General features: G+C 35.9%; 3 protein-coding genes and 1 pseudogene across 3 annotated transcripts; all 4 read right to left on the reverse strand.

Moving 5' to 3' along the window:
- Positions 1-11153: 11153 nt before the first annotated feature.
- LOC104854725 (olfactory receptor 145) lies at positions 11154-12518 on the reverse strand. The gene is made up of 2 exons (XM_019205898.1): positions 12509-12518; positions 11154-12103 (listed from the first exon to the last, which is right to left on the reverse strand). The coding sequence occupies exons 1-2, from the start codon at positions 12516-12518 to the stop codon at positions 11154-11156; spliced, it is 960 nt and encodes a 319-aa protein (XP_019061443.1).
- A 12162-nt stretch (positions 12519-24680) lies between these two features.
- LOC104854727 (olfactory receptor 147) lies at positions 24681-58296 on the reverse strand. The gene is made up of 2 exons (XM_010613305.2): positions 58284-58296; positions 24681-25641 (listed from the first exon to the last, which is right to left on the reverse strand). The coding sequence occupies exon 2, from the start codon at positions 25629-25631 to the stop codon at positions 24681-24683; it is 951 nt and encodes a 316-aa protein (XP_010611607.1). The 5' UTR covers positions 25632-25641; positions 58284-58296.
- On the reverse strand, positions 34847-35785 carry LOC104854728 (olfactory receptor 147). Its single transcript, XM_010613306.3, has one exon. The coding sequence runs from the start codon at positions 35774-35776 to the stop codon at positions 34847-34849; it is 930 nt and encodes a 309-aa protein (XP_010611608.1). The 5' UTR covers positions 35777-35785.
- On the reverse strand, positions 45561-51992 carry LOC104854729 (annotated as a pseudogene).
- Positions 58297-67057: the final 8761 nt, after the last annotated feature.

Genomic DNA, 67057 nt, shown 5'->3' on the forward strand with positions numbered 1-67057 from the left:
GGCATAGGAAAAAACTTCTTGAACAAATCCTCAGTAGTACAAGAACTAGCAGAAAGAATCAGCAACTTGGATCTCATCATATTAAGAAGCTTCTGCACTGCAAAAGAAATCATCAACAGAACTAAGACACAACCCACAATGTGGGAAAAAATTTTCCCAGCTGCTCCATAGACAACTATTATCTAGAATATATAAAGAACTCAAAAACCCAATGACTGTTGCTGTACTGTATTCCTAAATTCTACTGATAAACAATAAAGGTAAATAATAAAATAAAGTAAAAAAAAAAGAACTAAAAAAAAATCATCCCCCCCAAATATAAAGATCTGATTCAAAAATGGGAATCTGAAATGAGGAGACATTTCTCAAAAAAAGAAGTAAAAGCTTAATGAGATAATTGACAATGTGAAATAGGAAGAAAAAGGGCTAAAGGTGTAGGGAAAGTAGGAAGAGTAGGGGAAAGGTAATAAGGGAAAAGAAAATAATATGAGAAAATGAAAAAATGGAAATAAAGTGTTTGTAAATGGGGAGGGGAGAAGGAGGGGATGAAGGGAGGGCAGGGACAGGGGAAAAAATGAGAACCAAGACCTGTCATGTAAAGGTACAAGATCCCAATAATGAATGTAACTATACTATATACCTAAAATGTACCGATAAACTCAAATTTTAAAAAAGAAGTAAAAGCAGCAAGTAAATATATGAAAAATGTTCCACATCAATGATCATTCAAGAGATGCTGATTAAAACAACATTGAGATTGTACCTCACCCCACAAAGAATTGCTGCTATCAAGAAATCAACCAATAACAAATGTTGGTGGGTTGTGGGGAGAAAGGAACCCTTCTCCACTGTTGGTGGGAGTGCAGACTGGTGCAACCACTATGGAAATCAATATGGAGATACCTCACAGAACTAGGTTTAGAGGTTCCATTTGACCCATCCATCCCTCTGCTGGGTATCTTTCCAAAAGAATTAAAAGAATCATATCACAGTGATATATGCACACCTATGTTTATAGCAGAACAGTTTGTAATAGCTAAAACTTGGAAATAGCCCATTTGCCCATCAGTTGGAGACTGGATAAAGAAGATGTGGTTTTTCTGTAAAATGGAATACAACTCAGCCATAAATAATGAGAAATTAGCATCATGCCTAGGCAAATGAATACATATTGAGGATATACCCCTAAGTGAAATAAATAAGTTACACATGGATAAATACTGAATAGTTTCTCTGGTGTGAAAAACTATAATGGTACATAAGATCCTAATGATATAATTGACAGTGTGAAATAGGAAGAAAAGGGATAAAGATGTAGGGAAAATGGGAAGGGTAGGGGAAGGTAATAAGGAAAAAGGAAAAAAATAAGAAAATGGAAATAAAGTATTTGTAAATAGGGAAGGGAGGAGGGGATGAAGGGAGGGCAAGGGTATGGGAAAAAAATGAGTACGAAAACCTGTCATGTAAAGGTACAAGATACCAATGATGAATGTAACTGTACTGTATACCCAAAATGTACCAATAAACTCAATGAGAAAAAAAAAAAAAGAGTCCTGGGAATACTAAATCAGCCCACTAATTAGTTTGGTACCACCCTAATCCCTGTAGTCTGGGTAACATACCAGGGACAGAAAAAGGCTTGTCTTCCCTCTTGCTTATTGCTTTTTTACCTTGTGCCTGCCATGGACTATTTCTCTTCTGCGATACCTATCTGCCATGCCGCTTTGCCTTGGAGCCAACCGATTATGCACTAAAACCTCTACAAACTTTAAGCCAAATAAAACTTTCCTCCTTTAACTTCGGCCACCAAGTATTTTTGTCTTAGCAAAAAGAAAAGTAACTAAGACAGTGATGAAGTGAAATTTATCACAAATACCGATGGATGTTTCAAAATACACATATCAATAATTGTGATAAAGCACATCAACAGACTGAAGGACAAAAATCATATGATCATTTCAGTAAATACAAAGAAAGCATTTGATAAGATTTATCATTCTTTTATGATAAAACTCTCAATAAATTAGGCAAAGAACCGTACTTAATAGTACTAAGGAACGTAGATAACTAGATATAGCTATAGGTCACAGTCAATAGACTAATTGGGGGAAAGATGAAAGTGTTTCCTTAGAATCAGAAATGAGTCAAAGATATCTATTTTCATCAATATTGTTTAATAGTAATGTAAGCCTTAACAAAAACATTTAGGCAAGAGAATTTTTTTAAAAAGTATTCAAATTCAAAAGCAAGAAGTTAATTTATCCATGTTTACAGATGATATGATTTTATACATAGAAAATCTATATATTTAATCAAAAAGCTGATAGAACTGATAATTCAGTAAAGCTGAAGCATACAAAATCTCCATAAAAACAGCAACATTTTTATTCATCAATAATGAACTTGCTGAAGAAAGTAGGAAAGCAATTACATTCACAATGACTATTAATAAAATTTTAGAAATATATTTAACCAAGAAAGTGAATGATCTCTACATTGACAATTATTAAAACTGATGAAAGGAAAGAAAACGTAGAGCACAGAAAAGTGGAAAGTAGTCTACATTTATGGATAACAAAAATCAATATTGTTAAAATCACCATAATATCCAAAGTGACACTTATGACTTATATCTAGATATCCCACAAAAAACTCATGTGCTCATAGGTGGGGCTCTTGGGAGATAAAGGATCTTAAATATGTGATAGTGGATACTGCACTGGTAGGTTGTGTAGCTGAGCTTGATGTTGGGAGGTGAAGACTGGTGGAAAGAGGTGGGTCACTGTGGGAATGGCCTGGAAAGGGGTATATAGTATATATGGATCCTTCCTCCTCCCTTGATGCTGCCTAGCTTCCTCTCTGCCATGCAATGAGCTCTTTGTCTTCTGCCATGCCACCCTGCCTTGGAGCCAGCTAATGGGGGACTAAAATGTCTACAAACTGTGAGCTAAAATAAACATGTCCTTCTTTAACTTGTACAAATCAAGTTTTAGTCCCAGCAATGAGAAAGTAAGACAGTCATCTATGAATTTAAAGCAAGTCTCAACAAAGCTCCAACAAATTTCCTCAAAATAATATGAAAAGGCTATATGGAATCACAAATGATGCAAAAGAATCAATGTAAGAGATAAGGTGATGTCACAATAGCTGACTTCAAATTATACTATAAAGCCATAGTAACAAAAACAGTGTGGTACTGTGATTTTTAAAAAACAGACATTTTTAGTAATATAACAGTATAGAGAGAACAGAAATTAACCTTTAGTTACACAACCAACTAATTTTTTAACAAAGTACCAAGAACATAAGGTAAATCTCTTCAGTAAAAGGTCCTTGAAAAATTGTATATATTTATGCAAAAGCATGAAACTAGATCTCTTTCTATCACAATATAAAAAAATCAATCAAAACCAAAAAAAAAAACTAAAAATAAAATCTGAAACTGAAATCACTATAAAATAATACAGATGAAATCACTGAAGATGTTGGTGTTGGCAGTGACTTTTTTAGATAAGACCCAAAGACACAGTAGTAAAAGTAGTAATAGATACATAGGAGATTTTCAAACTAAGAACCTTCTAAAAAGCAAAATAAATAATCAGCACAATTGAGGGCAGATAGCTTAAATGTCATTTCAAGACCTTACTTTGTGCAAGAGTTCCTGTTTTCTCCCCAGGTAATCATCTTAATTTTAGCTCAAGTAAACCTTTTACACTTTGTGTGCGCCTTAACTTGACTTTTAAGTGCACATTTTGGCAACATGAATAAATCCCAGAAGTGACTTCCCAGCAGCTTTCTGTGGTTTGACCCTTGCATTGAACCTATTGTGTTCTCCAATGCCAGGAGCACAGCCAAAATCCAGAGATGAGTTCTTGTGTGATCTCACATACCCTTGATCTTTACCTAAAATGTTAATCATTAAGCACATGTTTAATGTTTCTAGATGTTAACATTTCTGGCGAGTTTTTTTAAAGCTGAATATATTTAAGGCATATGTTATGAAAAAGTATTTCTAGAAATTATAAATTGTCCGCAAGGTGCTAGTTAATATTTGCTAAGAATTATAGATGCTATGTAAAACTATAAATAAGAAGGGAAGCAAATGTTTTAGAAAACTGAGATGTGTTTTACAAAAAAGGTGTAAAAAGATGTATTTTTAAAAGAAAGTTAAGCAAAGAAAGTCATTTTTATTCTTTTGAGAATCTTGTTTGATAAGAATAATGAGAAAAATAGGACAGAAACTGAAACTTCAAGCAAAAAGTAGCAAAAAAATTAACCTTATGAAAACAATTTATATGTTGCTAACATGGTTAAAATTAAGGGAATTATTTATAGATCATGTTTTATATTAAAAGTATACTAATACATAACTAATAGACCTCTGTATTAAGATAACAATGTCTCCCTATATTAAAATAAGTTTTTTTAGGGTACTTTTCCTACTAGTAAGACAGGATGTAGCTAAGCAAAAAGCTGTAGAAAAAAGGGAAGGCCCTCCCTACTACTGTCAGTCCACCTGCAGTCCTACAGGACATAGGTTGAGGGGAGTTTCCTATTCTTTGATCTAACAATCTACCCTCCTAACAGGTTGCAAGGGTGGAGGGCACTGTCTGAGTCCAGATTATCCTTCTCAGTGGCAGGAATTCAGCAAGGCAAAGAGTGATTAAACTGATTTACTAAGGATTCCTCTATGTTTACAGATGGATTACAAATTTTGTTCTTCACTTTTGATTGTTCTTGGCAAAATATGAAGTATATACGAGCGATGGGTTATACCCTAGATGAAAGGCAAAGGACCCTAGAAGAAGCTAGAAAGGATCCCAGAATCCACCAAACCCACCTGCAAATGTGGCTCCACAGAAATTCCAACCTCTCTCAACTGCTGCAGATTCCAACTATACCTCATCTAACTCAATCCTTTCCAATGTCAGACCCCTCCTTAGGCCATTAAGCCCTCTTGCCCTTAAGTTGGTCACACTGAGAGTTCCATAATCTCCTATAGGTAGGAGTAATGGCCACTCTCAGCTTGAAGCAACTGCAGAAGAGATGACCAGGACCTCAACATCCCATAAATGCTTATAGAGATTATGTCTCTCGGGAAGAACTTGAGGAAGCAGGTAGCTAAGGAAAACTGCAGAAAGAAGGGAGGACTCACCTTGGAGCCCATTTTCTGGCCTAGATCTGAGACATAAGGTAACTAAAGAAATAACTGGAGAATTAAGGAAAAGCTTGCCTTGGAGCCCAATTTCTGAGTTGATCCCAGGACCAGGATACTCAGGTCTAAATACAATGGAAGAAGGTAACCAGATAGTTTAGGTTATACACAGTAAGTTCAGACATGTGCTCAGTCATCTTCTGCAACTCTGCCTATCACAACCCTAAATATCATGCCACTGACCATGCAGATTTCACACACATGCACATACACTCCCCTACCTTTGTGAGATTTGGAAATCATGATAGCTCTCCCAAAAGCTATAAAATGCAAAAATTTTAAAAATTAAAGAGCCACTGCCAAGTGGAGCAACTGACTGAAGGCTATTATTGATAGGAGTAATACCTCAGACTACTCCTTCAATTTCACCTCAAAACCTAAGGCTCAAAATCCTCAACATCAAGCCCCCTCAGGGCCGTGAGCTCTTCTCACTGGCCTGGCTTCACCCTCTGGAATATATCTTTTCTCTTTCCAATAAATGTTTGGTTTTGCTACTACTTTGGGGTGTCTTGCTCAATTTTCTGTTTAAGGCATGAAGAATCTAGATGAGATCCTCAAACTTGCAACACTGAAATAGTGAAAGTTTTTTGTTGTTATTTTTTCACTTTTTAATGAACCAGAAAACAAAAATACTGTGTTTTAATAGAATAATTTTTTTTGCTTCGTACTATATTTTATTAGATACTAAGAGAAATCAGATCCCCCAAGTAAAGCAAATATTCTCCATTTTAAAAGAGCTGAGTTTTTGTTAAAATCATAATCATCTCAAGTGGTCTTTATTATTTTTGCTACTTTGACAAATAACCAAGATCATGCTACAGCAAGTTTTCTAAACCTCTTGAAGTTTTTAACAAACTTTCTAAAGTCAAATGATAATCGCTTCTCGGCCTTTTGGCTAAGATCAAGTGTAAAGTAAAATGATAAAATGAAGTTCTTTGATCTAGAACTAATTTAGGGATGTCCAGAGGGCCCCTATAAATCCAAAAGAGGAGTATTTGACTTATGTTCATATAAAAATATTATAAATGTGTGTTCTCAAAATATATGAGAGTCTTGGAAACCTGATATGTCATAAACATAACTCTAATGAAAATATATTGTACTCTAGAAGGAATAACTAAATGTTTCAATTGTGAATGGCTATCCAATCAAAATCATGGCTATTTTTAATACCAGCACATAACTAAATTGCTTTGTCCTAATACCTTTCTGGAAACTTCATGAAAGCAACTATAATCCTAACATGTTATGTCTTTGAGACAGCTCATGGATAGGATGATACAACTCTGACAAACAAAAGTTTCTGATAATTTTGGGATGACACCATTGGACAGTTTTCTGGACTTTGAAATTAAAATGAAGGAACTCATGTCTTTAAGAAATTGCTCATCTAAATCAAGCAGAACAAGAATTAATCAACATGACACTGAAGGAATGAAGAGAGACAGTGACAGGGATGAAGAGTGGACACATGTTTCTGTGACCTTTTACTTCAACCTAAGCTCATTGACTCAAATCACAAAAATAAAATCTCAGAGTACTTTATATTTCCAGAAAGTAAATAGAGTGATTTTCTTCCCTTTATAAATTCCTTGAGAGGGACATTTATTAAAACGAGACCTAATGTTCAGCAGGACCTAAGGGAAATAAGTACCTCCCTCTCTGCCTCCTATCAATCACCTCGTACCAAGTACATCTTGAGCTCCTAGACTTAGTAATAATAGTATTCCTTTGATTATTGCCCAGGGAAATGTTACTCTTGAGATCAGGGTTTCAAATTTTTCTTTTTCTGATTGTCACTGTTTATTCTGTTTTTGCTTCTGAGTAGTAGTAGTAGTAGTTGTTGTTGTTGTTGTTTTGCTTTATTTAAGACTTTTTATCTTTTGTGTATCTCAAGTTTCAGAACAGTAAGGAAAACTAAAATTTTGGTAGCCCCAAACTTGAACATGATTCCAGAATTTATTGAACTTATATAACTGAGCCCCATGCACTCATAAGACTCCATGCTGTTGGCTATGACCTGGACATGACCTTATAACTTCAGCCTTCTCTTTCCTTCCTACATGAGATATGAGTATATTGCAATGAGCACCCTATCAATGTGAGACCTTCAGTTCTACAACCCTGAGCACCATTGTTTGATAATCAACATTTTCCAGAGAAAATTTTTGATTGAAAGGCAAAAATGAGAAACCTTATAAAATGTCACAGGACTGAGATGACAAAACTTCATTCTGGTGGAACATGAGACATGAGACCCTACTCAGCTTGGTCATTAGGATGTAGCACAGTAGGTTTTTGAGGAGACCCTGCAATCACAAGAACGAATAAAAGCAGTAAAAGCATTTTTGGGGTTTATCATAATTCTTACCTAAAGATATAGAAGATAAGTGACTGCTGGCCAATCAATATCCTGTAATATTTTTATTGACCCATGTAATCATAACAACTTGTTTTCTATAACCTCTTTCTTGTTCTTCTTCTTAATCTATAAGAACCTCTACACCTTGAACACCATTTCCAGAGGCCTTGTTCTAAGAAACTAGGATTTGTGTTTTTTTCCCCAAGAGCCCATCCTCATTTGGGCTGAAATAAACTGTTCTCACACTCAGTTTTTGAACTTCAACCTGCCTTTTAGTTAGAGAATATGTGTTAAGTTACCACACTGTTCCTCATAAATAAGTACAGTTATCATGTGTCAATTAAAACAGGAAAATCTTTCTATAAATTCCAACTCTTCCAAAGTGTTAGAATTTGAGTTTTTGCATTAGTTTTTGTTTGTTTGTTCGTTTCATTTGTTGTTTTATTTCTCTTGTGTAAAAGCAAAAACTTTATTTCACTGTTGTCATGGTCTCCCATAACAAAATACCACAGACTAGATGGTTTAAGCATGAAATTTTTATTTTCTTACATCTCTGAAGTATAGAACCTGTGATAAATGTGTCAGAAGACTTGATTTCTTCTTAATGCTTCCCTGCTTGCCATAGATGGTTACGTTTTTACTGGGTACCAGGTCTTTCATTTGCATCCCAGTTGTCTATTTTCTCTTGTTATAGAACATCAGTTCTATTGGATTAGTGCCTACCCTAACAGCTTCTTTTTAATGTAATCATCATGTTAAAGACCCTATATGTAAGTATTGTTAAAGTAGGAGGCATTAGGAGATTAAGCACATACACATGAATTTGCAGGAACCCTACTAGGCCCTTGATCACATAAGGTGAAGGCAACATTGAATCTCACAGGAACACTGAGGTTATCACTTGTGACACAAGGCAGTGTTTTTTATTACAAAGAAAAAAAAATCACTACTAACCATGTACTGCCCCTGCAGTCATTTGCTACTTAAGATTTCTATTACATACTTAATGTAGGTATTTTCTTAGAAATATCTAGAAATTACCACATAACGAAGGATTCAACAATTTATTCTGCCTTCAAATACATGACTTGCAATTTTTAAGATAAATTATTTTGTATCAAAAGAATGAAATATGACACTGTTTCATCAATTTGTGGATATCTTGCTTTCTTAGAACATAGAAAACATTTTATTGTTGTCTTACAATAAAACAATAAATAACCAAATGCATAAATAAGAATGAATACAAGCAGTAAAAGCTTTTTTGTGTTTATCATAATTACAATAAGCAAATGCATAAATAAATAAATACATAAATAAATAAAGCTATAATCATTCCACCAATAAATTTCCTTACTTTTTTAAAATGAATTCTCACTGCTCTTTTGCTTTTTCTGTATATATGTCAGTGTTATGTTTTAACTGAAGTTACAGTTATAAGAACTGCAGAACTACATTTACATAAATGGACATATATTGAACACTACATATAAAAATATATTATGCATACCCATAAATGAATCTTAAGTGGTAACAAGCTAATTAACTCTATGTATGTGTTGCCACCAATTCTCCTAACTAAATTGCAATGATAGCAATATCAGTAACTATGCAGAAGTTGGAACAGTCACAAGCTATGACATATATATCATAACTGACAGGTCAATAACTGTGAGATGACAGTAAATATAAGATGAATACTGAAACTATTCAGGGAAGTTACATGAAAAGAAATGTGCATCTTAGAATCACTCTGTTACACTTTTTAAAGCAATTAATTAAAATAACACTTTAAAAATCTGTATCATTTCATTTAATCTGCACCACAGAATTTTTAATATTTGCTATACAGAAACTAAGAGGGAGAGAATATACAAACAAAACTTGCAGAGTCTGGAAACAAAACCAGAATACATGGTTACAGTTTCATAGGTCATTTCACATTTCCAAAGACAAAATCAAGGGAACTCTCACGTTCTTCTCTACCTGGATCAGTTGAGATTCTGCAACCTCTGACTCATATTTTCTCAGTCACACAAAATAAGAAAAATAAGCATAATTCTTTTTTGCTGGACATGGCATTTTGATTTTATTCAAGGTATTTTGTTCCATAGTTTTCATAATAAATTGCTGATGGAAGCTTTAACATATATATGGGCACATAAAATAAACATAGAGCTTCAAAATAGGGAGTAAGAAAAGAACTCATTTCTGGGGTTAATGTCACACTGAGTTTTATTAATATCATCCATTATTTTCCCATCCAGAGCACTAATACTTCTACTTGTTTCCTAATTATTTTCCTATTTACCACAGTATTCCAGTTCTTATCCTTATTTCACTACACCACAAACACTGACCACTCTTTCATGCTCTTACTCACCAAGATCATTACTTCCTCTTAAACTTTGTGCTAAATCTACATCAGAATCTCAGTATAGTAGACTTCCTATTATCAGTGTGATCTCAGCTCATGTTCCACCATCTCAGTAAAGTCTGTCCTTACCACCTATTTCAAAGAAAGAACAATTACTCTCTGTATCATCACCTTAAATTAGGACTTGGCATAAATGTTTCACGTGTGCCTGTGTGTCTGTTTGTTATTATTTGCTCATCATGTCTTCCTCCTAACCACTTGAATCCTATCTCTACCTTACTGCAGACAATTAAGACTTTGAGGGTGCAGACAGTTTCTGTCTTCTTCACCTCTACATTTTTCACATTGAAAATAGAGCCTACATTTTGTAATGTCTAAAACAGGGTACTCAGCCTATATTTGTGAATCAGATAAACAATGTCATTTTTGTCATGTAAAACTCTGAGGCAAAATTAGAATGACAATGTTAAAGAAAAGAGCTGGCTACTAATGATTTAAGATTATAAAATCTACTTGAAGAAGTAACCACAGTTCCTCTACTGAGAGTTACTAAACATTTGTAGTAAACTGCTATCCTTATACCTACATTCCTTTCTGAAGTCAAAGAGGTGCATCTAATGAAGATTCTCTTTATCCTGGCTGCTCCAAATAATTTTCATTCCTATAATCAGAAGAAAAAACTAAGAAAATCTTCCTATGATCCGAAGAAAATCTTCAACCTCTCTTTATCTGGCACATTATGACCCCATGTTCCTGTTTTTGAAAAGTAAATTACTCTCTCAAAAGTCCCTAAAACACTCAAGTGGTTTACCAAATAAATAATTAAATTTCAGAATTTAAGTCCATGAATGTCATTAACTATATAACACAATTGCATAGGAATTTCAGATATGTCTGAGTTCAAATTTCAGAACTCATCACTTCTAGATTTATTACCATGTAACGGTTTTATACTTAAAAGCTTATAAGCCAGAAATAAACAGGAAAATGACAGACTACTCAAAATTCTACTCTTATTCAAAGGAAGAAATACTGGTCTTCTTACTTGGATTGCCTTGCCTTGTGGACTGATTTGTGTAAGAATTTAATTGTGTACATTTTTAAATAATTTGCATATTTTGACTCCTTGTGATTCTCTCTATAGCTTTATATATAATTTTCCCTAATTAATATGACTATATAGCAAAAATAGTTTCTATTTAGGTACTCATCCTTTTCTTCAAAGTCTTTCTCAATGCGATATGGACATCCTTGTTCCTCAAACTGTAGATGAAAGGATTCATCATTGGCCCCACAATGGTGTAAAAAACGGTGGATACTTTATCTTGATCCAGAGACTCAGTAGGGGAAGGCTTAAGGTACATGAATGCTGATGCTCCAAAGAAAAGAGAAACAGCAATGATGTGAGAGCTACAGGTATTGAAGGCTTTGGACCTGCTTTTTGTAGAATGGATACAGAGAATATTGGAGAGAATCAAAGTATAAGAAATGAAGATGATAAGACTGGGACCTATAACATTGACACCCACCACAATGAAGACCACTACTTCATTGATGGAAGTACTTGTGCAGGAGAGCTTCAGGAGAGGAGGTATGTCACACATGTAATGGTCGATGGCATTGCTGTCACAGAATGAGAGTCTCAGCATGCACACAGTATGGGCCATGGCACCCAAGAAGCCCATTGCATACACACCTGCTGTCATCATGAGGCAGACCTGATGGGACATGATGACCTTGTATAGCAGGGGCTTACAGATGGCCACATATCTGTCATAGGCCATTGATGTTAAAATACAGCATTCATCAATAACAAAGAAAGCAAAGAAAAAGAGCTGAGCCATGCACTCAGCATAAGAGATGATGTTCTGCTTCACAAAACCCATCAGCATCCTAGGAGTTATGACAGTAGAGTAGCAGAGATCAATGAAGGAAAGATGGAAGAGAAAGTAGTACATGGGAGTATGAAGGTGAGGATTGAGATAAATCAGAACAATCAAGCCCAGGTTCCCCAGCATGGAGACCACATAGATTCCCAAGAAGAGGAAGAAGAGAGGCAGCTGGAGCTCTGGCTGTTGTGTCAAACCCAGCAGGACAAACTCAGTCACTGAAGAGCCATTGCCTGAGGCTATTCTTCCCTGTGGCAGTTCTGTGGGAAACAAGAGAAGTAGGACATAGAAACACTGAAGTGAGATCAAATCACTCTCCAATCAACTCCACTATAACGAGAATTGAGTCCAGAACAGGAGAATGAGCTCGAGCCCATGCTTCCCTGTGCCCTTGTTTTCTCCATTTTAAAAGACAGAGAGAATGTATAAAGATGAATATTATGCAGCACACAGAAGGCAATTTCTGGAAAGATGGACTTCAGAAACCAGGAGCCATCCTTGGTTCTGCAGCATCTCTGCTCCTCTTCTGCTTCAACAGCCCCCCTCCCAGCTCAGGGTCCGTGATGATCTCGGCAGACATGAATTGAGGCATTCCAAGGGCTCACTCACAAACCTCACAGATGAGGGTTGCAAGAATAGCAGAAAGGATACAATTCAGCACTCACCCTTTGGCATGATGGCTTCAGGAGAGGACCTTGTTAACTCTCCTCCTGTATTTTCAGAGAGCTAAGTGGCTCTGATGAGTTTTAGAAGTATATTAGCCAGAAAAAAGATTTTGCTTTTGTTGTGACTGCTGTTGCTTGAGACAAATTTTGGACTGAGAGAGCCAGAACACATCCCCAGGCTGTGAGAAGCCATGAGTTATTGACCATGATTTCTGATGAAGGCTTTGCTCAAAACAGCCTCTCTACTGATGGGTGGTAAATAACACATACTGATGGCAGAGAGCTGCCTTCTGATGTAACCCAAGGGGTTTTTATGAGTTCTGAAAACCCAGGAACCTAAAATTAAAAGACCTATGTTTACTAGTATTTTCTCTAGAGATCAGGTTAAAAAAAATTATCTGTGCTGCATTTGCTGGCCAATTAATGATAATAACATTGGCTAGTTAAACTATCCTATTTTACATACATTTTTATTTCCTTCCAAATAGGGACATCTCCAAATAGAAAAGCAAGAGGCCTTGTTCTCTCTCCTTAATGGATTTTCCCTATCAATTTTCTCTAGATGGAATAGTATACAATTTTTTGTTTGCTTCTTGTGTACACATCTAAACTCCATAACAAAGATCTGTATATTTTATTCAGTGCTCTTTCTGCACCTCCAAGTATATATGACATATATGGTAGGTGCTCCATGTGTATCACAGAGGGATGAATGGCAAGCCCTTTCTCGTTTTTTCTGTAACATACACTGGGTAGTATACAATCTCTTTCTCCCACTGGTGAAGGCTAATGTTGTGCCAATGCTTCTATTTGTAGGTAAAAACATGGGACAGGAAAACCTTAGTAAAACGCGTAGGGGCCACTGCTAGACTCTTGGATACCATCTGAAAGAAACCTGTGTCAGAATTACTGAGCTCATAGAAAAAGACTAATTTTTCTTTTCACTGAAGGTCACTGAGAATTTGCATAAGCCCTAGGAAGGATTCAGCGTCTCTCACCACAGGCCAGCAGCACAGACCAGGATCAGAGACACATTTGGATTAGTGAGGTGAAGGGAGCTTACAAATGCCAAGGTCTGTTCCCTATGGGAGAATATTGGGAGCTACTCAAGAGTTTTTTATTTGTTATTTTGCAGAGAATTGAAATAATGTCAGGAATGAATTAGGAAGACTAATTTGTCAGGCGCTGGCAGAAGAGACTAGACAGAGAGTGAACTGCTGGAGGCAATTCCAATCATTAATGAATGACTCCAAAAAAAGCAAAAATGAAGGAAAGGGAAACTGCTGTAAGTTAATATTGCTGTTGTGAGTGACTCTGAGAAATAGTCATATACAGAAGGTATATCCAGGGAAAATTCAGGAAAATTTATCACAAAGAGAATAGAAATAGACAATAAAATTTCCCAAGACACTAGTCTACATGCTACTTCAGAGAGTACTCAGAAAAAATGAAAATATTAATAAAAGTTATACATTCAGTGTGGAATAAGTAGTAATCTAAGAAAGGTATACAATAGGAAAATGCATACACAATGCTAAGTAAATCTGAGGAACTATCAGACCATGACAAAAACACTCTAAGCTCATCTCCACAGATACTAAAGCAATGGGGTTAGTGAACTACATGAGAAAGGGTAAAGAAAAGTAACAGAGGACAAGAAAAAGGATCATGAACTCCCTCATGTATAGATTTTATACTTTAATACAAAATCTAACAACTGCTAAAATTAATTCAAGTTAATATTCTCAGACTTCCTCAAATTACTAGGGAAAAAAGTCCCACCAGGCAAGTTTGAAAAATATCCCCCAAGACAGACATTCCTTCAGTTGCAGGCATGGTGAGGATCTTTGTAATTCATTAATACTTGTGTTTTCTGTGTAAATATGCACAGTTTTTGTTTAGGTAATGCAAGAACATGAAATTCTCCCTCTAAGGTCACATATATGAAATCACATCGCAAGAGCAAGTTATGTTAAATTCTAAGCCAGAGCTCAAAATGAAGGTCATTTTTCACATCTCATACTGCTGGTGTCCATAGGACAACCATGGAATGAACACAGAAAATTCCAAACTTGTCCTTTCATTGCAAAACTCTCTCATCTTCCTGTTTTTTTTTTTCCTTTGTACCATGGTCACATTGGCCTAATTCAGTTGTAAGAAAGTACATGAGCTGAGCATGCTTTTACTAAAATATACAACAGCATCTTTTGCTCATTCCTGAGTCTTTTCAAGTCCAATGACTTTGACCTTGTCAAAATCAGTGATGATTTAATTGAAAAGGCTTTATTTACACTGCATTTCATGGAAATGCAGAAAAGAAAAAGCGGTATTTTTAACTAAGTGAAGTTCTGATTTGAAGAATTATATCACACTGAGCTAATCTACTAAAATACCCAGAAGCATTAGCTCCTGTATTTTTAAATTTGAATATATATATACATATATATATATATGTGTGTGTGTATATATATGTATATATATATATATATATATATATATATATGAGATAAAGGGAGAAATTCAACTTTCAAGTGCCAGAGAATGAAAGAAAAGAGAAATTGTAATTCTATATATTTGGGGTAAGGTCTGAGATGCTAAACACCATTTGTAATTAGTTGCCAAGTAAATCTAAGGAGGCTGCCAGGTAATTGCACTTTGAGTAGCAGGGTTAGGCATGTATCTGCAACAGCATATTCAGTTAGTTCACAGGTGTGTGGCTGTTGGAAAGTAGAGCAACACATTCTTGTTTTAATAAAGGCACTGGGGCTTCAGAAAAGGTAAAAGAACCAAGAATCCCTTAGCAAATGAAAGCAAATGGGAGAGGAAGCAGGTGGAAAAAACAGAGAAGTAGACCTCAGCTAAATGTAAAATGACCTCAGCAGATGCTACCTCTACAGGCCTTGGTTTCCAAGTTTTAAAATTAATAAAAAGCTGCAGGTGTATCAACACAAGTTAACATAGAAAAAACATGATTTTGAGTAAAGAATGAAGATGGAAAACGACAGGCATAGCATTAAAACATTATACAAATGCATTATGCAAAATTTTCTACATATCGAAATGTATTGATTATAATTCATGGGCATACATAAAGACTAGGATTTTAAAAGTATAATCAACAATACACACCAACTAAGAGTGTTTGTCTCCAATTACAAGACGGGATCAGGGAAGGAGGTATTATGGGGAAAAAGAGAAAAGAAGGAGGGAAGGAGAAGAAAGGATATGAAGTTTAATCAAAAGATATTTCATCTTACTATGATTTTTGTTATCTTTGACACAGAGCCTCTCTATGTTCCCCAGGCTGGTCTCAAACTTCTGGACGCAGTGATCTTCCTGCCTCTGCCTCCCCTAGAGCTGAGACTACAGGTGTATGATTCTGCATCCAGCTTTCTTAATGTAATTTTAGTGTGTACTTTATTTCCATTTCTAATCCTAAAATACTACACTCCTAAGGATTAAAGATAAAATGATTCATTTATAAGAAATGGGAAAGCACCCAAGGTTTCAGAACAAAGCTTAATAAAAATGTGGACCTTAAATCTAAAGCCAAAATGAGTCCCCCTTTTTATCTCTGAATCTCTGTAGATTTCACACAGATCTCTCTAAAATTTAACAAATATAAACCAGTGATGGTGAACATTTTAGAGCTTTCAATTACATAAACTTCCCACTGCAGCATGTGTGCCAGGAACGGTTTGCCACCACTGGTAGAGACCATATCTGAAGCTAAGAGACTCTGTAAATTGGAGGAAATGGTCTGGTCAAATTGCAAAATGTGAGACACAGTGCAGGTTTCCCAGAAGGTTTGTGAGGTGATAGATGATCTGGAAAAAGACATTGTTTAGATAATGACATTTGCTGCCTGTACTCTTTTTCCCCATCTCAAACTCCTATGAAGAGCCATCTCTCATGCTGAAAGTAGAATTTGTCTCCTAGAAACTTGACACTGCCCGCCTTGACAGAATCCTCTGGACTAAATAAATTCCTACTCTTACCCCTGCCTGGGGGAATTCATCAACCCTCCATACTTTCCCCATGGTATTATCCTTGAACTGGTAGTTTATTTAAATAATGATATATTCATATTGCTTAAAGCTCTTATATATTCATTTAATACACTGAATTATAATCAAATGATATATGCTGTTCAAATTTTTCTAGCACTGGAAGCTTTAGCCCACTGAGATGTCCCTTCCATGTGATGTGGTGTAGTGTGTGTGTTTGTGTGTGTGTACGTGTGTGTGTGTATATCTGTATCTTGTTGTTTTGCACACTTCCTTATTTTCTCTCACAAAAGGCATCAGCATCATTGTTGCTAGATCCTTCCCGAATCCTTGAATCAGCTATTTCTCAAAAAAAAAGCCCTGATTCTCTTCTTTGAATAACAGTAAGGTGGGATAGAAAATACAGTAATAGGTTGAGAGGAAATAAAATGTTCATTTTAAAACTACTTTTAAGAAAAATTGCAACTTCGGGACCCAAGTTACTCAAGCCTTTATCCATTTCAGAAAATTCACTTCAAAAACTTTTTTCTAAGAGTCTTCAAGACACAGTATGCCTGTAAACTGTGCTCTGGGCCTGTGCTCTCCACCTAGAAAGTGTCCTTCCTGCCACAGACCTTCACCCTGAATAGATAGCAGCACTAATGGGCCAGTGTGTCTCACTTGGCTTTCCAGTGTATCCCACCATAAAGGTAACAGAAAACAAGAATGCACATCTGAGATCACCCACCTGAGGGTGTCTTCAGGACCACATAAAACCTTCCAATCTTAGACCTTAGTAAACTACTCTGGTGAGGACCTACAATCTCTGAGTGCCTATTTTTTAATTCTCCCTAATAAACCTCTCTGTGACTTTTCTTGATATGCCTTGACAATTCTTTTTCTCTGACAGAAGTCAGCAAACCTACGACCTACCTCGTGGGTGAGCTGTGTAAAAGTCCCCATTTTATATTTGGATGACCTCATCAGACCCCTTCCAGTAACAGTAGTATTGGGAAAACAGATCTTATCGGTAGGTATCCTCATTGTTACTGGCATTTCACTTCTTTAGGTCCTCTCATTTGAAAAATATTTGTATTCTAACTTATACACACACACCTGTAAGTATTTCTGCATGGAATCATCTACATCTGTACACTAAATAAATGTGAGCTGTACTAGTATTTTCAACTCTAGTACTACATAGATTATTCTAGCCTCTTTTCCTTGTTTTTTCTGTAAGTTCCCACTCCAACAGTTAAAAGCCAGACTTTCACCTTCTTTCATCTTTATGTTTAATTGTTCACTTCTACATAGAGCAGCATTAGAATTGTTAATCTGTACACACAAGGGAAACGCTTCATTAACAAGAGGCAGTTCTATGGGGAGTTATTTTTGTTTAATCTTATATTTTTCATACATTTGCAAAATTTCTTGTCAGCATTTATTTCCCTGCCCTGTTCAGTGTTGTTTCATAATTTGAAATAGTCTCTTTTCTTGTATTTCTTTCCAAAATCCCCTGATCTTATTGTTTTAAATTTGCATACATTAAGAGTCAGTTCTTGTGCTACAAAGTTCTACAGGTTTTGCAAAACACATTCTGTCATTTTTCCACCAGTATTTATTCCTTCCTCAGCCCTTCAAAGCCCTTGAAATACTTGATATTTTTACTGTCTCTGTAGTGTCCCCTTTTGAGCATGTAATACAATTGGAATCATATGTGCTAGCAATTTAAGATTAAATTTTCCACTTAGCCATATTCAATTAAGACACTATTGTGTCTTCCTGTGGCTTTTTGTTCCCTTGCATGGTTGTATTATGGCTTCTTTTTCCACTCACCTTTAAAGAATGGTGTGGTTGCTTTTAGTTTTCAACAAGCATGAATAAAGCATGATATAGACATTCACATATAAGTTTCGGTGTGGAAGTGTATCTTCAAATAAATTCAGTAAATATCTTAGAGTAGATACATCATAAGGCTATGTTTACCTTTGTATGCAACTGTCAAATTCTGAACCAAACACTCATTACCATTTTTCATTCCCATTAGTAATGGAGGCTTTTTGGTGTTCTACCTTTTTATTAACATTTGGTATTGTCAGGTTTTGTTTTAAATTTTAGCCCTTCAGATAGTTATATAGTTGTGTTTTTGCTTTAATTTGGAATGCCTCAATGACAAATGAAAGTCAGCAAATCTTGGACCCATTTTTTTCTTTGGTTTTTTTCGTATCATTATTAGTGAGTTATATATATTCTTTGTGCATATTGTTGATGCAAGTCCTTGATTATATGTGTATTTTGCAAATGTTCTTTCTTTTTCTGATGTGATTTTTATTCTCTTAAAAGTATTGCTCACTAAGGAGAAATTTTGAACTTTAAAATGTTCAACATATCAATTATTTCTTTCAAGATTCTGTGTGGGGAAGGGGTAAGGGAATGTTACCAGAGACCCCTGCAGTGGTCCTGGTCTCCTACAAGCCAGTACAACATTTGAAAGATAGGAAAGTGTGAATTAACAGAAGCGCACAAACAGAGACTTGAGAGAAACTGAGTCTTGGGCTGATCTAAGCTGCTCTGGGCAGCAAAGACAAACAACTCCCAGGACACCCAGTGTTTATTCATTACAAGCATAGAAACTGGGCAGGCCTTGGGACACCTACTTGTATCAAGTATCAAACAGGCAGAACTGTAGAATGCAGGCACAAGCATATCTTTGCTGAAGAGAACAAATGGTTAATGAGAAGGGGAGAATTTAGTTGGAGTCAGTCGAACTTGACTGGGAGTGAGCTGAGCCAGGCTCTGCTACTTCCAATGTAACACAGCCAGATTATGGAGGGGTAAAAGCTTGTGCCACTCTAGGCTATTAATACTGGGCGGAGGTGTCTGCTACAATTCTGCTGTGACATTGTGTTTTCATTACCAAATCCAAGATTACCTGAATCATTTCTTGTGTGTTCTGGAAGCTTTATAGTTTTGAACTTTGTTTCTAGGTACACGATCTATTTTAAAGGTTCCTTTGAGTGTGGATGTAGGGATGTGTATGTCTTTGTGTTTGCATATTTGCGCAATTGCACACATATGAGTGAAAAGTTGTAAGTTCTATATCCAGGGTGGGAAGATTCTTGTTTTGTTTTGTTTTGGTAGATGTACCTTGAATTTTTCCAGTTCCATTTATAAAAAAGACCATCATTTTTCACTGAATGGCTAAGCTTCTTGTCAAATACCAGTTGACTACCTTGTCTGGATTTGCTTCTTCTGTCTCTGTTCTGTTCCATTGATCTAGATACCAGTCCTCTTATAAATAACACACTGCCAGAATTACTATAATTGTTTAGACAGTGTCGAATTTGGGTAGTGTCAACCCAGCATCACTCTCATTTCTGAGTATGGTATTAGAATTCTGAGTCCTTACCTTTCCACATAAACAGTAGAATCATGTTGTTGATCATCAACATTATACAGTGGAATTTTGGTAGAGATTGCTCAGGTATCAAGTTAGGAAGAATTGATATGTTAAAATTATTGACTTAAACAAAGCTGGGCATGGTGGCGAATGCCTATAATCCCAGCACTCAGGAGGCTGAGGCAGGAGGATCACTGTGAGTTCGATACCAGCCTGGGCTACACAGTGAGTTCCAGATGAGTCTCAACTACATAGTGAGACTCTGTCTCAAAAAACCAAAAAAAAAAAATTCTTAAACAAGAAACATCTCTTCTTTTTTAGGACTTTTTAATTACTTTTTCAGTTTTATAGTTTAATGCAAATAGATATTGTACATACATTATTAGATTTATGCCTGGATATTTTTCTTTCTTTTGGTGACAATATAAATGATATTCAATTTAAATTTCTCTATCCAATCATCTATTGCTGGTATAAAAGAAAAATGCGACTATAATATACTAAGCTTTTATTCTGTAACTTTACTGTAGTCATTTATGAGTTTCAGGAGTTTTACCTTGTTGTGTTTCTTATGCTTGACATCAATTTTAGAATTTTTCACAGATTGTCTTGGCATCCATAAACAGGATTCTATTCCTTCCTTATTTTGTATTAAGAATAAACTTTTAAATTATTTTTCTGTAAAGCAGCACAGCCTAATCAATATATTGCTTTATCTCAGCAACTTTCATTGTAAAGGTAATATAAACTGACACAATAATAAGACACATCACAATGGGTAAAGTTAGCAGAACTGACAGTATCAATATATTCACATGTGTGAAACAGAACTTTCATACACTGCTATTAAGAGAATAAAATTTCAAATGTATTTTGAAAAAAATAGGAATATTCTGATTAAGTTGCATATGCTTGTAGCCTCTGCTATAGAAATTACAATACACACACACACAAAGAGAAAGAAACAAAGAAAGAGAGCAAGATATGAAATTACTATATAACTCTAAAACAAAATCTTATATATTAATGTTTCTTGAAATTTTATTCCTAATAGTAAAGTTTGCAATGATAAAAAGATAGAGAATTCAGTGAGCATACATTCAATGGAATAATTCACAGGAAGCAATGTTCTGCTACATTCACTGACATGGTTGAAACTCAAATCAGCATTATGTTAAACAAAAGAAGCCAAATACAAAAAGAATTAAAAATAAAGAATATATTTTATTAATAATATTAAGGGTAGAAAACTCATTAACAGATATCAGAACAGTTGTAATGAAGGTGGCTATTGTCTGGTAAAGAATAAAGTACACACTTAACTTTAAACCAACTTAGAATCCATATCATTTTTTCAAATAAGAACCTCTCCAATTTGCAAAAGATTATGCATTATTGGAATAATCCCATCGCAATTTAGATTCCATTAAAAGCCTATGTAAGCTAGAAATAGATAGAAGTATATCTATCCTGCAGAGCGAGCAGTTGAGGCTTAACCTAAAGATATATTGCCATGATTCTTGGACTGAAAGTGGTGCTCTACCTGAAAGGCAAACTTCACCAAAAATGCCAGGTCCTCTTGTTCATAGTCAGCTCTGTTCCCTTTGCCATTGAGTGCTATCCCGCTGTCAGGTATCTATGTTTATTAAAGTAATAAATGACTTTATTAAAATATGTGCTTCAGGGCTGGGGATTTAGCTCAGTGGTTCTGCCGCCTGCCTTGCAAGCGCAAGGACCAGAGTTTGAGCCCCAGTACCAAAAAAAAAAAAGTTATAGCTAAAATACGTGCTTCAAAATGAAATTCAAACCAAATAGTGTTAAGTACTCATCCTTACCAGGCTCTTTTGAATATAAACAAAAGAGTAGAAGTAAACACTATAAACATTCAGACTCAGAGGAGTAAAATTTTAAACAAATTATAATAAATATAGTCTCTTTGAGAAATCTTGATCAGATTGAAGACGTCTTGAGATGTCTGTTATGATTTAGATCTATGGAGAAAGGCCTGGTCGGAAAAGAAAGGTCACTGAGGGCGTGACCTGGAAGGTTGCGTTCTTGTCCCAGGCTCCTCCATTTGTTTTCTGCTTCGCAGCTGCCATAATAAGAGCAACTTCGCTCTACCGAGCCTTTCACCTTGCTGCTTCCACCTAGGAGTTCAATGACCACAGACTAAACCAACGGAAACTGTGAGCCAAATTAGACATCTCCTTCTTAAAACTGTGAATGTTGGGTATTTTGTCCCTCTGACAGGAAAACTACCAATATCCTATCAGTTTCTAGATAGGATAGTTTCTAGGCTATTCTTAAAGACCACTGTTTCAGAATCTTTTGAATATCATTATATCTTTGTGTAGAAATAAACATTATAGTGATAATAAACCATCATTCCCTGACTAGAATCCATGAAGTGACATAGGCACCAAACTTATTTGATGTACTAACTGATGAACAACAGATATCTTATGTTATGAGTAACATACAGAGAAGAATAATTTATAGAGCACAATTTCCTATTATTTTGATTATAAATGATGTTTTAGTTGCTCTAAATGTTGGCATAATATCTAATAAGCTTGCACTCTTACAGAAATGTAGCAAATGGAGGTGTCTTACTAGAAAGACTTAAACCGATCTCCTCAGTCTCATCTTTCCAGAAAAAAGTGCACTGTTATAAAAAGATTGATATGAAATATTTCCTTATAGCTAACCCTGTTTGTCATACTTTAAAATAAGACTTTTACAGATATATGCATTTGAGAAAAAAATGCCATGCAGGTCATTTCTCTATTATAGGCATCTGGGTCCTGGACATCATTTACTTACAGTGCCTACTTTGGGGCTTATTCTGAAAAAGTTGCTTGAACTCATCTCTGTTCCTTCATGATTCTTATATCTTTTTTGTTTGCATTTTTTTACATGATGTATAATAGGTTCAAAAACTGTTGTTATCTCTCTGGTATTAGGCAAGCAACACATTCCCTCACTGAGAGAGCTAGAATGTCCCCTGAAGAAGGACAATTAAAAAATATGAGAAAAGAAAGAATAAAAAGAAGTAAAGCTTTTGTAAAGAGAGAGCAGTGGAAGAGTGGGAGGAGATATATGAAAAAACAAGAACAAAGATATATCATATACAAGTATAAATTCCCAATGATGAATATGATTATAACATATACCTAAAATGCACCAATTAAATTAAAAATTTTTTTAAAAGTAAGAAATGCCAAAAAATGATGTCTTACAAGATGGTTCTGCTAAATGCTTGTAAAAGATAAAATGGATGGAAGCAAGAGTCACTTTTGAAGGCCTCAGACCATGATGAAATTCTGACACCTAGAAAAAGAGAGGTAAAAGAATTGACTGGGTAGGAAAATCTCAGACTGCAGTGTAGGTATAAAAAGTCTTGATGAGGATGATATGAGGTCTTGAAGCAAAGATTTCCTACCAAAAAAAAAAAAAATAAGATGCATGTTAGGTAGAAATCCATCAGTACTAGTTCTTCCCACACAAACTGATCGGGCATTGGTGGCTACAATTTTTAATAAGCTGCCCTCTGTCTGAGCACCGTGGTGCACTCGAGGAGCATGGGCTACAGAAGTCCAGGAAAAAAATGGTTTTCTTAATGGAGGGGATAAGATTTTCTAATGCTGCCCCAGTGAACTTTCAAAAAGTAAATTAAGCCCCAAATTTTTGTGGATTTCTCATTCTTATTATTGTATTTCAATAATTATTAGTTACAACAGTAAATAGCAAAGGGCTATGAAAACATACTTTCATTCAACAAAGGTTTAATAATCTCAAAGCTGTCTATAGTTTTAAATATACAGGTGGTAAAAACAAGGGAGAAGTTGAGAAAATTCAGCAAAAAGCATCTATGTTCAATATGTTTTACGACTTATGACACAAAGTTAAACCACAAGATATTTGTAAATATACAGTCCATTATTGTTAATAAACTTCATTGCATAAATAGTACTGGCTGAAATATTTCTACTGCCCTAATGTACAATGTTTTCCTATTGATAATGAAAATAAGAGCTATAATAACTATACGCTCCTTTTCAAAATATTGGGTGCCATTTTAGATTTGACAGTTACAGTGTAAACAATAATACTCTGTTACTGGAACCTTGGGAACACAGGCCTTATTTCCCTAATCATCTTCTTGTATGCTGCCTATAACAATAAGAGGCAGAGGTGTAAATATTCCGGGCAATAATAAATGGGATGTTTCAGATTCTCAGAAGTGTGAGGCCCATGGTGCAAATATTATTATTCTCAAAGTAAACAAGAAAGGTAGAATATGAACATAGGCATGTGAGAAATACAGAAAAGGATCAAATTAGGAGAAACTGGTTCTGCTTCAAACTTTATGGAATTTTAATGGGTTTTCATCAAATCCTGTTGCCTCTACCAGTACCAATAATGAAATATATAAAAATTATTTCACATATTTATCACTTCTCTATTTAGATAAGAAAGAAAAATTTTCCACTTTTTTCTATCTTAAGAATAACCATGCAAAGGGGTATTAAACAATTGTGTACATCACTGGTGTATGTATTCACTGTTAGCATGCTATTGGTTGTTCAGAAAATTTGGTAGAAATGCAGATCATACAGAAACAAACAAAAAAAATAAGATCATCCATACAGAAAATGGTAAGACAAATCTATAATCCATGCAAAACTATCTGTAAGATTACCATGGTATGAATAAAACCTCATCACTAAAAACAGCAATATACAGTTAATGTCCTTTGATTTTCTTACCTTATTACTGCTTCTAATTAGAATATGTCTCTGTTCTCAATTTTAATCTTAACTTTAGTCAGTGCAACTTTCACATCCTTGTTTCTCAAACTGTAGATCAGAGGATTGAGCATAGGCCCCACATTAGTATAGAAAACAGAAGAAATTTTTCCCTCCTCCATAGATCCAGGAGAAGAATATTTAAGATACATGAATGCTGCTGATCCAAAAAACAGAGAAATGGCCATGATGTGAGAGCTACAGGTACTGAAGGCTTTGGATCTTCCTTGCACAGATCTGATGTGCAGAATATTTGTGATGATGAAAACGTATGAAATTAGGATGGTGAAACTGGGGACTGTGATATTAATACCCACTACAATGAGCACTACCACCTTATTGACATAGGTGCTGGTGCAAGAGAGTTGGAGAAGCGGGAGGATGTCACACAAGTAATGGTTGATGACATTGGCATTGCAGAAGGTTAGTCTAAGCATGCAGCCCGTGTGGGCACTGGATCCAGCAAAGCCCATGGCATAGGCAGCAAGAGATAGCCCAGAACAGACCTGCTGAGACATGCTGATTTTGTACAGCAGTGGGTTGCAGATGGCCACATAGCGATCATAAGCCATTGCAGTCAACATGTAGCACTCAGAAATGACAAAGAAGAGAAAGAAAAACAGCTGAGTCATGCAGCCTGCATAGGAGATGACATTCTTCTTGGAGACAAAGTTCATCAGCATTTTGGGAGTGAAAACAGAAGAGTAACAGAGATCAATGGAAGAGAGGTTGAAGAGGAAATAGTACATGGGGGTGTGGAGGTGAGGATTGAGAATAATCAGAATGACCAAACCTAAGTTGCCCACCAGCGTGACAATGTAGATCATCAGAAACAGGTAAAAGAGGGGTAGCTGAAGCTCTGGATGATCTGTTAGTCCACCAAGAAGAAACTCAGTCACCAAGGATCCATTTCCAGAAAGCGTTGTCATTGTTAGAAATCTAACAGAACAGAGGAAAGTTTGTTAATAAAGCACCCAGCTCTTCTTCAAACTCTCATTCATGGGAAGAGGATTGACAAAATTTGAGTAAATTATCCTATAATCTATAGCTGCTGACTGTATTACCACACAATCCTCTTCAACATTCGTATGACCAAAAAGTAAGAAAATATTCCTGTAAGAGAAAGGCTGTGCTCTTATTCTACTTCTTAGAAGGAAGATCATGACAGGTTTTTCTTTTTTAGAAATTCCTATTATTTTACTAGAAAAGTCCATAACATCAATTATATACATGGAAGAGATCTGTGGAAATTTGAGATTAACTATATAAATTTGATAATTAACTATATATCCCAGTGTCACAACATACTCTGCTGTATTCCATTCTAGCTAGACCGAGGATAAAGATTAGGGGGGTGTGCTTGCAATGATTCATTGTGATGACAGGAAAGAAAATAACAATATGACCACTGATTGTATAAGTGGTAAGTTTGAAAAAATTGACAAGCTTTATTTCTATTATATCCAAGTTCCTCTAAATGTAATATGTTTTAAAGCAAAAGACAAATTTCTCCTTTTGATGCTGCTGTGTTCTTCATCTGTAGCCTGAAGCTACTGTAGTTATCTCCGCATCAGTCTAAGACTGAAGCCAACACACCAAGGTTAAGAAGAGGGAAATGGAGACAGTACAGTCAGAGCCCCATGCTGCTGAGTTCCTTTTCTTGGATGCAGTAGTTATCCTCACTTTTCAGCCACATGGAGAGTGAGAAAAATAAATGGAGATTTGATGGATTAAGTCACTCTCCTTTCTCCCAGAGAGTTGACTGCGAACTCTTTCGGTGCACTTGCCACCCCTGTTCTGAGGAGGAACTGGCTTCAGAGTTAAAAGAACTGACCAGGTGCAGTGACAGTCTTCTTCCTTGACAAGCAATAGGGTCTTCCCACAGATCTCACAAGTTAAATGTCCCAGGAGCCATTCTAAGGTGTATATCAAACTTCTAGTTATACATTTTCCAAAAGGATGTGGAAAGAAAAGCACAGACTTGACAGCGGAGCTGTTATGTCACAGAGCATGTAACATAGGCTTCAGTTTTAAAGTTCTTTTAGAAGTAGGTGTCTCCTAGGAGCTTGCCATCATGATAAACTAGGGAAGGAAGACTTCATGGCATCTGTGTTAACACAATAATTCATGATAAAAAATGTGAACTTCCCCAGAGGGATTTTACAGCCTCCAAGGATACATGAAATGTCCCTCTGTTGTTATTCATAAAGATATAAATATAATTAACATCATTAATTATAATTATAGGTACCCTATTAGTTTTTGTAAAAACTTATGTATCATTTAGTAAAGCTTTTTGTTATGCTTATTTTTAATATTGTACATCCCTTTAAATAATCAGTATTTGAACAAGGTACATTTTATTTTCATTTTAAAATAGACTTTTATTCCCACTATTTTTTAATTTTAAAAAAGTGTGCACAGAAACAAAATCCTTTATTTCATGAGAGTATAATTTCTGGTTCTTGTGACTCAATATATTTTTCCCCATAGTAAACTAAAATCAAATCTGCAAGAAAAAAATATCACTCATCACGGGCTAACATTTCAAGAAAACATAATTTATAATTCTCCCGTGTATGTGATAATGCATTTGTCCTTGTGACAAAGCATCTATTTTTACTTATTTTGCAAAAAATCTCTTATCAATATACAAATTCACCTCAACTCTTCACCCAACTTCTACCCACAGTGTCATCTTTCAACTCTTTAGGACAACAACAAAACTAAAAAATTGACTTTGGTATAGTAATGTTAAGTAGACCAGCTATTCACCTCCAACCAGTGAAGATGCACAGTGTGTGCCTATGTGGATATACACATAAATCTTTGCAATTCAATCCTATGTATATATTTGAACTCGGGCAAACTTTTCAACAATCAGGATAAAGCTGTGTTCCACCACCAGGAATGAACTCTGATATAAATCTCTGCATAGTCATAGCTATCCCCATCCATTTTTCATCTGCATCCTTTGATTATCAATAACCTGCTCTTCACAGTTTGGTCATGTCTGAGGATGATGAATGGACTCATACAAATGTAATATTGAAAATTTTTTTCATTCAATGTGAGACCTCTCAGGTGCATCCAAGTTATGTATAATTATTTTCTCTTTAATTGCTGAGTAGTTTTCCATTTATAACAGTCCAAGTTTATTCAATCTTCAATAGTAATTTTAAGCATAACAAGTGGGCCAGGCATTTAGCTCAGTGGCTTTACTGCCTGCATCCCAAGTGAAAGGTCCAGAATTTGATCCCCGGTACCAATAAATAAATAAATAAGAGTAATAAGTCCTTGTTTTGACATAAAATTTATTTGTTTCATTTATCAAAAATATTTCAAGACGGAGGACTTGAGGTTCAGAATGAAGACTGATTTTCTAGAAACTGTCTTTTAAGTTAAGAGGGTCTCCTCTCTCCTTCAAGAATAAAGACCAAACATGCAGATTTGCTAGGTCTTATGATCTGACAAAGGCAAGTGAACACAGAGTATGTTTCATCATTACTCTTTGTGAACATGTACAACATCCTCATGATCAGTCAGGAAAAGGCACTTGGGAATAAAAAGCAGATATACACAATGGAAATCTGTGGCTATTTTTAGTGGGCCACTCCACTCAACAACCATCTCCTCCACCCAGCTTGGGTGCCACAGAAGTCATGCAAAACAGCATGAAGCCAATTACACATCAATTAAAAAAATAAAACTGAGGTTGTATTTGATTTATGTAACCAAAATAAACATATTCAGTTAAAAAAGTACCTAAGGGACAGGTACTGCTAAACAAGAGTGAAAAGAGAAAAGTAAAATATCCACCTTCAAGAAGTTTCAAAAGTTTTCAGAAAAAAAAATGGATGATAGCAATCTTATTATTTTGTATTTTCTACAACTCCACAGTCTACACTGTTTTATTTCACACTAAATTTTTTTAAGTGTTCATGTAAATAAGATACATTTTTAGTCATTTTACAGAGAAATTGTCTCAGTCTCACAAAAGGCATAGCTTCCTCACTGAGAACAAACTAAAGCTAGAGTCTTTCTTCAAATATCTCATTCTTTTAACAACACTCATCTCTAGGACAAAGAAATATGTATTATTGAAAGAAACAAGTTATCATAAATAACAGTTTTAGAAATGGATATTTTCTCTTCCTTTATAAACTAGTGTTCTAATACTCCTTGAAACATAATAGGATACTGAAAATATTATCTAGAAAATACTGTTATATTTTGAGTATCAATAATTATTACAGCATCCTGAAAGAAAACATCAGGTTTATGAATCAATATATATTTTATTATTTTAATCAGTAACTCTTTCCTTTTGCCTTGCCCTGATCCTTCCAGGGTGATCTGCTAATAACCAGATGGAGAGGTCTTCCTACATGGGTAGGGGTGAAACATCGGAGAAGAGCCCTGGAATTATAAACCTGGCACTTTACGGAAGATGCTTCCTCAGCATCTCCTCTCTCTCTCCCAGAAAGAGAGAGGAACAGAAGTGTACCTCACAAAGGTAAACACATATATGTAACCTAGAGAAAAACTAAATAAACTCTTTACATTCACTTGCTTTTAGTCAACTGTAAAATCCATTAATTTTGGAGATTCATGGGATAGAAATGTATCATTAGTCTTCCACTAGTTTAGCTGTAGATATACTTCTGATGTATGTCAAATGAGTGATGAGAGTTACAAAGTTTGCTTTTCAGGGACTTGAAGGCCACTTTTTTCAAAAGCACTGACTTTTTTTTTTTAATTTTATTGAGTTTATTGGTACATTTTAGGGATACAGTACAGTTATTGTATATGTTTGACAGGTGACTAATATGTGGCAAAAAAACCTGGCATCTCTGCATTCATATGCACCAGTCTTATTTCCTACTTTGACTTCAGGGTCAGATTTTTTTCTGCTCAGTGTTGTGTACAGATATCCTAGACGCTTAGGGAATGTCTGTTGAGAACAGATACCACTAACGTCTATAGGTCTGACAGGTAAACCACCAAATTTGATGTTACCATGTTAGCATTAAATTAGAAGTTAGACTACATATGCAGCTTCTTTCTCCTAATTCTGGACTGTATAATATAGTCTGAATATGTCAAAATAGTTTTATCTCTTGGATGAAGTAAGATTTTTATTAAAGGAAGTGTTAAAAATTATCCCCTTTTTCTTAGAAATATTAGAATATTGAGCTTCTTTATTAATCATTCTCTTGTAATTAATACATAAATTTTATAAAATCCACAAAGGTTTCTCATCTTTAAAAAAGTCTTTTGTCAACTTAAAATCTGAGTAGATGCTTCAAAAATTTATTTTCTTTTAAAGGGTTTGGAGACTTCAAGTTGTTCCAATCCTCCAAGGGGATCAAGCTGTCTCAGATAAAAGACTTGCTCATGAAAAAAACTGACTTTTTATTAGAAGAGGAGTTCAAAGGTTTCCAACACACAAAAAGAGAAATGTTCCAGGAGATGGGAATGGCAATTATCTACTCATTAGTACATTGACAAAGAAATTAAAACTTCATAAGAATGAGGTCACAAAATTGTTTAACCCAGAGGAAACATGAGACAGGAAATCACTGTCACCTAGATCATTCTGAGATCCCACAGCAGGTTCTGGCAACTTCTTGATGTCATTGATATAATAAACACAATATAAGCATTGTCCTGCTTAATCATAAATCTGACCTGGAGTGTATAAAATAAATGACAAAGGAACAATAAACATCCCATTATATTCTTGTTGGCCCCTATGATTGTAACCAGTGTATAGTAAATAGTATAATAACCGTCTTGCTCTGATTTTAATTCATAAAAACAGACCATTTGGAAGCCATTGCAAGAGAACTTATTCTAAGCAATTAGAAATTGTTTAGTCCCTGGAGGGAAAACTCTCATTTGGGCTTAAATAATCTCTTTATTCTTACATTTGGTGAATCAATTTGCTTCTCAGATTAATAAATGTCTGTTGTCATCCGCTGCTTGGTCTGCAGAGTTCAGTTCGGGAGCTCGGACTGGGAGGGTAAGGTGCAGAACTCTGGGGAGACTCTGGGGAGACACCAGGCAGACTCTGGGGAGGTTTCTGGAACGCTTCCACTTTATTTAGGAAAGGCACAGGCTTATATAGCTTACATGTGGACAACCATGGGGGAGGAGAGTGGGAGGAGTATTTATCTTATTGGCTAGACATATGGTGGGGTGATTCTTTTCTTGGGCGGGGCGAAGGAATCGCGGACTAGGGGCAGAGGTGTAACCTGTTAGACCCAGCATCTATGCAGTTAGGCAGGTTTGCTCAGCCCTAGATTTATGGTTATTTCCTGGATGGTCATTCTTATGTTGGTTCAATGAACATCATTTTCACATTCGCTATATTTCAATTTACCTTTTTTAGGTTGAAAATATGTATCAAATTATCAGACTGTGCCTCACAAATGTGTACAATTATTATGTATCAGTTTTAAAAAGAAAGAAAAAAATCTATTTATATAAAAGTAAAAGTTTTAGATTTTTGTTTCTGTATTAATTATGTTGTTTGTTTGTTTCTTTGTTTGTTTTGCTTGCTTTGGGGTTTTGTTTTCTTATTTTCCCAGTCAGAGATGCTGGGTCTAGGACTCTGACATGTGACTTTATAGGAATATAAGTAAGCCTTTAACAACCATCATTCATCAAAAATGTATACATAATATGGAGATTCACCAAAACGTTAATATCAAAATGTGTAAGAAATGATATCATCTTTTGTGTTCCTGAAACTGTACAGTAACAAGATAGACACTTGTTTCTTGGAATTTCTATTTTATACTTAATAAAAGAACTTCTTAGAAACATCATTCCTGTATTATAGAATGTTCAACAGTTTATTTTCTCTTCAAGTATATGGCTTTTAACATGATAGTCATTTTTCTCATGTGTCTCAGATGAAATGTATGGCCCAACTTCAGCTTCTTACAGGTATCTTGCTTTCTGTCTTATTGTTCTTCTCTATTGAATGAATGATTGAGTGCATGAATGAATGAATTATAAAATTGTGACTTTCCCCTAATAGGTGTATTTTCTTAAGGATGTAATTCAGTAGTAGAGGCTTCACTAGCATGGGTGAAGGCCTGGGTTTGCTCCTTAATACCTGAAATATGCATATTTTTATTTGTTTCTAAATTTGTACTGATATATTCTCCATATTCTCCTGCATATGGATAACTTTACACTTCAATGTGATATTATATTTTTTAGTTGAAGTTATACCTACAAAAGTGTAAATTTATATCATCTGCATTAAATAAATATGCCCTTGTACCCTAAGTAACATTTTGGCCATTGTTTTAAGATGGTGATATATAGTATATTATTATTATTCTCTAATTATTTGGGCATGAAATTTTGTTTTATTTTTATAGAAGTAAGAATAATTTTATACTTTATTAACATTTACTCATATTACATTAAAATAAATATGCATATGTAAATGTTGTGTATGTGAAAGAAATATGTATTTTTATATATGTATGAATCTTAATATCTCTTGATACAATCTTTAAAACACCAAAAGTATATAACACTTTTAAAATATATGTCATCTAATTTCCTCTGCACCAAAACACTTTGAAATATAAGTCATGCAGAAACTAAGGCTGAGAGAACATAAAATACAAATATTCATCTGGAACCAAACCAGATCATAAAATTCTAAGTCCAGTGGTCTCTCCACATTAGTACATTTTTATTGAAAGAATGAGGAAAATTCAAGGGTACTTCTGCCTAATTCATGTCCTTGTTTTACTTGAAAATAAATTCTTTTTCCCTCAGACATCCAATATTATAAAAGAAACATCATCCCTCTTGCAGGATATGGCAATTTGTTGTTATTTAAAATACATTGTTTCACAAATTTCACTATAAATTATTTATGGAGCCCTCAACGTTTCTCATAGATCAGTTGTAAATGTGCATAAATAGAACTTCAAAATAGTAAAGAAGAAAGCTAAAACCCTTTGTATGATGAATATCAGAGATTTTTTTATTTGCTCTAAAAACATCCACTCTTTTTCCTTTTGAAGCTTTAATGCATCAGGCCCACTTCCCAATATTTTAACTATGTACTGTATACATCTTCTAATGTTTACTCTTCTTTTATTATGTTGTAGTCACCATGACATGTTTTTCATATTTCATCAAGACTGTTCTCCCTTTGGAAAATTGCCCTTGCTCTTCCCTCTGTCTAGAATGCTCCCATGTGACAGTCTCCCCTCAACAGTAAGACCTCAGTTCCAGGACAATTCTTCAGAAAAGTCCTCTGTTAACATCAAATCCAAAGTAAGAGCAAAGTAAGAAATTATTCTATCTTTGGCTTAATTTATGACTTTCTATAGGATTTTTCTGGTATACATGTTTATTTGCTTGTTATCTCTCTTTGTCATGCGCACCTCCACATTACTGCAAACAATAAATTCTCTGAGAGTACAGACATTTTCTATCTTCATTTTTATGTTTTTGTCCTTTAACTGACCCTGGATATTTTGATGTCAAAATTACTTGACTTGCTGATAAATAAAGTACATTATTTGAACTATGTGAAACTCTGAAACAAATGAGACTGAAGATTTCAAATGAAAGGAGTTGCAAATGAATTGACTGTACAATATATTTATAAAAGGACCAAAAGGCTTGTACTTAATTATCAATATACATTTCAGTTAAACTTCTTCCCAGTGAAGACACGGCATCTTTCTCATACCCACACTTCTCCCAAGTGCAAGAAGAGAACTCAGGGGAGGTTCCCTGTTGGGGCATGAGAGGACAGGTAGCCAAGGTGTTGACCCTGAGCCCCGGAATGCTGGTTCTCACTGGGGCACAGGTGTCCCGAAGGCGACGTGCTAGAGCCAAGTCCCTTGACCTACAAACAACCCCCTACACTCTGTGTTTGTTCTTTTTCCAGTTTACACTCCTTTCTGGTCATAAACAGATGTTGTCTTATCTTGATGTTAAGTTCTTAGCTTGAACAGTGTGTATCTACTTGTCACTTCTTGTGACTGATTGTTTATCTTACTCATGCCTCCTTGTGATTGAAGTTTATTACCAACCTCTGAGATCCTGCTTGTGTGAGTGGCCTTAAAACTAGTATATAACACCCTGTGTCAGAAACAAACTGTGCAGGGCCAGGGGTTTAGCTCAGTGGTTCTGCCACCTGCTTTGCAATCACAAGGGCCCAAGTTCAATCCCTGGTGCCTAAAAAAAAGGAATAAACTTTGCCATTAGCTATCAGCTTTTGGTCATTCATTGTGTCCCCTCCTCTAGAAGGAGACCTCAACAGTTCCCTTTCTCCTGGCCACTCTAAATGGTTATTTCCTTTCCTAAGGATTTTTAAAAAATCAATCAGAGAAAGCACAAGACATCAGGAACACAAATGAAAAATCCCCAGTGCTCACTTCGGCAGCACATATACAAATGAAAAATCCCCAAAAACATTCCAATGAGGATTATTAAATGAACAAGATAATAATTCTAAGACTACCATAATGAAAGTCTCCATGACAGTTTCAGTGGAACTCTACATGATTGATCTATAAGGTAATTAGTTTAGCAATGAGTTAGCAAGAATAGGGCCCTGGCTATCACCAACACTGGAAAAACAGGTGACAGACAGACAGTAGATAGAAAAATATCTTACAACTTCTGAATTTATTTATCACTCAATTTTTCTACTTAAAATTTTGTAATTTCTAGGATTGGTATATATCTCACTGGAAGATGTATTAGGTTCAATCTCCAACACCAAAAAAAAAAAAAAAAACAAAAAACCCTTGTATTTTCTGAAAATAAACTAGAAAAATGACATAATGGAGTACTCTTCTCACTCTCCCTCTCTATATATAAAAATAGTGATCAGATCATTCCCCATATATGTTCTTTAACTTAGAAATTGTATCTATAATTAACTTAGTTTGATCACTTACTATACTCTTAGTTCTTTTGATTTTTCTTCTTCTTCTTGCTGTCCTTGCTATTTTGCAGTGCTAGAAAACAATCCCAAGCTCTGTGTATATTAGCCAAACCTTCTTTCACTAAGTCACAGGCTTAGTCCATTCCACAGTTTTACACATCACATTCCCGAACTAAGATTTGTCATCAATAACTCAGGACTTATTTAGCAGAGCACCCTTTTATCCAAAGTCTTTCTCAGTGCAGTGTGGACATCTTTGTTTTTCAGACTGTAGATAAAAGGGTTCATCATTGGTCCCAAAAATGTATAAAAAATTGAAGATACTTTATCTTGATCCAGAGATATAGTAGAAGGCTTAAGGTACATGAATGCTGAAGCTCCATAAAAAAGAGAAGTGGCAATTATGTGAGAACTGCAGGTACTGAAGGCTTTGGACCTGCCCCTGGCAGATTGGATAGAGCAGATATTGGAGAGGATAAAGGTATATGACATGAAGATGGTGAGACTAGCCACTGTTATATTGACACCCACCACAATGAAGACAACCATTTCATTGATGGAAGTACTTGTGCAAGAGAGCTGCAAGAGAGGAGGTATTTCACATAGATAATGATTAATGACATTACTGTCACAGAACGTGAGTCTAAGCATGCACACAGTATGGGCCATGGCACCCAAGAAGCCCATTGCATACACACCCGCTGTCATCATGAGGCAGACCTGTTGGGACATGATGACCTTGTACAGCAGGGGCTTACAGATGGCCACATATCTGTCATAGGCCATTGATGTCAAAATATAGCATTCGTCAATTACAAAGAAAGCAAAGAAAAAGAGCTGAGCCATGCACTCAGCATAAGAGATGATGTTCTGATTTACAAAACCCATCAACACTCTAGGAGTTACGACAGAGGAGTAGCAGAGATCGATGAAGGATAGGTGGAAGAGAAAGTAATACATGGGAGTATGAAGGTGAGGATTGAGATAAATCTGAACAATCAAGCCCAGGTTCCCCAGCATGGAGACCACATAGATTCCCAAGAAGAGGAAGAAGAGAGGCAGCTGGAGCTCTGGCTGTTGTGTCAAACCCAGCAAGACAAACTCAGTCACTGAAGAGCCATTGCCTGAGGCCATTCTTCCCTGTGGCAGTTCTGTGGGAATAAGAGAAGTAGTAACATGTTTACATTAAAATGAGATACCAGGTCTCTCCTCCCAACTCCAGGATAAACAGATTGACATTCACAAGGGAAGAATAAACTGATGCCCACCTTTTCATTTGCCTTTATTGTCATCATTTTAGAAGACAGAGAGAAGGTATAAAGAAGACTATTGAGAATGATGTAGAAGGCAATTTCAGGGCCAGGGATTTAGCTCAGCAGTTCCGCCAACCCACCTGCTCTGCAATGGTAAGGTCCCAACTTCCATCCCCGGTACCAAACCCTAGAAGGCAATTTCTGGAAAGATGGATTTTAGGAAGCCTAGAAGTGCTCTCAGTTCTGCAGCATCTCTGATCCACTTCTGCCTCAACAGTCCCCTCCCTGCTCAGGGTCAGTAGTGATCTCAGGGCACAGGAGGTGAGGCATTTCAAGAGCTCACTGAACCCTTGGGTTTGCAAGAAAAATGGCAGAAGAGATGCAATTCAGCACTCACCCTTTGGCATCTTGGCTTCACGGAAGGATTTATTAACTCTCCCCCTCTGTTTTCAGAGTGGCAAGTGGATCTGATGAGCTTGAGAAAATAGAGTCCAGAAAAGCAGCTTTGCTTTTGTTTTAATTGCTGTTGCTCAGTAAGAATTTTGGACTGAGCATCAGAACACAGCCCACAATCCCCCATCCTCTAAGCAGCCATGAATTGTCTATCATGATTTCTGCTGCTGACTTTGCCCAGTATCCTCTCCAGCCCAGGTAGCAAATATGATCCACTGATGACAAAGAACCACCTGACAGTATGACCGGAGGGGATTTTATGAGTTCAGAACCCCTAGGGTCCTGATTAAAAAATATGAAGACCTGTTTTTCCTCAATATTTTCTCCAGAGATCAAGCTTAACAGCTAAAAGAGATGACATGTGCTGCATTCACATACAAATTAATGATAATGGCATTAGTTTATTGAAGTGATACCATTTTACATACATTTTTATTTCTTTCCAAATGGGGACCTCTCTGTATAAAATTGCAAGTCAACTTGCCCTGTGTCCACGGTGGATTTTACTTAGTACCTGTGACTACCTGAGATACTATGTATTTGTTTTTGCTTGTAGCATATTCCTTCAGAGCATAGACTCCCACACATTTGACTCTAACATCCACAGTGGCAGAGGTCTTGTCTGCTTTCTTCAGAGCTATTTCTACGTCTGAAGAGCAATCTGTGGAACTTATAGTAGGTGCTCAATGAACATATGTATAATAAGTGGAACCCTTTCACCTTCTTCCTAAAACATACCCTGGATGATACACAAACCTTCTTGCACAAGCTGTCAGAAAGGTCCCAGTGCATCTTCCCACCTGAGAGCAGCACAGAAAAGGATCAGAAGGTCGATTTAGATCAGTGCAGTGCAGGGAGCTCTCAAATGCCCAGGCCCTGTTCAATTCAGGTGGGAGGAGTTTGGGAACCACTCAAGGGTTTTATATGTCATTTTGCAGAGGTTTGAAATAACCTCAGTGCTGCTTTAGAAGCATAATATTCAACCACTAGCTGGGATGAGTGGACTTAGAGGTAAGGTGAACTCTGGGAGGCAACTGAATGAAGGATTCAGTGAGTGACTCAACAGAGAGAAGGAAAGGAAGAAAGAAAGAAAGAAAGAAAGAAAGAAAGAAAGAAAGAAAGAAAGAAAGAAAGAAAGAAAGAAAGAAAGAAAGAAAGAAAGAAAGAAAGAAGAAAGAAAGGGAAGAAGGAGGAAGGAGAGAAAGAAAGGGAAGAAAGAACGAAGGAAGGAAAGCGGGGAGAAAGGGAGGGAGGGAGGAAGGGAGAAAGGGAGAAAAGAGAAAGGAAAGAGAGACAGGGAGACAGAGAGAAAGAAATAAGAAAAACTTCCCTGAATTAATGTCACTGCTACAAGTGGCTCCAAGAAAAAATCCTAAACTGGAAATATTGTAAGGGAAGATTCTGCTGGATTTTTCACTAAGGGCATAAAATTAAGCAATACAGTATTTTAGTAAGTTTTAGTGGGCACCCAAGTACACGTGTACAGTAGAAGAAGGCTCAAGAAAGGCTAAGTCATGCTCAGGTGAAACATCAGACCATGAAGAAAACATTGGGGTCCCTTCCATAGGTGATAAAGGAATGAGTTAGTGAAACCAGTGGAGAAAGCACAAAGAAAAATAACAGAGGGAAAAAAATAATTTAGAAATCCTCCAGTTGTACATTTCATACTTAAGATAATTGGAAACCCAACCATCTAGTCCCAGTTATTCTCAAACCCCTCAAACTACTAAAGGACTAAAAATTCTTCAGGGAAAATTTGAAATACATCTCATAGAACAGGCATTCCTTGTAGGTACAGTGGTGATGAGGACTTGGTGATTCATTAAAATTTGTGTTTTCTATAGAAATGGTTAGAGCTTGTATTCAGGTGATACAATAATATAAAATGCTCCCTCTAATTTCACATTATAGCAGATCACATAGGGAGAAGGCTTATGTCAAGTTCTAAGGTAGTGCTCAAGATGAGGACCATACATCCACCTTAATGCCACCAGGATACAGAGGGCTAAATATGTTAAGAAAGTATAGACAGTGAGTGTGCTCTTAAATTACAAAATGATCATCCCCTTGCTATTTTTGTTTACATAATGGAAATGTTAGTCTAATTCAGCTATAATCAACTGTGTTCTACTTTTCACTGAGCTATGCCACAACATTTTAAAGCCCAGTGTATCTCACCTTGTCAAAGTAAGAGGTAATTTAAGACAATATGCCTTATTCTACACTACATTTTTGTAAAAATGCAGACAAAAAAAATGTACATTTACAATAAATGGACTTTTGATTTTCAGAATTATGTCACACTGGGATAACCTGTTTCAAACAGAAACATTGACACCCTAGCTCCATTTCTGAGCTGCGTTCCTGGGCCTTTGTATATTTATTTATTTTACTTGAGACAGAGTGTCTCTAAATTGCCCAAGCTGGCCTTGAATTTGCAATCCTCATGCATCAGTCTCCTGAGTATCTGAGATTACAGGTTGGTACCTCTATGCCCAGGTGGTTCATATATTTTAAAATATAAATTAATTGTAATTTCAGGTGATAAAAATAAAGTTAAATTTTCAATTTCAAGGCAATAAAACATTAGATAGAATTTCATTTCATACATTTAGGGGAAACTGAGGTAATAACTACTATTTCATTTTATCATTATTTTCATTGAGACATGGCATTTACACATCTTTATGAGTACAATAAGTTAATTCAATACATGTGTGCATGTGTAATAGCCAAATTAGGGTCTTAAGCATTCTCATCTTTTAAACCATAAATCATCTTTATGTACTGAAAATTTGTACAGTACTCTTCTACTTATTTTTTCTAGTCATTTTTTAAATATACCACAGATTGTTTCAACCAGTAGGTTCCCTAATCTCCTAAAGAAGATCCAGGAATAATTTCATGCTAACTGTGTTTGGTGCTCTTTATTGAACTTCTTCCCATTTTCCCTCACTCCTGCATGTCTCAATCTCTAACAACCACTAATCTGATCTGTTCTTGTACAAGAATAATCACCAGAGATTTAGCTCAGTGGTTCAGCTGCCTGCCTGAGAAGCACAAGGTCTCCAGTTCAATCCCTGGTACCAAAAAGAAAGAAAGAAAGAAAGAAAGAAAGAAAGAAAGAAAGAAAGAAAGAAAGAAAGAAAGAAAGAAAGAAAGAAAGAAAGAAAGGGAAAGAAAGAAAACAAGAATAATCTATGAGTTTCTACAAATGAGAGAGCATATGTGATATCTTTTTTTTTTGTATCTGGCTTATTTCATTTAATATGAGCCCTCCATTTCCAGCCATGTTGCTAAAAATTTCAGGATTCTATTCTCTTTATGGGTCAATAACATTCCATTGCATCTATACACCACATTTTAATTCATTCATCCACCAAAGGGCATTTATTTTGATTCCATATTTTAGTTATTGTGAAGAGTGCTCCAATAAACATTGGAATGCAAGGGGTTCTGCTTTGGTTGGGTTTAGTTTGGGGCATAACAAGTTTGTCTCCTTTTGATATACCCAGTAGTGGAAGTGCTACATGATATAGTAGTTCTAGTTGTAGGTTTTTGAAAATCTCCATATAGTCTTCCAGAGTTCCTGTACTTATTGTCATTCTCACCAGTACTGTACAAGAGTTTCATTTCTTTATATCCCTTCCAGCATTAGTTTTCTGATACTTGTTATTTTTTGTTTGTTTGTTTTTGTCTTTTAGATTATAGACATTCTGACTGGGCTAAGATAATATCTCGTTGTGGTTTTGATTTACACTGCCCTCATGATTAGTGAAATTGAGTGGGTTTTTCCAAGTACTGGTTGGCCATTTTTATGTCCTCTTTTAAGAAACAAATATTTCTTAGATTTTTTTTTTTTTTGTCCTGGAGAGTTTTTGTCCACTTTTAAATGGCACATACAATTTTACATGTTTGGGATATAGGGTGACATACAACACATTTATACAGGATATAAGATCAGGATAATTGGCATATCAATCACCTCAAACATTTCTAATGTTTTGATTAGGAACACTTAAAATCCTTTCTACTAGGTATTTAGAAATACACACTTGTGACTATAACTGTTGTCAACAGTAATTATTCTACTGTGTTGTGAAACATTGCAAGTCATTCCTCTTATCCAACTGCACCCCATTGACTGTATTTTTCATGACAGTTTATATTTACAGAAAAACTGACAAAATTTACAAAGAGATCCCATATATCTCTCCACACATTTTTCCCTAATACCACAGATTGTTTTTGTATGACTATGCTGCGGGCTAAACCCAGGGCTTCACACATGCTAGGCAAGCATTGTATCACTGAGTTATATCTCCAGCACTGCCCCAATACCTAGATCAACATTAATACAGTCATCACAATGAATGAACCAATGCTGATTTAACATTATTAAAGAAAGTCCATAATTTACTGGGATTTCCTTGATATGTCTTCTTGTTTGGTGGTTTGGGGGGGGCAGAACATGGTACACAAATCCCATCCAAGATACAATTAATAGCTGTGGCTTCATAAACTCTTCTTGCCTATGACAATTTTGAACACTTCCTTTCTTTTTGATGACCCTAACAGCTTTGAGAACTATTGAAAAGGCATTTTATAAGATGGCACTTTATTGAGATGTAATATCTCTGATTCTGACAATTCTAGGGCAATTGGTTTCTAGGAGAAGTAAACATCATTTTCATCACAGGACATCAAGGGCTCTCTCTATGGTTTGTGACACTTCATGTGCACTTTTGTCACCTGAATGGGTGGTGTTCATCAGATTGCTCCACTGTAAAGTGCTCTCTGGCCCATTTTCATGCCACAGTTTTGGAAAGGGTCACCAAGTAGTGCCAGAGTTATAAGCAGTCATTCCTCTTCTCCATGAAGGCAGGATATCTATATAAATTACTTGGAATTCAGCATGAGAGATTTCTCTCTGCTCCCCAGCTTACTAATACTAATTTATTAGCTCATGTATAAATATTAGTTTAACCTCATGGACATTTATTTTATACCTTGAATTTCAATCTAATACTATTTTGTTGTTCAAATACTTTCTACCTTTGACCATAGTGGGAGATCTTTTGGTTGGTTCCCTTGTCTTTTTGTCATATCTCCCTCCAATATGCATATGTGTGCACACACTCATGTGTGTGTGTGTGTGTGTGTGTGTGTGTGTTAATGTTGTTTAATAATTTTCTTAGTTTTCCTGGTGACTGTAAGTTCACTTTAGTTATCTTTTTCCCCCTCCCAAATCAGCTACTTATTCAAAAAGCCCTGATTACTTTTATCATCATGAAAAACCTAGATCTTGTTGTTGGGTTTGTTCTTTGCTACTAGGATTTCATTACTTTTAGGCCCTCTCAGTTGACAGAGCAAAGAGATATTTTGCATACTAACACATGCATACACATGTACCTACAAATAGTTCTGTACTGACACATTTAAATCTGTAGTAAATGAAGCATGAGTTTTTAGTGAAGTCTTCAAAATAGATTACCATATAAATTATTCTACCCTTTTCTCCTTACTTGCCTGTAAATTAACAGTAAGCGTTAGAAAGCCAACCTTACAGAGTGACTCTATGTTATTACTGACTATAGTTAAAACTTATTTTACTTTATTTGTACATGTGTATAGTATACATTTACATTTCTTATGAGAAGTCAATACATGTACATAATGCATCTAAATTCTTTTTGCATCCCTATTCCCTTCTCTCACTCCTGCCTCTACTCATTTCTTCATCTCCTTCCTTTTTTTTTCCAGTACATGTTTGCAGCACATAATGGCTACATTCCTTTTGTGGAACTGATACATGTATATAAGACGTCCCAATTTCTTTTTCTATACCTTATCCCTTTCTTCCTTTTCCCTTGCCTCCAACTCCTGATCCTCTTCTCTGTTGAAAACAATCTATCTCCCAACTTTTATTATCTTTTTCCTTTTGCTCTTTATTTTTACTCTGAATTATTAGTGTAAAAGAAACAATGTGACTATTTGAATAGGACTCCAGTTACACAGGAAATAGTTCTGAGACTTAACGAATGGGATCACATTAAATTAAAAAGCTTCTGCAAGCAAAAGAATCTATCAACATGGTGAAAAGACAACCTACAGAATGGGAAAAAGGCTTTCAGTGATTCCTCAAACAGAGGACTCATATCTAGAATATATTTTTAATATTCTAAAAATTAGACTCCCCAACATAAAAAACCTAATCAAAATATGGGCAGGTGAAATGAATAAATATTACAATAGTGAAATAAATATTGGAAGCAATAAGAACTTAAATTTTGCTTTAATGACGATAGTTTTAAAAGATTAAATTAAATATTTTAACTTGAATTACTTTCTTCTAATCCAGTGATGGTGAACATTTTATACAAGTGCCAAAACTGCAACCCACAAATTTATCACAAAATGCCAATACTGTAGTTAATCCTGAATAATAAGATTTTAGTTTAGAAAATATAACTCTTATATTAACATCTTTTGTACTAACAGAGAAACAACACATGTGCCATAGGTCTAAGGTATACTTCTGAACCAATGTTTTAGAACTTTTCAAAAATAAGGCTATATTCAATATATGAATATATATATATATATATATATGTTCATATAAAATGACGATGGTGATGAATCTTTGTCTTCTAAAAAGGACTTCACTAATGAGCATCTCTTTCAAAGTCACTCAAGGTGATATGGATAATAGACAATTTCTATCATTTTATTATGAATAACTTTTAGTTACTCCCCATGACCCCACGAATAGGATTATACTATGGAAACAGTGACATGTCTCAGCAGAAAACTTGACCAAAACACAACCTTACCACCCATTAAAAAAAATTATCACTATTATTAAGAGAGCAAGATGAAATACTTCATATTTCACTTTGTTAACTCCACTTTAAAATCAGACTTTTATTGATGTATGTTCCTTTTGCTAGTTGAATATTAAATCTGTTACATCTCCCTGCTGTAGGAATCTTGGCTTCAGACAACACATGACCCTCACTTTTTAGCTCCTTCTGCAACAAATCTACAGAAGTTCTCTCTGCGCCTTCACAATTCTCATTTGTTTCTTCCATTCTTCTGAGGATGCACAATGAGTTCAAAAACAGGCTCTGTATTTTAGTTGCATGGCTTCAAGTCAGTACCATAACCATTCCCTCATCCATAAACATAAAAGTCTCCTTGAAAGGAGATGTCAGGAGAAGATTTGATTTTCAATACATGTCTAAAGGTGAATGCCTGTGAAGGATAAAAATGGAAGGGAGCAGGAGTCATTGATGAAGTCCTCAGACCAGGATGGAAATCTGACACCTAAGAAAGGAAAGATAAGTGGAAAAAGGATTGTGCAAAAACTCCACACTGGTGCAGTTCTAAAAGGTCTTCGTCAGGATGGAGAAAGCAAACACTGAGAGATCTGTTTGAGACAGAAATGATCGAGATCTAGTACATCTCACCCACCACACTCAGTCATTTGCTGAACGCATCTCAGCCAGCATGACTCTGCCTGAACAGTGTGGTGCATTCAAAGGAATATCAGATCCAGACTTTAAATAACTGGGCTCCTCACAACTGACGCTTTTGACAGAGGGCTAAGTAGAGTCTTGAAGGCTGCCCACACTCCACCTCCAAAAAGTAAACACCTAAAATTTTCTGATTAATTGTTGTTACAATTTATTATTGTTTTCACTATTAATTATTTTTATTAATTATAATAAATTTATTATAGGTATTATCTAAGCAGTATACTCCTAATTAATAGGTGTGTCTTAATCTGTCAGCTTATATAGATACATATACATACAAATATACATATACATAGATATATTCCAATGGCCAAAAGCATTGGATTATTAGAGATATTATATGGTATTATATCAAATAGTATCTTCTTAAATGTATTTAATGTCTTATAAGTGAAAAGTTTAAGTAAATTCACAAAATATTTACAGGAATAAAGTTATTTTTATTGATATGTGTTTCTTTCTCATGATAAATCTGAAGAAGTAGAACATCAGATAAAATATTTCTGGTAACAATGCACAGTGGTTTCTTGTTAGTGATAAAAGCAACAATTAGTGTAAGAACTATATATCTATTTCCAAATGTTGTCACCACTTTACAAAGTAATAAATGCAAATACTGTCAGTCACAATTGGTCTCATTGGAATCCTGGGATACACACATACTCTTTCTCCCATCATTCTCTGTTAATGGCATCATTGGCAATGAAAGGTGGAATTCTATCCACTCTGTTAAATAAATGAGATGATACAAGTTCTCAGATGTAGGTGTCAGATGGTAGCGTTTTGAAAATCTCAACCTATTCAAGAATGCAGAATAAGAAAAGGAATAGTGATGAGAAAGAAAAGAGCAGAAAAGGATCAGACTGAAGGGATTTGATTATGTTCTAAGATTCACACTGCTTAAATTGAAGACATTTTATCTCAACCCATTAATGTGTACATTTTTATGTTTTTCATGTATCCATCAAAAATGCATTTATTTTGTTTTTTTGTTTGTTTGTTTGTTTTGGGAGGGGTTGAGACAGGGTCTCACTATGTAGTTGAGACTGACCTGGAACTCACTATGTAGCCCAGGTTGGTCTCAAACTCACAGCGATCCTCCTGCCTCAGCCTGCTGAGTGCTGGGATTACAGGTGTGCACCACCACACCCGGTTATAAAAAAATGCATTAATTTTAAAAAGAAAACATTTCATCAAATCTTGATGCCTTTAACACTAATAATGTTGATAATAATGAGAATGTTTCTGTCTTATTTGACTCTTCTGTGTTTAGGTGAGAGAGCTGAAATTTTAACTTTTTGTAAAGTACAAAATTGAGCATAATTTTCCCAACTAGGAATATCCTAGGAGACAGAGAGTGATGAAATCATAGAAGAAAACACTGGTGCATATGTTGCTTCATAAACATGCCATTAGTTATTTAGAAAATCTGTGAGAAGTGTCAAAGATACAGAAACAAAAGTCAGGCAAAATAAAGTATAAGAAGAGATTGGGTGCATTCAGGGTGGTATGGCCCTAGACTAGATAAGCTATAAAAGAAAGGATAAGATAAGTCTGCTAACCCACATATAATACTACCTGTAGAAGTCACATGGGTTTGAACAAAATCTCTTCATGAAAGCTTCCAATAAAAATTTCATGTCCTTAGTTTCTTTATGTTATTACCACTTCCAATTACAATATATTATTCTCCTGAATTTTAAATAATAACTTTCCTCAGGATAATTTTGACATCCTTGATCCTCAAACTATAGATCAGAAGATTGAGCATAAGCCCCATAGTACTGCAGAGAATATGAGAAAATTTCCTCTGGTCCATAAATTCAGGATAATATTTAAGATACATAAATGCTGATGATGAGAAGGAGAGAGGGAGGGAGAACACAATGGTAATGATGTGAGAGCTGCGGGTAGTGAAGGCTTTGGATCTTCCGTATGTATTCAATGTGCAGAATGCTCTGATGATGAAAAAGTAAGAAATTAAGGTGGTTACTCTGGAGACTGTGATACAATAAGGACTACCACTTCATTGACATAAGTGCCAGTGCAAGAGAGGTGGAGGATGTCACACAAATAATGGTTGATGACATTGACATTGTAGAAGGTTAGTCTAAGCATGCTGACCCTATACAGCAATGGGTTGCAGATGGCCACATAGCGTATCATAGGCCATTGCAGTCAACATGTACCACTCAGAAATGACAAAGAAGAGGAAAAAAAAAAAAAAAGCTGAGTCATGCAGCCTGCATAGGAGATGACATTCTTGGAGACAAAGTTCATCAGCATTTTGGGAGTGAAAGTAGAAGAGTAACAGAGATCAATGGAAGAGAGGTTGAAAAGGAAATAGTGCATGGAGGTGTGGAGGTGAGGATTGAGAATAATCAGAATGACCAAACCTAAATTGCCCTTCAGGGAGACAATGTAGATAATCAGAAACAGGTAAAAGAGCGGTAGCTGGAGCTCTGGATGATCTGTTAGCCCAGCAAGAAGAAACTCAGTCACCAAGGACTCATTTCCAGACAGTGTTGTCATTATTGAAAATCTAACAGAGGCTGGGCTTGGTGGCACATGCCTGTAATCCCAGCACTCAGGAGGCTGAGGCAAAAGGATTGCTGTGAGTTCAGTGAGTTTCCGGTCAGTCTCAACTACATAGTGAGACTCTGTCTCAAAAAAACCAAAAAAAAAATAAAGAAAGAAAGAAAGAGAGAGAGAGAGAGAGAGAGAGAGAGAGAGAGAGAGAAAGAAAGAAAGGAAAAAAAGAAAGAAGAGAAAAAGAAAATCTAACATAACAGAAGAAAATTTCACTGATAAAAAAAAATCCATCTTTCTTTTCTAAACGCTCATTCTCATCAGAGATGAGTTTCTTTAAGTGTTATTTTTTCATAGCTACTCAATATAGTGCTACACCTTCCCCTCAACATTGCTACCACTCTTTCTTTTGTCCTCTTGAGCTGAAAAAATTCTTGTCTCCTGATAGAAAACAAGAAGGTAGAATGCAGTGGGGATGTTGCTGTCAGATTTGCTTCCACTTAAGCTTTTTCCTATCTACTTTCTACTTATTTGTCTGTGATTGCACTCGACACCCAGTTCCCACCATGCCAGAAAGAGAGAATTCCTTCAGGTGTTATGGCTGTGTTTAGATGTCCCCAAAAACTCTCATACTTTTTCAGAGGTAGCTGAATCTACAGTGTGTGATTGATTCATGATGGGGCTAGGCCCAAGGGCACTAGGATTAAGTGCACTAGGATTAATGGCATGTGTGCTACCCACAGAAGATAGTCTGAATAAGATAAAAGAGGCAGAAATACAATTCCCTTGTTGCTTTTGCTATCTTCTGCCACAATGAACTTTTGCCCCTATGCCACCCTAATTTGGAGCCAGCTGATTATAGACTGAACCTCTGTGAACTATAAATCAGATAAACCTTTCCCCCCTTTAACTGTGGATGTCAGATAGTTTGTCTCAGCAATGATGGAAAAGTAGCTAAGACAGTAGGATACCAGACCAATATTCTGCTTCCTGGGAGAAAGTCCCTCACTGTCTACAGCAACTTACCACAAGAACCCATAATTCAACCATGATAAAGGGCATAAAAGAGCTTGGCAAGGAAATAAGGGAAAGGAAAAAATATGATAAAATAAAAAATTGGAAACAAAACCTTTATAAACAGGGAGGGGTGAAGAGATTGAAAGGAGAGCAGGGGAATGAAGAAAGCATAACAACCAAGATATATCATGTAAAGGTAAAATTTCCCAAGGATGAATGTCATTGTATACCTAGAATGTACCAACAAACTTAATAATTAAAATAAAGAGCTTGGTAGTAGCTTAAGATTTATATTTAAGAGCCAGGCATGGTGGCACATGCCTGTAATCGCAGCACTCGGGAGGCTGAGGCAGGAGAATCTCTGTGAGTTTGAGACCAGCCTGGGTTACATAGTGAGTTCCAGGTCAGTCTCAACTACATAGTGAGACCCTGTCTCAAAAAACCAAAAAATAAAAAATAATAAAGATTTGTAATTAATCACATATCCCAATATCTCTACAAATTCTTTTCTAGTTCTTTTCTAGATGGTGAATGTATTTTCAATAGTTTATATATAAAGGCATGAAAGAAAAGTATCATTCCCTTGGGTGCTGTTTATGTTAGTGGTAAAGTTTGAAAAAAAAAAGGTATCAAATTGTATACATTATTTTATATGTACAGCATACTTCAATTTTTTGTTAACAAAGAAATATTCTCTCTTTCCCCTTAAGCTTCCGTGTTCTTGCTGTGTCTCCTTGAGCTGCATGGCTGACTTGCTACCAGACTGAAGATGAAGCTAATTAAATGAAAATTGGATGAGACAAAATCAGGCAGTTAAATCAGAGCTCTGTACTGCTGAGTTTCTTATTTTTTTCAAAATGATAGCTCTCATTTTTTAGCCACATTCAAAGTGAGAGATACAAGTAGAGACAGAATTAACTCATCTTCCTTCTACTCAGACAGCTCAGTGCTGACTACAATGCATGACTCATCACCAGAGTTCTGTGGAGGAAGTGGATCTGAGGTATCAGAGCTGACCAGCTGCAATCACAGAATTTCCTCTTTTCCTGGGCAAAACATGGCTGCACAGATCTCACAGTCTGAATGTTTCTGAAGTCATTCAGAAGTTTAATCTAACTTTCTACTTCTAGCTAAGTATTTGCAAAAGAGTGTGAAGGAAATCCAGTCTTGACATCAGACACATCATGTCATAGGGTCTGTGGTATTTGCTAAGGGCTTATTATCCCTTTGGACTTGCTTAGGAATCCAGGAGTAGGGGCCCAATGGCACCTCTCCCACAGTGATAAAGAAGGAAGGGAAAAAATAATGGTGTGTATTTATACCCTGATTCATGACAGTAGATGTCATCTTCCCACCAGGAACTCTACAGTCTCCAGCAATAGATAGGTTCTGCTATCATTTATACATTTGTAGATGGAATTAATGTAATTAAAATGTTTGCAAATCCTAGTTATAGAAAGTATCATAGTTTTGCTAAAATTTATGTATAATCTAGTAAATATATATTTGTTACGCTCATTTTCAATATTTTATAAAATCAGTATATAACTATGCATATTTTATACACACAAAAAAGCATATTTTAATTTTAAGTACTTTAACAAAAAGATTTATAAAATAAGATTGATTTTTTTATGTCATGAAATTTAATTATCTTGGGTTCTTCTGACTCAATACGTCTGTGCCTTAACAAGTTAAAATTAAATCTACAGGGAAAATCACTATACATAGGCAGTCATTTGAAAAAACATGACCTTAGAATTTCCCTGTATATAGAGAGCATGTACTTCTGCTTGTGGAAAGGCATCTATTTTTTTTAACTTTTTTGTTTCACACTGCTTGTATATATTCAGGAAGTTGCAGGAATGGTACACAGCTTCCCTTGAACTGTTCACCTAACCTCCTCCCATAGTGACAACTTCACAACTATAAGACAGAAAAAAACACTAAGAAACTGATATTGGTGCAAAAATGTTAGCTAGACCAAGATCTTATTGAGCTTTCAGTAGTTTAACATGCACAGTGTGTGTGTGCCTGGTCTATGCAATTCAATCCCATTGACTTATTCAAGCAAACTGCGATCCTCTACCATATTCCTCTACCATAAGTGAATGTCCTTACTTTATGTCTTTATATTTGTATCTATGCCCTTCCATTTTCCTTTTTATCCCCTGGCAAACCATAATCTGTTCTCTATTTTCATTGTTTGGCCATTTCATGGACAATACATGGACATATAAAATATGTAACTTCTGAGATTGCCTTTTCACTAAGCATAAGAACCTTCAGAAACCTCAATGTAGATCCATCCAAGTTGATGGTACATCAACAATTTGTTCCTTTTATTTGCAAGTAATACCCCATTTGTGATAAAATAGATGATTTAGCCTCTGTAATAATGAGTTCTAAATCCTTGTTTTGACACAAAACCAAATCTAGTTTGTTTATGGGAAATGACTGAGGAGCAGTGATAGAGGATCACAGTGCAGACTGATTTTCTCTAAGTCAAGAATGTCTCCTTTCTTCTCCAAGAATAAACACTAGAACACCCAGATTTGTATATGACTTATAATCTGTGCCAAAGACAAGGTGAAAATAGAGTGTGTGCCACACTTAGTTTTTATGAATGTACACATTATAATTATTAATCAAAAGCAAATTACTAAAGCAAAGGCATTTGAGTATAAAATGTATGTAAGAGCAAAGGGAATCTATGGCATTTTCACAACCTCCAATCAACAGCCTTTTATCCACCCCCATAAGTTTGGTTGATGCATAAGTTATGCCAAGGTGGACAAGACAGGAGTATTAGCTGCTGTGAGGCACAGAGTGGTGACTCAATTATAATCAGGTGGCAATGCCAATATTATGTAGTATAGTGTGTCACCCTCAGTGACAGGAAATCAGAAGGTACCAATGATTCCATTAGCCTGTGGTTGAGCTTATATTTAGAGTAACCCTATTCAAGACGGAATCTATGGAAATACACAGCTGAGACTGAAGAGAACTCAAGTTAGCCAAACATCCTGGCAGAGAAGGAGGCTACATATATGTAGGTAGAGGATTTTTAAAACATAGAATAAATTAAGAATTGTGACATATTTCAACATGATCTGAGCGCACTTCTATACATACTACATATGCCTCAGCAACAGTCAGAAGGCTTACTGACTTGAGGAGTTCAATTTCTGTCCATCAGTGGTTGACCACTAGTTATGGTGGTATGAAGTCCTTAAGAAAAGGAAAAGAATCTTGCAGAATCAAAATAGAAAGCAGTCTGGAACAAACCAGATTGACTACTTCATTCCTCTTTTATATATTCTCTTAAGACTAAAATATTCTAAAATAAGATAGTGAATAAACAGGCAGATAATGAAAGTTGTAAATAACAGACTAGCTAGGAATACTGGGACTTGAGAACAATGTATTTGTGAGTTCTGATGGTTTTTATGGGATTCCTGGAAAGCAAACCAAAAAGCAAAGAAAAGCTTTTCCCTCCTGACTACAGGAGTGGGGAAACATATATTCTGGCAGAATAGAAAATGTCTAACATGTACTAATATAATCCCTAGGAAAAGCTGCCTTTCAGCCATGCCATCAGAAATGAAGTATAGTTTAACTTTTACCTCCTGTTTGGTGATAACAATACCTCTCTGACTCCTTGGCATGAGTGATATCAGGATGCCTTCTGGAGAATAAACTTCAGCCCATATCTGTTGGGAGTAGATGGAAATCTTATGCCATGATTATAGCCAAGTAACCATCCAAACTTGCTCCCCAATGCCTACCCAAAAAAGCTGAACAAGGTGATGATAGTTGCTACTCCACTCTCCTGCCAGTGAAATGTCAAAAAAGCCAAATGGGAAGCTGAATTCCATCTCATCCAATAGCAATGCAGTGGAACAAAGTGGTGTGAACTGTAATATACTTTTTTCCATTCCACTGTATGGTCAGTCAACAAGACAAACAAGGAAGCTAACTTCTACCTGTAATTGGTGCAATGACATTCTGAGAGTTTTCCAACATTGCTTAGGAGGTGTCAGCAGGGCTAAGGTGGGATGGACTTCTACACATCAAAAGCTAGGTGACATGAGTCAGAACTCCAAATTCAAGAGCATAATGATCAGGGAGTGGCAGGAATCTGAATATGTACATCCACCTATATCTACACAGTGTGCTCTACAGGCTGAGTGCTTAATGAAAAAGAAAATAAAATGAAATGTATAGTCTCACAAATAAATATCTATGATACAATTGAAAATCTCCTGTGCTTTCAGAAACATATTTGACTACAACCTGAAAAAATAATGAACCATCTTCTTGTTACCTTTGCTGCCTTGTGTGTGCTGTGATGTTCCTGCTCTGCCATGCCTGTTTCTCATCCCTGCCTTGGAGTCAGCCGATCATGGACTGAAATCTCTACGAACTGTAAGACAAAAAGAACCCTTCCCCTCTAATTTTTGTTGTTGAGTATTATGTCTCAGCAATGAGAGAAAAGTAACTAACACAGAAATTTGCTACCGGAGATGTGGGGCCATTGCTGTGACATTACCTGGCCATGTGGTTTAACAGCCTTTGGAATTGGCTTGTGGGAAGGAAAAAAGTTAGGAAAGATCCAGAGATGTTGGCTACAGAAGCAACTCTGGAACCCCTTAGGCTGTTCTGTATGGGAGATTCTGGTTAGAGTGCAGAAGACCGACCAGAAAGCTGGTATAGACCAGGCTCAGGAGGTTCCTGCTGGGAAGAAGGACTTCACTGGCTGCTGCACTCCAGAAAATGTTTGTTATGACTTGACAGAAAGTTTATCTAAAGTTTGCTCATGTTCAGAGACTTTGCTGGAAGTTTCAGAGCAGCCAGCTGAAAAAGTAGGGCTGGAATGCCTTAGGCTGTTCTGTATGGGAGATTCTGGATGGGGTCAAAATACTACAAAGATTATAAAGACCAGACTAGGAAGGTCTCTGCTAGGAAGAAGGATTGCATTGGCTGTGGGACTCCAGATGATACGTGTTATGGCTTGGCATAGAGATTGTCTGAATTTTTATCATGTCCAGAGACTTTGCCTGAGACTGAGATTAAGGATGATAGACTAATTAATCTTGCAGAAAAAATTTCAAGGCAGTCAATGGCATGGCTACTGTTGGGGCTTTTAGCCAGATCTATGTTGAGAATCAAAAGCAAAAATCAGCAGAATGATTTAAAATGTTTTGACTTTGGACAAAAAAGAAGCTCCAGTAAACCTGTAGACTGCAAAGAAAGCACAGGAGATCTTGACTGAGGAGAAGGAACAGGAACATAGAAAAGATGTCCTGAGGAATCAAAAAAAAAAAGCATCAGGACTCCATCCTTTGTAGCCTCAGAGTTGTAAAGGTGAAATATTTTGCTTTGAGAAGAAAGTTTGAGAACGCCATGTTCCAGAATGGCGTTAGCCTAAGGAAATTTTTCCAAATTGGTGGCCTAGAGAATTTGTTCCTCAGGATTGGGTTCAGAGTGCTCAGCAATACAGGCACTCAACCCCTACAGCCAAGAGAGAAGGAAACCTGGCTACTGCTTCTGCTGGCAGAAGACCCTGGCATCATCCATATGATGCTGGATTTAGGCACATATAGAATGCAAGAGTTGTGGGGTCAGGGAGGCTTCCACCCAGATTTCAGAAGAAGCCTGAGAAGGCAGGCAGTGTGCCCCTGAGAGGGCAGTGTATGAAGCTGTGAGTGCAAAGCTGAAGGTGCATTAGAGACCCCAGAAGTTTGGAGAAGCCAGGAGTGTGGACTGTCTCAGGAAAGCTACCAGGAAGGAGCAGAGCTGGCCCAAGAGGAAAGCCATGGGAGCTGCAACCACCAGAAATGCCATAGGGGCAGAGCCACCTGAGCCCTTTGTAGTTCACAACTTGCCATAGATTGCTGGGGATGCTGGAATTAGAACCATGGGATTTAACATTTGCCCTACTGGATTTTGGACTTACTGTGGTCCCATTCCTTTGTATCCTCCTATTTGTAGCCTTTGGAATGATAACATCTATCTTGTGCCATTGAATGATGGAAGTGTTTGACTTTCTTTTCATTTTTACAGGGGCTTCCAGTTAAGAGTTTGCCTTAAATCTTGGAGGATACTTTGGACTTGGACTTTTCAGCAACGCTGAAATAATTCAGATTTTGGCAATTCTTAGAGATGGAATAAATGCCTTTTGTGTAAAGGAATGTACATGAGTCTTTGGGGATTCCGGGGCAGAATGTTGTGGTTTGGGTCTAGATGTCCTCCCAAAGCCTCATGTGGTCATAGACTTGATCTAGAGTGTGTGAAGCTGGAACTGATTCATGAAGCAATGCTAGGCTCAAGAGCACTAGGATTAAGGGTGTGAGCGCTACCCACCCTAAGTAGTCTGAATAAAATAAGAGGAACAGGGAGACTGTCAACTCTCTTGCTGTCTTTGCTGACTTTTGTGAACCATGTTGTTTCTGCTCTGCCATGCCTGTTTGTCATCCCTGCCTTAGAGACAGCTGATTATGGAATGAAACCTCTATGAACTGTAAGCCAAATAAACCCCTTCCCCTTTGAAACAAATTATATAGATGCCACACTAAGAAAACTCAAATACTAAATTGAGTAGTAATCATTAAAAAAATGCTTCAACAAACAATTACAAATGCTCTCGCAACAAATAAGAAACTTCTTTAAAAAAAACTCACCAAAGAACTTTAGATATATTTTTGGAAGAGGGCTTTTATTTCTGGAAAGAGTCAAAATACGTACTCTTTCTGCCTCTACTAACAGTGAAAACAATCTAGAATTAGAATAAAACAAATGTCAAAAGTCTCTGAAAGATAGAAAGGAGAGATCCAACTGATTAGTGAACTCAGGACCCACAGAAAATACCAAGGGGAGTTTCCTGGCTTTTCTTCTGGCTTCATATACCCAAAACCTTAACCTGAAGAGGTCAGCAAGACAGAAATGCCAACAAATATACACAATCTTTTCTTAAAGTCCAAGCAAATATGTGCTTTCCAACTGAAAAACAATAAAATTAGCAGCAGTATTCTCCCTCAGAATTTTCTAAATTACATTTGATAGTTGGAGCTAGATGGAAATGTATAAATAATAAACATTCTACTCCAGCCAAACACCACAGTAAAAACAGTCCCACCCAAAAGCATAGTAGCAAAGGCTGAGTAGGAAGCTTACACCTCCACCCTCGCTATAACAAATCATCTCAAAGCATACTCCCCATATTCATACACAGGCAAAAGGGTGTTAGAGGAGATCTATGGGAGGATCGGGATTGTCAGTAACAAAAACACCACCAATATAAGTAGAAAACTTGTACAGAGACAGAGTTCCCATTTCTAACCAACAGGAATGAGCCATTTCTCCCCTAGTGTTAACAGTGCTGAGACGGGAACCCAAGCTTCTACTTCTATTTATGATAACAACATGATGGCCTCCCTCTTCTCGCACAGAATCATGTCATAAAAGGCCAGCTAAGTGAAAGATTTTAATAAGCTCTAGAAATCTTAACATCATATGAAAATATCCACGTTTTAATAAAAAATAATTCATCATGCCAAGAACTTCACTTATTGAAACAAACAACAGATGCCAACACAAAGATGTCCAAGATGCTCAAATTATCTGAGGATTTTAAACCAGCCAGAATTCAAAAAGCCTCAACAAACAGTTATGGACACCATTGAAACAACTGAAAGACAATTAAGAGTCTTAGCTAATTAATACAAAATCTGTTTTTAAAAAGAAGATATGAAAAAGAAAAACAGAAATTGTATTTATTTTTATTTCATTTCTTTTCTTTTTTAATTAATACATGAGATAAAGTAAAAAGACACAGTGGGTTGGATCAGCATCAAAATGGAGCCTACACAGGTGAGAATAGGTGAAATAGAAGGTAGAATAATAGAGATTACTTATTCTGAATAATGCAAGAAAAAAGACTGAGCAAAACCAGAGTGTCAAGGACCAGGGAGATGATCGCCACAGGTCTAGTATTCATATCTTTTGAGTCCCAGAAAGAGAAGATAAAGGCAGAGATGCTGAAAAACACACTTCTCAAGTGCTGAAAGAAAAAACCATCAATCTAGGATTCTAAATTCAGTGAAAATACATTTCAGAAAGGAAGAGGAAATCACAGCATACTTATATAAAGGAAAACAAAGAACTTGTGACCACCACTCAGCTTAAGAGAACAGCTAAAGCAAACTCTTAAACATAAAGTGAATGATAAAGAAAGACAGACTATCAGGAGGGAACAGGGACTATAGTAAGCAAAGATGTAGGAAGAATGCTAGGCTTTCATTTCTGAATTTTCTAAATTACGCTTCATAGTTGGAGCTAAAATTGTTATAGCTTTAGATGTTTTTACATATACATAAGGAGAATATTTAGACAATTATAAATGATGGAGTGAAGAGACACAAGAGAAGACAAGTTTCTAGCTTCACATAAACTTGTAGACCTTTGTGTTTTACACAGGTCATTTAACACCTGGATAAATCATTCAAAGCTACACATTTAGATAAACTTTTAAACAGATAGACCAAAGTGGTATTCTAAAACCTGTCCAAGTATTCTACAGGAAAAAAAGATAACTAAAAACTGAAGAGAAAAATGGCATGCTTTGACAGAAATACTTAGAAATACTTTTAAGAAGTATTTAATAGTTATTGCTTTTAAAAGTGAATATAAAGGAAAATAAATAGAAGCAAGATTTCTTCGCTGTATCTGCTGCTCCAATAGGAACTATTTCATTAACTCACATAAATTTAAGCTGACTCTTGGTCAAACCTAGGCTATATTTTTCTTCATGATGCTGGAGCTGAGCCTCTGGAAATTACATTTTTACAGGCCAGCAAGTCTAGCATTTGATCCTATCAATATTCCATGCTTCTGCCAGAATTTTTTAAAAGTATGTAAAAATTGGAAAAAACAAATTGAAGTTAAATGAAAATGATCTGCATTCTTTATGTCAGTTTAGTCACCATCAGTGATAGACAGTAAGCACAGCACTCCCAAGAGTACCATTCGGTGTTATACGAAGACGCTATTAACTCCAGTTGAAAATGTATGTCTTTTGTTTCCCTACATGTAGAAGCACAAGTAGGCATGTGTGTCTCAGGGGTACCTCTCCATTCAGTGGCACATTGGTGAATCCCAGTGCAGAAATCACATGGGAGAGAAGACCCCTCACCACATCACCTAGCAACCAGAAAAGAGGCTGTTTTAATCCATTTTGTGTTGCAATAAGAAACAACCAAGGCTAGTATATTATAATTTGGATTTTAAATATCCCCTGAAAGTCTCATGGGTTTAGGTAGAGATTTAGGAAGTGATTAGATCATGACAGCCCTATACTCATCAGTGGATTAATCCACTGTAGTTCAGTAGCTAAATATGCTGTCAGAAGCAGGGGCTAGTGGGTCACTGGGGGTATGAGCTTGAAGGATGCATGACTCCTGATGTGCATTCTCCTCTCTGCCTCTGCTTCCTGGTTGCCAAGAGATGAGCAGTCTTCCTCCACTAGGCTCTTCCACTATGCTGTTTCTGCATTGGAGCTAGACAACTTTGCACTGAACCCACTGAAACTGTGAGTCAAATAAACTTTTTTGATTTGCAGATGTTGGGTATTTTGTTCCAATGATAGTAAAGTGATGAATGTAGCTGGGAGCTTAATAAAGAAAACAGGTTTATTTGTTTTACAGTTTTGATGTCTGTGAGATGAAGATTGGACAGTCCCATATGTCAGCATTTAGTGAAGGCCCCTTGGGCTATATCACAACAGGATGAAAAAGTTGGAAAGGAAACAGGTGCACACAGAAAGGACACACATACAGAATGTGCCTTGCTTTATAACAACCTGCTCTTATAAGAACTCACTGCAATAAACCAGTATTAATTCTTTCCAAGGAAAGTGTCCACAAGAACTATTTATTTTTCTCTAGTTTCTATCCATTAAATGTTCACCAACTCTTAATAGCCCCATAGGGGAGATCAAGCATCCAGCACATGAACTTTTGGGGGTACACTCACACCAAGTCCAAAATATCACTGGGACATTAACTGAAATTCAGCTAATTGCATGCTTCCACTTGTAAAATTTATTGGCAGTAATGAAAACATAGGACATTTGAAGACCATTTGTTTGACTACAACAGGATCTAGGGTTGATGTCAGTATATGGAGTGAGGATATGACATTGTGGTTAAAATGTGTTCTGCCCTTGACCTCCAATGTTGCCTTCATATTTTGATTCTCCGGTTATTATTTTACTACCTCACATTAAATTTCTACATCCCTAATATTCTTTCTATAAATTTCTAGAATCATTTTCTGTTACTTGTCAACCTTGACATAGTATTTTTTCATAGTATTTTTTAATAAGCTAAATAATGGATTAACTAAGACATCTACAAAAAAGTTAACATCTAAATTAGAAACATGAATACTTGTTGAAAATGTAGAGTGCATTAATTGACAATTAATTGAAAATAAAGGTTTTTGTAACTTACTCTGTACTTTACTTTTCATGAAGAAAACTCCATCTTCCTATTGTGACAATCAATGTCACATTATTAGCTGTGCTAATAATGACTTTTCTTTCATCGAACATCAACCTTGTCTGCTAAAATTATGGGGTCTTTTCAATTCAAATTTTACAAAGTAAGTTGAACATGAAGTTTACATCTAGTAAAAATTATAAGAAAGACACAGCCAAAAGGGCCTAACTCACCTGTATTGTTGAATTTTAGGCTACATTCAAATCACATGCTCAGAATGAATTTTGGTAACAAGGACATGAATGGCACTTTGGTGTCCAAGTAAATTCAGTATAGAGTTAATTTTACTCACTTTTGGCTCTGGGTTCCGTGACATTTGATCGGGATTTAAAAATTGGTAGAAGAGAATTAATAAACAAGAATCACGTGTCTTGTAATGTTCACTGTCTCTCTGCTCAACATTCACCTCTCCTGTGTATTTCCAGGGTTAGAAACCTCCTACCTATGTATCAAAAGCATCTCTGATATCTTGATAAAGTGACAAGTAACTTATATGAACTTTGTCCTGAAAGATGTTCAAGTCTAATAGGATCTACATAATGATTTTATATTCAGTGAAGATGATAAGTATATTGGGACTCAAGCAACCTCAGCTGGGTTTAAAAGGCTGGAGGACTCAATGGATGTTTAAAGAGGTGACAGAAAAAGAAAGCAGAATAAACAAAGGGAGAGGTGTGTTTTGTCAGATGGATAGTTACAGCAAAGACACGGAGTGTTCTAGAAGGAATAGCATGAGAAAAAGACCAAAAGTAACAGAGCATAATGCATTCAGGGAAAACATAACTATACATGCAACATTATGTGACAATTACAGATTGGAACATTACAGAAATATGACAAAATATTAATACCAGTTAATTCTGTGTGCTATGGAAAGTATACAGGTACTATGAGATTCTCACTCAGCATTTAAGGTAAGAATCTAATCGGTCTCGGCAGGGACTGGATTGTAATCAAATATCCAAGGCACTGACAAAAGGAGGTAGAGGAAATTGCAGCAGGCCAAAGACAAGGCAGATTCCCAGACATTAACCAAACACCAATTTAATGCTGAGTTTAGGAATGCAGGCTAATGTTCAAAATGGTAGGCATAGAGTCCATACTGACCACTGTTAAATTAAACTAAATTTGGGGTGGAAGATATTACTGTAATTCAATTCTTCAATAGAGACCTGCAACCTAATTTAAAATAAATAGATAAGTATTAACTGACCACAGCAGCTGAGCGTCCAGCAATCCCAGGTGGCCAGCTGATTCATATAAGGCAAGACACTGAGCTTTCACCCAGTAAACTTTCTCTGTACCTGGCTCCCATCTTCCATCCCTAAATGTTATCTGGCCACTTTGCAGACCTAGAGTTCTTTGTAGCAGTTTTGATTATGGAGGCTGCTTTATTCTAGAATCTTTTTTTTTTAAGACAAGTAAGAGCTTCAAATTCGCTGCAATTTTGTCTTTTGACACCATCTTGGTTATTTTCAGTTCAGAAATGAATATGGATGGAAAAGCAGAGCACAAACTGTAGAACTTGATACTGTAAGTAACTGGGAAAGAAGATAAAGACTCTTCCTCACCAAGGTAAACAGCCTTAGAATTTCTTACTGTGTTCTCCATAAAATTTCTTGCTATTATTTAGCTACAGAACACTAAATGAATTCACTATTCTGATCTTTCATGTAACCAAGTCTATTTCTAGGGAAAGAGTGGTAATACTCACTGTTGAATTCAATTTAACCCTACCCCTAACCTTAAGATGTAACATAAAACAAAGTAGAGTTTCCTACATTCAGAGAATTCCCACTATAGTAAGAAATTGTAGTTATGTCCTGGTGGAGAAATGTTTTCTATAGTAGACACTGCCTAATATGTAAATCGAATTATTATCTCGTGCCTGCATATATTTTACACAGTGTGAAGAATGTTTTCACTCTCAATCACTTAGACTTCTGTTACGGTTATCATTGTTTACATTGTTCACAATTTCATCATAAAACTCACTAAAGGTAGTAGTATTTGCAGAAGCTAGTAAAATCCAATGTTTATGAAGAGACATTTAGACAAGCCCGGTGGAGATTTGTAAAGTCTGATGAGTGGTGAGCTTCATGGATTCACTGTGAGATGGTCTGTTCTGCTTCCACTTTTACTTGTCGGAATGGATGCTCCATAAAAGCTGGAAATGGCTCCCTAAGAGCTAAAAGTTGCCTACGTAGTTCAGTCCTATAACCCAAACGCAGAGCCCAGTACCTTGTCAATGCCCCCTTAAATTCATCTTAGTGAAAACAAACAAGAAAAAAAGGAATTAAAGTGGCCGGCATCCAGAAAGCAGCCTTGAAATGTAGGAGGTGAGAAATGAGAGCCCGGGGAGGTGGAATTCTGCGTAAGGAGCTGGCTGCAGAGCCTTGGAAACTGTGTCTGTGTTCCCACAAAATGTCTTCTCTACTGGAGAGGGGCCAACAGTTAAACTGACAAATGCTCAGGGACAAAAATCACCATTCTTCCTTCCAGGCAGTATGATCCTCCGGCTGAGGAGAAGGAGGAAGCTGGAGTAAAGTGGCAGTGGATACTTGGGAGCCCAGCAGTGCTGAGGTCATTGATAGGGCTCTAAGCACAACCACATCATTCCGAAGGCCCTCCGAAACTCTTTAGGGGGTCTCACGGGTGTTGAGTTCCTGAATTAGCTAGTGGGAACACGACCCAACAGAAAAGACTTTAATAAGTAGTATATGGTTTTAAAATTTTAGGATCAGCAGTCTTTCAGTGCAAGCACCCTGTCCATGGTGAAATATTTTAAAGACATTTCTGGCAAATAATCATTCTGCTTCTGTCTGAATGAAAAGGGCTCTTGAGGGAAAAGCAATCTCAGGCTCCTCAGATTGCAAACATCACAGATCCAGTAAAGGTGGTTATAAAGTTGGTATAAATCACCTGCAAAACTGACATGACCTTCAAAATTTTGTAAATAACTAATATAATTGTTAATTTTAATTCAAAATATGTATTAAATTCCCATGGTGCACAAGGAGTATGGTAAAAGAGTGTGTGATACTCTTCTTGCTATAAAAATTTAATCCATGTTGGGAGAGACAGATCTTCCAATGAGATTGTTGTTAGAACACCAATTCACACAGTATTTTGTAAATGCTTGAATTTATTTATACAATAGACACACACACACACACACACACACACACACACACACACATATATGAGGGAAACTTTAGTAAAACACTGCACCAAACAGTTTGCTTAAATAGCCACCAGGTTGTGCTGATGATTCAGAAACATAGGGAGAGGGAGGGAGGTTAGGAGGGAGGAAAGGAGGGAGGAGGTAGAGAGAGAATATTGCTTGAGATTTATGTTTTGCTTCTTTCTAAGGCCCCTAAAATGTTAACCATGGATTTCAAGTAATTTCTTATATAAAATTTCAACTCATTAAAAACATAAACTTTTTAAAACCTTGGTTTATAACCAAATTTAAACAGTTTGAATAAATTCAGTTTGAAAAATTGAACACTATCTATAGTGTATTGCAAAAGAACAAATGAGACATGACAATTATAAACAATACACTAAAAATAAACAAAAATTCCAATATACAGTGGTACCTCAGTTATTGAACTGCTCCAAGCTTGAACTTTCCACTACTCAAACAAGAAAGTTCAAAAAAAAAAAATCTGCTCAGTGTTCACCACTTTGCTCATTAGCCAAACTGAAAATCCAACTTGAAAAACCCTGTAAGGGCTGAGAGTGAATCTCGCCACCTAGACACAAAGCTGTGTCATTTCAGTATAGGCACCCCTCTAACCTGGACAAGTATAGTGCTTGTGTTGGTGCTTTAAAATGTTCATCAGTACGCTTTCTGTTTGCACTTTATTTGTATAAAATATGGTAACCATGGCTCCAGAGAAAGTTAGTGATACCAGCAGTAAAGCTAGGAGAAAAACACATTCATGATAGAGCTAAAGAAATCATTGCAGAGGAGCGGGTGAAGGGTGGGCAGGGGTATGAGGAAAAAATGAGAACCAAGACTTGTCATGTAAAGGCACAAGATCCCAATGATGAATATAACTGTGCTGTATACCTAAAATGTACTGATAAACTCAATTAAAAAAAAGAAATCATTGCAAAATTTGTTAAAGTCTTGAGAAATTAAGTCATAACTGCAATCTTTGGGCCTCACAACTAATTACTTGGTTTACTATTATTTCTCATGGGAAAAATATGTTTAGTTCTCAAACTCTTCAGTGTTTAATCACAAATTTCAAACAGATTGAGTTTGACAAATGAGGTATTGCTGTAATATATCACTAGAATGTTAGCTTTAGGTATTTTATTGTTTTGATTACTGCTCTTTTCCAACACCTAGAACTATAAACCTCATGAATATTTGTCACATGAATAAGTTCATAATTTTATGATTATATAATAGATGTTTGTAATTTTTTATGTCCTTTAGTTTTAAATGCTACCAATATAATCAATATTTTACATATATTTTTATAAAACAGAGTTTGTAACTCAAATCATTTGGTAAAAAGTTAAATTTTCAATTATTTACAATAAACAATGTCAAGAATATAGATTCTATCCTTTGTGCATTATTGTTAGAATACTTTGTAGTATTAAATTACATTATAAAATGTTTGTACTTATTTTATTTTAATATACAAAACTATGTAAGAATGAATTACTTTATAACCAGATACTGTGTCCAGGAGAGTTAGACTTATTTCCAAAAGTGAAGCTGGCCTCTACCTTGTTGAAGACAAACAGTGATTCTTCACTTCTTTGTAGCTGAGTTTGCTCATCCAGACCCAGGACAAGCTTCTTAAGGCTATGCGTGTGTGTCTACTTTGGTATCAAAACCCATGCAGATCCTATGCTATGTATAGAAAATAGTACATCATTTTTGTGACTTTATCTTCTCTTTCATCTTGACTGTTAATCATTCCTCTGGACTGTTATTCTCTTGTCTTCTCTCTCATTCTGAATCTCACATTCCTATTTCTTCACTTTCCTTTCAGACACCCAGTATGAATTGGGGGAGGTGGCACTTGGAACCAGATATAGATGCACAGAAGTGGGATCTGCCACATTCTGGTGGCCTTCAGCAGATTCTAGAACTCTGGGTCTCAGTTTCCTCCTCTGTAGAAGATGAGAACCCACAGAATGGACGTGTTATTTTTCCCTTCTAAGAAGCAAATGTCAAGTGGGAGTTACTTGAAAAATTCCATGTAATTTCAGGAATAAAAAGCCTTTCATTACTTGAACTAGGAAACTATTTGCTCTTAAGAAATAAAGAAATTGACCTTATAGATAGCTCTTTAGTCTCTAACGACAATATGCTCAATATGTGATATATCTTATTCTGCCAATTTTAAAAACCAGACTATTTGTCCAACTCTCAAAAACAGAAGATAACAGAAGCTATAAAAGCACATGAACAGGACAGTGATGATGTTCTATTTCACCTAATACAATGTAATTATATTAGGAATATAATATAAAAATGAAATTCTGTTAATATTATGAAAAGATGGAAGGTAGTTTGATGAACATCATAGATACTTAGAAATACAAGTGGAAAAGAGCCAACAGAAATTTTTGCTTTAGCTTTAAAAAGAAAAGAAGATATAAACCAAGTTGTTTCTGTTGCATCCTATTTTATCAAGTGAGTTTAATTTAAAAACAAGTGATAATTTCAATAAATATCTTTTTAGCATCTATGGAGATGATCACAATTTTTTGCTACTCTGTATTAATAAATTACATTAGTACATTTCCTAATATTAAATGATCAATTTAGCCATGGAATAAACCCCTCTTTGATACGAAAAGCTATTCTTCATTCTATTGCTGAATGTTTGCTAAAATGTTGTTTAGAGTTTCATATGGATAAGTGAGGTTTGGCTGTAGTTTTGCATGCAGTCTCCAGCTCTTGAATCAATGTTATGCTCACATCATAAAAAAATAACTTTGGAGTTTTTCCCTCTGCTTTTTAGGCTCTGAAATTGTTTAAATAGTATTGGAATTATCTGTTCTTTGGTAAAATTCCTCTATGAAACCATCTGTGACCAGTAATGTTTGTAATATAACTCTGAAAACTTGACTGCTGCTAGGGAACCTAAACTCTATATTTTCTGTCTGATCCAGCTTAAGATGTATGAAGTTAAATTTTCCTAAAAAATGGCCCATTCCATTCAATGCTTTTTTAGATCATTTGGCTAGTGCTGGAACATAGTTTGTTCATTTTTTTATTTCCACTATTTCTTTTACTATCCCCCTTTTCTTATTTTTCTTTCTCCTTTTTCTTTGAATTGGGATAATTAATATTTGATATATCATTAATTTTTCAAAGAACAAGTTGTTGATTCAATTTACTAACACTACTATTTTCTTATCTAGTTCAATATTTTCTGATTTATTATTTATCAATGCCTACTCTGTTGTCTTAATTTTACTATGTTTCTTCTAACCTTTTAAGTTCTTATTCATTTACTTTCATTATTCTGTTTGGTAAACAATTTTTAAGATTAATTTTCTGTGTTAAATATACAAATGTTTCAAACATTGTGAAGTGTTACATTTTCATATCCTTTTTCTGGATATTTTATAATTTTATATTTTTTTACTTACTAGTGGATTAAAAGAGAATTTTACTAATAAAGTACAATAGACCCTTGAGTTCAACCAGCCTGACATACGAAACACGGGATAGGACTAGAATTTTAGTTTTTAACTTAGACCAAATTCTTGAGTTATGACCAGAATACCAGCTGCTTGTGGTTACAGATGGTCTCAGATACCGATTTAGCACTTAAAGAGTTCTGAAAGGAACATTACAACACCCTTTCCTGTGTGAGGTTAAATGAGAAATCCTGGGCCAATGTCTCTCTAGGATACTGAGATCTGCCTGTATACAGGAGACCAACTCTGAAGGCTGTGTAAAGGAACCTGAGCTTTCACTTGACTGACTTGAATTACAACCAGCCCCCAAGAACAAATTAAGTTCATAAGTCAGAGGTCCACTCTAAAAGAGTATTTTATTTTCTGATTCTGTAATTTAGCTTTAGTTTTATTGCATGGTGAACAAAGATCATAATCTGTACCATTTCTAACATATCAAATTTATTGATGTTTGTATTGTGATCAAAAATCTATTAAATTTCTGTGGTTATTTCTTGAACTTTTGATAAGATGTTTTTCTAATTTTTTGGATACACGCATATATACATGTATATATTAGATTTTCATATACAGTGGTCCTTCCTTATCTACAATTTCACCTTCCATGGGTTCAGTTACCCACAGTAAACCACAGCCTGATACATTAAATGGAAATTTTCTGAAATAAATAATTCATAAATCAACTTGTGTGCAGTTATGAATAATGTGATGATATCTTATGCCATCCTACCTGTAATGTGAATCATCTCTTTGCCCAGCATATCTACATTATACGCATTACTTTCCCCTGTTCAATTAGGAGCCCTCTAGGGTATCAGACTGTCAGAGTATCACAATACTTGTGCTCAAATAACCTTTATTTTACTTGATAATGGTTCCAATATACAAGTGCAATAATGCTGATAATTTTATCATATTATTTTATTGTAACTGTACTATTTTATTACTGTTGTGTTTATCCTTTACATGCCTAATGTATAAATTAAATTCATACATATGTGTGAATAGGAAGAAAAAAATATATATGGGAGTAAGTACAATGAGATTTCAAGAATTTTCTTGGGGTCTTCAAAGGTATACTCACTGGATAAGAAGGTACTATTGTAGAAAGAAAATAAATTTATGATACATATGGCAGACCATGCATGTACCACCCCCATGATCTAGTTACCTTCCAAAGCCCCACCACTGATTGCAGGAAGCTTTGAAAGGACATTCCTGACCCATACCATGGCATTTGATCTCTTTCCATGTGGTAAATGGATTAGTGAGTCTTGAAAGAAGCAAGTCTTCTTACTTTTCTATAAAAAGCTACTTACCCTTCCTTCTAACCTCAAAACTGTATATTTTAATGACAATATTCTCAAGTTAAATACTGAGTTTCTTAGTCTCCTGTGAAGAAAGGGTAGCTAAGAAGATGTCAAAAGTTACTCACGGAATAATGAAGCACTGTTTTGCTTTTTCTCCCTCCTGTATCTTCCTGCTGCTTAAAATGTGAACCAAACCATTAAAACTTTAGCAACCATCTGGAAGTCATAACACATCATTGAGAATGAAGTCACTACTTAGAAGTAAGAGAAGATAGAGGCTGAGTCCTTGATGAGTCAGCACTGTCATATCAGTCCTGGACTGCTTACTTCCACATCCCTTTTATGCTCAGAAACACTTAAATCCTTATGCATTTAAATCACAGGAATCAGGCTTTTGTAAGAACAAACTGAAGCACTCAGTAAACGATGAATTTATGGAAGCGTGAGAAGAGAGTGCGACATGTCCAGGCTGATGGTAAGTACTGAGTCACAGAATTCTTCCCATCTGCTCCTCCTAAATTCAGGAAAGTGTCTGCCTTTTCTTCCCAACATTTACCCCAAGTTCTCCTTGGACTCTCACTCTCACTCCATTAGGTCTCTCCTTAAACTGTAACTGTTCTCTCCCACAGCTGCAGAACGTAGAAGAATGTGTAGACAATAGAAAGAGCATATTCTTCATTCTATTCCAAACTGTGTCACCTCATCAGCATGACCTAATTCTATTTGGACATCAATATTGGTGATACTTTCTCTAATTTACAGCTGGCTACAGATTGCAGTCATAGATTGGGGCCAGTGTTACAGATTTGGAAGTAATCATCAAATACATGGTTATTGAACACATGTGATATGAATTGGAGAGAATTTTTTTAGAAAAAAAAAAAAGGAAGTAGACCAAGGATGGAACCCAGAGGAATCTCAACTTTAAAGATGGTTCATAAAGAAAAAAAAACTTGAGTCCCGGCCTGCGCGGGAGCTCCCGGCCTGAGCGACAACAGACCCAGGAAGGACCCAAGGACCCCAGAGGGGGTTTTTTTCAGCTGCCTGCCTGCCTGCCTGTCTGCGATCACCC

Source organism: Fukomys damarensis, unplaced genomic scaffold, assembly GCF_012274545.1.
Source record: "Fukomys damarensis isolate Sample0158 unplaced genomic scaffold, DMR_v1.0_HiC HiC_scaffold_16, whole genome shotgun sequence".
NCBI lineage: Eukaryota > Metazoa > Chordata > Mammalia > Rodentia > Bathyergidae > Fukomys > Fukomys damarensis.

What these genes read in the sequence shown, in the direction of transcription:
- LOC104854727 (XM_010613305.2), bottom strand. Translation starts at nt 25,631, where the DNA reads ATGACAACGCTTTCTGGAAATGGATCCTTGGTGACTGAGTTTCTTCTT.
- LOC104854728 (XM_010613306.3), bottom strand. Translation starts at nt 35,776, where the DNA reads ATGGCCTCAGGCAATGGCTCTTCAGTGACTGAGTTTGTCTTGCTGGGT.